The sequence below is a fragment of the Microcaecilia unicolor genome, unplaced genomic scaffold, assembly GCF_901765095.1.
Source record: "Microcaecilia unicolor unplaced genomic scaffold, aMicUni1.1, whole genome shotgun sequence".
Taxonomy (NCBI): Eukaryota; Metazoa; Chordata; class Amphibia; order Gymnophiona; family Siphonopidae; genus Microcaecilia; species Microcaecilia unicolor.
In genome coordinates this window covers 329,794-401,882 of record NW_021963002.1, presented here as the reverse complement: position 1 = coordinate 401,882, position 72,089 = coordinate 329,794, and the positions used below count along the sequence as shown (strand labels likewise).

The window sequence follows — 72,089 nt, the reverse complement described above, 5'->3', positions numbered from 1 at the left end:
AAAAGATGCTTCTCCTGCGGGCTTCGCTTGGAAACCTTTTGGAATTCCTTCAGTGTGGATTGGAGAAAGAGTTGTTGTTTTCCCTTCAGGTGCAACTGGCAGCTCTGGCTTGTTTTCGGGGCCCAATTCAGGGGAAGTCTTTGGCTCTCCATCCGGGTGTTTTCTGTTTTTTCCAGGGGGTCAAACAGTTGAGACCACTGGTTCGGTCAGTCGTTCCTACTTGGGATTTGAATTTGGTTCTGTCGGCCTTAGTTAAAGCCCCTTTTGAGCCTCTTCAGGAAGCCTCCCTCAAGGATCTTTCAAGGTGGCGTTTTTGGTGGCCATCACGTTGGCGCAGTGTATTTCGAAGTTGCAGGATCTATCATGTTGGGAGCCTTTTCTGGTTTTCTGCAAAGAGTAGGTGTCTTTGCAGCCAGTTCCATCCTTTTTGCCAAAGCTAATTTCTCCTTTTCATGTTAATGAGTCTATTTCTTTGCCATCCTTTTCATGGGAAGAGTCTCCTTCCTTGTACAGGCTTGATGTCTGTAGGGCGCTGAAGTGTTATGTTTGCCAGACATCGGAGTTTCTTAAGTTGGATAATCTTTTTGGGTTTTTTTTTTGCGGTCCACGGAAAGAGGAGGCGTCATCGAAGGCCTCCATCGCTCGCTGGATTAAGGAGGCTGTGTCATCCGTTTATCTATTTCAAGATAAGGATGCACCTGCCGCGTTGTGGGCGCATTCTACATGGGCTCAGGCCTCCTCTTGGGTGGAGCATTCTCTTATTCCTCTGCAGGACATTTGCCAGGTGGCAACTTGGTCCTGTCTTCATTCCTGTGTCAGGCATTACTGGTTGGATGTCCAGTCCCGGAAGGATGCTTCTTTTGGGGCTTCTGTGTTGGTCTGGAGAATTTCCCACCCTCAGTGAGTACTGCTTTGGTACTTCCCACTCATTGGGAATGGTCTGGAGCAGACAATAAGGAAGGAGAAATTAGATCTTACCTGCTAATTTGCTTTCCTTGAGTCTCTCCAGACCATTCCCGAACCCCGCCTGAGAGGAGTATGTCCCCTTGGTGGGGTGCCTGATGCTTCTGGGGCTGCAAGCGGCTACTGTGATGTCGCAGTCTCGTTTGGTTGGATGTCTGGTGCTCTCTTCCTTCCAGGGGTTCCTGAAAGGTGTTTAGTTATGTTTTCTGTTTATGGGTTTTGTGATTCTTCTATGGTGCATGGCTATTCGAAATACTGAGCAGGTCAGGGTTGCACAGCCCCTTATACAGGTGTCACTACTCAATAATTCTCAGTCTCCCTCTGCTGGTAGGAGTGCATATTACCCACTTGTCAGGAATGGTCTGGAGAGACTCAAGGAAAGGAAATTAGCAGGTAAGATCTAATTTCTCCTTACAAGTTGTTACCTTAGGTGATTTGATGTATTACCTTAACACAGTGGTTCTCAACCCAATCAGTCAGGTTTTCAGGATATGCACAATGAATATGCATGAGATAAATCTGCATACAATGGAGGTGGTGCATATTCATTGTGGATATCTTGAAAACTTGACTGGGTTGAGAACGCCTGTCTTAAAATCACTTTGGAAACAGGCATAAAATATAAGCAGATTGGTTTTCCTTATTTGCTTTTTTTAGGTGGTAATAATTCATGAATGTTTGTACAGTAGCACAATTGGACTTTTCATTTTATATTCTGTATAGAACCACTTAGATATTTTATACTGCTTGCAAACAGTACAGTTTTTGTTTAGTGTTCTATATAATTTGAAAAAGCAGTAATAGAGAAAACTTTTTAATTAGATGTTAATGATGTTTGACAGAGAACATATTGCTAAATGTGCTTTTAAAATGTTCTGTTTAATTTCTTTGTCAGCCTATTAAAAATGTTTAATTTTTGCTAGCATTATCATTGATAGCATGCAGTCTCACCTTATAACAAGGCCTTCAAAATTAAAAGGTTTTTTTCCAAATAAAAAAGTAATAATTACTATTGCTCTTTAAGCAGATTGATAAAAACCGGTGAAGCACTTGTGCATCACATTTTAGTGTTCTGATTCATCCTAGGATATCTTTCAGAATATACTTGATTATTCAAATATATGGGGCCCTGTTTACTAAGGTGCGCTAGCATTTGTAGCATGTCCTAAAAATTAGCATGCGCCAACCGTGTGGACGCCCATAGGAATATTATGGGCATCTACACAGTTAGCGTATGCTGTTTAGTGTACGCTAAAAATGCTAACATGCCTCTAGTGCAGCTTAGTAAACAGGGCCCTTAAAATGTAGGTATACATGCAGACAGAATTTTTCTCCTGTACGTTAGCAACATCATTTCTTTGACATATACCCTATTAACATCTTATGAAAAATATAGCCACTAAAAAGAATATAGGTATATGACATAACAAGGGCATTAAACATTTTAGGGCCCTGTATACTAAGCCATGTTAGAGGTGCTCTAGCATTTTTAGCATGTGCTAACGCAAGGCACACCCATAGGAATATATGGGTGTGTCTAGTGTTTTGAATGTGTTAAAAACATTAGTGCACCTTAGTAAACAGGGCCCTTAGTTTGCAAATAATTATGTTTATTCTTTTTTGGTTTACATGTCTGGCAAAATTGATGCTAGCAACAGTCTTAACACCTTTATAGTCTGATTAGAGTATGTAACTTGGTTACTTTAAGTGTCAGTAAGGGGTTATTTAAATCACTGGGGAACAGAGTTATTCTTAGTTAAGTTAGGTAGAGTATTAAAATTGCGAGAATGGATTTTATAGGTGCTACTTTCCACAGTGTATTTCATTAGAACCTGAAGAAATGGCTGTTCCACTTTAAAACATCAATATGCCTGAGCCTTTACATAAATTTATAGAAAGTGGCACCTACATTTTAGTACAAGTCTGGTGAGTCACAGCCTAAATTTGGTGACTCTAATGCATCAGATGTAGTCAACTTCTTTAGTTTCTAAAGGTACTGTGGACAAGATTAGGGTTTGAAAATTCACTTGCATATGAGGATTGTCATGGCTGGTAAGCAGGGTTAGATGGGGCCTTCAGAGATGGTGCTCAGGATGACTGCACAGGCAAGGGGAGGGAATTGGAAGGTGAAGGAGGGGCAGGTAGTACATAGCAAGTGCATTTTTCTCTGGTGAATAATTAGATATGCTTTGGCAAAATAGCTAGTTCTGAACTTCTTAAGGCAAGGCACTGCTATAAATTTTTTCCTTATGGAGTGAAGTATCTCTAACCTTTGTGTTATGTCAGTCAATATACCCTGTTTCCTGGCCTTTTAATATTTGTCTCCTCTTAAAAATTTAGGTTGGAGAGTGCTAAGATAAATATTGAAGGTCCCAATGTCATTTAAGGAATTATAGAAAACTTCATTTGGAAAAAGGAGTTTTTTGTTTTTTTTTTTTTTATTTCTCTCCTTTTCTACAGAGGAAGATAGAATCAGATGTAGGAACACCATTGGAAGGCCAATTCCCTTTTCTCTAATTGCCCTTTAAAAAAAAAAAGACATCCTACATAAGCCATACTTCTGTAATCCTGGTATGTAAATAATAGAAGCAAGAAAGTGCATTTGATGTGCTGAAGAAACATGTAGTAGACATTCTTTAAAAGGAGGTGAAAGTAAGTTTATTAACATTTGAAAATGTGAAACGGCATTAAGAGTGCAGGATAAATTATATAAGATAGGAGTACATATACGGTTCACATTTTCTTTGTTAATTCAAAACTTTAGGTTAAATATGTTTTATTTAAAGCCAGGAAATGAGAATAGGCTAGCCAATTTTTAAAGCAACCTTAAGAAGATCAGCAAGGAGGATTATCTGTTATCAGTTTTTAGCTGGTGCACATTGTTTTCCAAATAAGTATATAATAAAAATGTGAGGAACTTGGCTGTAATCTTTTCCTCTTGTTTGCAGATGTCTGAACTGGGATCTCTTAATTAAAACAAAGAAAAAAGAATGCATGTAAAGTTCTAAAGGCTGCTTTTACTAAGCTATATTAGGCTCCAAGGTATGTCTATTGCAGCAAAAAAAGAAAAATAAGCATCCCGCCTTAGTTTTGGTATGTGCTTGCGCTGACTGCGCTTTATTTTGGGGGGAATTCTTTTTGAGGGTGTGTGTCAGGGTGGAGAGTGGGTATTTCTGTCCTAAGCATGTGCTAACTGGTTTGTGCAGAGTTAGTGTGGGAGCCCTTATCACCACCTAAATAGGCAGCAGGAAGTGCTTATACAGTAAGTTTTTTTAAACGGATGCATGCTAATGAACATTAGTGCATGGTTATTAAAAAAAAAAAATTTTAAGTCTTTCTGCAGCCACAGTAAAAATAGCCTTTGGTTAGTAAGGCCTGTTTCTTACTGCACATTTTTAAAAGGACCTTTAGGGCCCTGTTTACTAAGCCGCGTTATAGGCACGTTAACCATGTAAACGCCTACAATATCCCTATAGGCACCAATGTGGTTAGAGCGCGTGTTAAAAACGCTAATGTGCCTTAGTAAACAGGGCCCTTAGTTTACTTTCTTTTACACTATTTGTAACAATGGATTCCTACTTCCTACAAAATATTGTATTGGGAAGCATTTGTTTATGTAAAGTCTGAGGTTTTTTTTTTTTTTTTTTGGGGGGGGGGGGGAGGTTCTAATTCAAATAAATGCCCACATATTTCACTATATCATTTTATTGCTTCTACCTGCTACTGAAGGTACACGTTAGTTAAAGGTGACTGGCGTCATTAGTTGTAGATCTTTATTGGAAATTTGTATTTGATGTTTTCCTTGACATTTTCTTCTGCTGGATTCTTCTAAATGCTTTTGAATCTTGCCAAGAAGATGACAAAGTAAACAATGAGAAAGGAAGAATGTTTTGGTTATGATATTTTGTCTGACGCCTTTAGAAGCAGTCATCTTTTGCTGGTAAAGGGTTATACAAAATCAATATCAATTTGTGTGCCTCCTCATAACATACTCTTAAGCTGACTGTCAAAATGCTGCTTCCCAATAGAAACATGAACTTATTTGCTCTAATGTTAGTTGGATTAAAAGGTTTGATCAACTATTTTCAAATGTTCATTCATTCACAATGTTCCTGCCTTGACTGTGGCCACCATCAAATTCACAAACCGTTTCTGCAGATATGAGCCAATGTAAACTGTTGGTTTGTTATAGATTTTACGACATTGTCTTTTGTACTGCCAATATCATGTTATGTGGTATTAGATTCAGCAATAATAGTGGTTTCCTGTTTAAGTATGTAAACTTAGAGATGGAATACCAGAGAATGTATGTCACAAATTTTCTGGGGGGTCATGCAATAAAGTGCAGTTGCACTGGCAGCTCTGGCTTGTGACTAATTAAGACGTGAGATGTCCTATTAATCTGCTGAAATACTAATCAGTATATTGGTTCATGTTTATTTGAATAAAGCATTCCCATAGTAAAGCTGGCTGATGCTTGTGTTTGTTTAAAAAGATTCTTCCAATATGAACTTACTGCTTTTACATATGAGGCACTTTCCCATCTTTATGGACAGTTATTTGACCCATTTATCAATTGCCCATCTAAGATAGTTTCACCTATAGTGATGTTCAATAATACATTAAGGGGTAGATTCAGGACAGAGCGCCCTCATTTATATGCAGGGAAAGTGTATGCTAAGCAGCTTTTCTATAATGGAAAGTACACGTATCCTTTCTATTATAGAATAGTGGCTAGCTCAGTACCTAAGTGTTCCAAATGTGCACATAAATTCAGGTATTTTGTAATCTGTGAGTGCACATTCTGGGCATGCTCCTGACCTACCCAAGCCTCTCCTACATTAGTTTCCCCTGAGTTGCTATTCTGTAATCTAGATATAAAGATTTTATATGGGCCAGTTGTGCTTGAAACAGCAAATTGGTGCTAGTTTGCACCAATTAATTCCAATTATAGACAATAATTAACAGCCAGTTATATTAATTTGTGTGTGCAGCTGGCTTTATGCTATAATACCATGCACCAATTTGCATGTGTGTGCTTTTTCTTTAATAGAATCTGAGGCTAAGAGCACAATATTAAAAAAATAAAATAAATATGAACCCAACCTCCCATACCATAAAGCAACAGTCACTTCCTGAATTCCTGTAAAGCTTGTTTTAATGCCCTTATAGAAAAAGCCCTTTTGTAAGTTTCCTAAAGAGTACAAAGTAAGACTTCTCCTGCTGTCTGGCATGTTACTGTTAAATTGACAAGTCTAGATGAGTGGGTTATGTCCTTGTCAGTAGATTGAGGCAGAGAAAAGAAGATAGTTGAGTTTATTCCCTTTGTAGTGGGCTAGATCTGCCTTTAAGCACCTCAGAATTTCTCTCTCTCCAACAGATGGTGCAACCATATGGCCTGGTGCAGGAACTAGGGCTACGCTACTCCTGGGAAGGCTAGAAGTTCAGGTTTGTTCTTTTCTTATAGTTAGAAGGTTAATACTGCTAAATAAAAAAAGTCAAAGCCACTGGTGGATTGGTTTCAATTGCTGACTGGGGGGGGGGGGGGGGGGGTGCTGTCTTGTTTCTGTTTCTAAACTCTCAGGCATGGGGGAGGGTTTTTGCCCAGAGGGGATGGCATTCAGTTGGGTTCTGTTTGCCGTGAATTACACAAGGAAGAGGTACACAACCACAATCTTCCTCCTTACTGGGCTAATATTGTTCTGTACACCATTTCAAAATGTAGTGCAAAAGCAAGACTGGATATGGATCAGACTCAGAATAGGAAGTAGTTACCTGTAGACATGGTGATTATCTTTTAAAGGGGTATGGGGGTCATTTCTTTTTTTTAAATGACAGATCTTGCACTGATTAAAGTTTTGTAATGACCTGTTTCATCAATTTTTGGAGGTGTAACTTTGGCATTTCTTGTCCAGTTGCACATCCTCTGAGGAAGAGAGTATTAGGCTGTGCATGCATACTTGTGGGGGGGGGGGGGGTTGAGGCAATGCTCTGGGCAACAGTCTTTTGGGGATGATTTCCCTTCCCCTTCACTTGGGAACTAACTCAATTGGGGTCTGAGTTTACATATCAGGACACAATGGCTCCCAGTAACTTTACCATACTTTCTGGGGCCAACAATAGGAGTTACTGACAGCACACCTGTTCTAGAAATCAACAGGCGGTAGCAAAGTTTACCAAAAAAAATGTCTCCTAAACTGTGTCCTGATCTCTTTTGGTGCTATATCAAGTGTGCTGTTTACCTCCCCTTCCCCCTTGAGGGGAAGGAAACTGAGCTGCATTGTTCACAGCTGGTCAGTGTGTCAATTAGTTCATTCAGGTAGGTGTGATCATCAGATTCAAGTTGGCTTGTTGGGGTTTTGTGCTTCTCATGAAATTGATCCCTATTATATTAGGGAGTGGTTGCATAAACAGAGGCCAATTCCCTCCGAGGCGCTCTCAGGCTTATACTTTCAAGTGAGTTTGTAGGAGTGGACAAGCAAACACTGTGCACGGCCTGCAGCCATCACTAGACTGGCAGGACAACCTCAAGCTCTGTGCATATTACCTATGGACTTTGCATTCACACTTGCACCTTTGCTTTGTACCAAAACCTCAGCTTTCATATAATGAGCCTAGACTAAGACCTAAACCTGTGCAGTTTGGACTTTTACTAGTAGTATGTATTTGTTAACCAGCAGCTAGATAACAAGTTGTAGTAATCAGCAATTTAGGGTTGTAGGGAAGGCAGCTGGCTCTGCCAGCGCAGTCTCGTGATCCATGCATAGAGGCTGTATTGTGTAAATGTGCTGGAACACTGAAATAAGTTACTGTTTTGCTGCAGTTTATACTACAGTTAGATTTTGCTGTAAAGGACAATCTATTGTGCTTAGCTAAAAGAAGCTGTAACTTGTAGCATGGCAGCCATTAACTTTGTTTTTTCTGTGAAATACATTTTCTCTCCTTCTGTGCCTTTTCTGAAATATAAGGCTTGCAAGCTGACAGTTAGCTCAGAAGAAGCAGCTGTAGCCAGATAGCAGAAACCAGCTGGAACTTGTGCTGCTTATCAGTATATTGATATGCAATGCCAAGTAACTGTGAATAGACTAGAGACCAGTGTTGGAAATAGAGGGTTGTGTGCAAAGCCAAAGATAAGTTTCGTTTCCTGGGTTCTGTGTAAGATCATCTGTCTGTAACTGCGCATGACTACTGACAAGAGTGTATAAGAACGAGTGTCAGGTGACGCTCAGGGAGCAGTATCCTGAGAGAACTCAGTGCTGTTCATTGCTAGCAATAAAGCTGTCATGCCTTTGGAACCAATTTGCCTCTTGTCTCCTGTTACAAGTTCAGATTCAGAATATTTTTCTGGAATGATTCCTCAGGTTTTGAAAGATGGGTGGGTATGTACAGTTCCATTGGCATTTGAAGACATGGTTTTCCTCTTCCCCGTCTTGATTGCATACTGCCATTCAGCCTCGTTTCAGCACCCAGTGGCTTCACAAAATGCCTAGTACTAGTCACAGAATTGTGAGACAATTAGGGACATCATTTTGACAGGTGGAGACAGAAGGATGGAAGTGACTGGTCATCATTCCTGCCCAGGGAACAGAAGTATGAGCACAGGAGTGGGGTGAGGGCTAGGAACATCGGGCTGTGGCTTGGTGGCACAATGCTCCAGGCTACTAAAACGTTATTTACAACTGTAGTCCGCAAGCTGTGGGACTATTATACCACAGGTTGCTGACTACTGTGGTAAACCAAGATACAGTAAAAGTTTACCTTTAACTTCACCTTGATAACTTCCCACCTTCATTAGTCAGTCTGCTATGGAAGACACTTAGTAATTTAAAAAGTAGGCTATATTCAACATTTTTGGAAACAAGTCCTCAAGATTCTCTCATCGAATACTAATATGCCTATAACTAATTGTGCATTAGTAATTCTCTAGGGAGGAGATCCTGTGTGGACAATACTGAGGAAGATATAAAAGACTGATTATGGCATTAAAAACTTATGGTGGGCTATTAAAAAGGCTGATGACTCCTTTTGTAACAGCAAATTACATAACTATGGGAGGATAGGCTTTTTTTTTTTTAATGCAGATTGGGCCCCTTTCATTTACTATATGGGAAATTCAAGTTTTGAGTTAAGGGTAGTATTTCTGTCCTAACAGTTTTACTCTTGTGTGTGCATAATTTTGTAGAGTCGTCTGTGAACATTTAGGGACCCTTTTGCGAAGATGCACTATTTCTTGTGGGGGGTCCTGCAGACTGAGGCCACCTTTTAATGCAGGGGTAAAATGGCCATGACCATTAGTGTGTGAGCCCTTACCACCACCTAGGTATTAACCCATTAGTGCTGAACATGTCCACAGTCTGCCCCCAGTGCTAAAAAATAAAAATTATTTTTTTTTTAGCACATGGAGCAGTGCAAGTACATGCCAAAACTTACTACAGGATGTCTCAGCACACCTCAAGGTAGGCATTTTTAATCTGTGGTAAACATGGATTAGTGTTTATCCCAGCTTAGTAAAAGGGCCCATTAGTAATGTTACTGATGAAGGGAGGGAGTTGTAGTTTAAAATTTAAGACAATGCTGATTTAGATTTTTTTTTTTTTAATGGATCATGATTTGTAGAGAATTGGGAGTTTGTCCATCGTATGGATGTCTAACATTATTATTATACATTTATAAAGGTTCTATTGTGTTTCTGTCTTTTCAAATTTGTAGTTGTTGATTTTAGAATAACTCAAAATGTTGGAGTAAAAAGACAAAAAATCACAAGGTAAGGACTTTTCAAGTATGTTGGGCCTTATTTTGTACACAAGAAAAACTGCTAAGCATCTTGCCCTTATAGAACATGACTCATTTAATTCTTTCCAGCCCCTTGCATGTGTGGGTGGAGAGTTGGGGGGGGGGGGGTAGTTTTTTGGGTTTGGACCACTTTGCAGGATGATGGGCCAGTTATAGGAGGCTAGTTTTTGGAACAGGGAATAGTTTGCAGAGTCATCGTCAACAGCTACGGGGCTCTGAGTTCATAGGTGACTAATGCCTTTTTGACTTTCCACTGATTTCTGTCTACTATAGTGTGGCTTAATTCTTGAACAGTTGCTCTGTACCATCAACAATGTCATGTACATGTATTAGGGCCATCTGTGGGGGTAGTTTAAACAACAAAGAAAGCCCACTTGAAAGGAAGAATTACCTAACTGCTATGTTTAAGTGCATGTACGTTTCTAATTCATTCTAACTTCTGCTGTGTTAGAATAAAAAGGAGATTAATGATTTAAAAGTATGATTCATTTTGGATTGGCCTCAAATTTGTGATGAATGTTGCAGCTATTGCAAAACAAATATCAAAGTTACATATATGTATATATGTAACTGACATTTGTTTTGCTATAGCTGCGCCATCCCTCACAAATTTACAAAAGTTACATATGTACATATTTAAGATCACTTACCTTACATGTATGTTTTCTGACCCAATGGAATGGTGTAAGAAAGGTTAATCTGAGGGCAAAATAACTCAAGTTAATGGAAGGGAAGCACATTTGCCACAGAGGTTAAGCTGTGAAATCAATACTTTGAGATGGGGTGGTTAGACACACTGTTTCATTTTGATTGTTTTTTCTAAACCAGTGGAGTGGTTGGGTTCTGCTCTGTGACAACACATGCACAAAACTGAAGGCACTGTGCACTATGCAGAATTTTACATAGGGAGCAGGTGGCAGAAACAGCTGCTCTCCTGGCTCCTCCCCCTTTAGTAATCACATGGCCACCTACTAGACATCACCTCTGCCATCCTAAGCTTGACTGCTGCTGTGAACTGAGTAGGACGCCATACATTCACACAGTCCAATCAGAGGAAGAAGTTAGGTAGTAGAGGAGGAAGACTCAGTCTATTGTGCAGCCCTGCAGGAGCAGGGACCTTGGGCTAGGGGAAAGATACCTTATCTACAGACAAGAATGAAGAGCAGGGAGTGCTGGAGCGGATTTGGGGGGGGGGGGGGGGGGGAGAAAAATTGGAGGCACAGAAAGCGGAGAATTTAAGCTACCAGGGGAGGTGCTCAAACTAAGCTAGGGAATATGTAAATTGGGGCATGTGGAACCTGATAAGTTTTGTGTACAATATCCCTATTAAAAAATATGGAGAATGTTAAAAATATTGTGCATATAATTTTCAAAATTGTTGGGTAAAGTTCTGCAAGGTATGAGAGACACAGCTTGAAATGAAAAAGAATCCCATGAGTCATGCTGCACCTGCTGCTGTGATATGGGAAGACTACGTTGTGGTCTTCAATCATGAAGGTAAGAGCCCAAACCGATACATAATGAAGGTATTTTGTTGCATGAGAGGGAGGTGCCAGTATGCACTATCTATATAAAGCAAAATACAAACAGTATCTACTGGAAATCTACAAGCCTTGGTGCCCTATAAGTAAATTTAGCGAGGCTAAAATTGTGTTGAAATAATATATTTAATTTGTGCATTTTTAAAATACAAAGACATTGCACGAATAAATAGTTTTACAACTTTCATGAAAGGAGCTTAGAATTAATACTTGAAACAGCCAAGTATATATCACACAATATAAGACTATGTAGGAGAGGAAGGTATATTTATTATTCCCTCACATTTTATCTGTCAGAGTGAAGACCTTTTAGATAGGTATGCTACAATTTAGAAAAATAAGAGTACAGCTAATCGTGATCTATGCCAGTATCATTTGCTGCGAACTGCATACTCAAATACAGTGTAGCACATATACCAATGTATTTTATTTATTCACATCTGAACACTCACTTTTCCATCTCACGTCAAAGTGAGACGGTTCTGCACAAAGCTTTAGGCACCCTTGGTTAAACTGTCCATTTCACTAAGGGGTCCTTATACTAAGCTGCTGTAAAATGTGGCCTCAGCGTGCTCTTATATGGAGTTTTCCCACCCACCAAGGCCATTTTTACTGCAGCCATAAAATGGCTGATTTTTAATTTTTTTGTAGTAAGCCATGTGACAAAAAAAAAAAAAATCATATGAGCACTTACCACCACCCATTTTGTAGGCAGTTAAGGACTCATGTGGTATTCCTGTGCTAATGTAGATGCATTGTTTAGTGTACAATGCCTATGCAAAAAAAAAAAATAGCATGTAGTTAGCGAGCACACATTTGGCAGTTACCACAGTATCACACTCCCTGTGTAAATGTATTGTGGACCCCCCCCCCCCCTCAGTGGTCAGCTTTAATCAAGTGTTATAAATGTGGAGAAAAAAGCCTCTGAGTCGCCACCCAGCCAGTCCAACTCAGCAAACTATAAGGCTTGAGCTCGGTGTGCCATCATGTAGCTTCAAAAAAAACAAACTCCACTGCTACCTGTGTGTTAAATAACCAATCACTAGTTTCACTGTGTAGCTTGCTGTCCACGTTGTGTGTCCACTATAACTTCTATCAATGTAATGTATAATACATTGGGTTATCAAGTAAGAAGTGCTGCCTGGAGAAGGACACTATAGCAATTAGCGATAACATTAACCTAAGTGGTTTCAGGTGACACTCTTGAAAGACTTGTTTGATTTGCATTCTATTGGATTTGGGTAGCTTAAGTAATTCCACTAATGTTATACAGTATATTGATGGAAGATATAGTGGACACACAAAGTGGACAGCAAGCTACACAGTGAAACTAGTGATTGGTTATTTAACACACAGGTAGCAGTGGAGTTTTTTTTTAAGCTAAATGATAGCACGCTGCGCTCAAGCCTTATCACCACACCAGTCCTCCAGAACTGGATCCATTGTTACCAATATCCAATCCCAAGTATCAAGGGTAAATCCTTGCTCCAGGTTCACCATCTGGACTCATGATAGACTGCTGGAGGAAGCAAGGAACAGGGCTGTATCCCCATCCTAGCTCTGAGGGGATCAGCACACACCAAAGCCCTTTACCATGGGCACATATAAGCCCTGGACCCTGGGACCAGATCCGGGGTGGCCACTAGAGACCTGCAAGCGAACGGGGTTCACAGGAATCCCTTGGGGATGGAAGCAGTTCCTGTAGGTTTTCCATGGAAGTGTATTCTACACTTGCGCCAGCCTCTCACCTACCGAGTGCCAAGTTCTTTGAGTGCTCTCTTCTCCTCCTCCTCACTTTAACAGCACAGATGCGGAAAGTCTCCATTAAGGAGGTGGCAGTCACACAAATGGTCTCTAATTAGAAAATGAATCAATGTAAAACTGTCAACCCCCCTCAACCCATATTCAGCACTACTGAACCAGCAAGAACAGCTACTGCCCACTTAAATAGTACTTAACCAGTTATCTACTGATATTCAGTAGGGGAGAGCCAGCTATTCCCCATTGAATATTCCTGGTTAGCTGGTTATAGCACACTGGCTCTCCAACAATTGTTAATGTGAGTTTAGCAGTCATATTTGGTCATGTAAAACCATAGAATATCTCTGGCCAATTTCAAGATAACCAGCTAAGTCACTTTCGACTTAGCCAGTTACGCTGAAACTGGCAAAAAATAAACTAGATATTCAATGCCAGTCACCAAAAACAGCCTGGCCTTCAATATCAGGCTTAGTGCTGACCACATGAGTTAGCCAGTCCAATACCCACAGTCTGAAAATCAGCCTCTTAGTGTTTCTAGTCCTATACATTGGAATAACTTCCTTCTATTTACAACTGGAAACATCATGTCTTCAGCTCCACCTTAAAGTTATTTTAAATGATACAATTTATTTTATAGGTGAAGATTGGGCTGTCAGATGTCATCCACTGATTATTGGGATTTTTCAGGTACTGTGCACATGGTTCTGAGAATCTCTAGCCACAGCTATTGTTTTCCTTTTCTTTCCTGTTAAGACTGTATTTCATTTTCTAATTTCACTTTAACTTATTATATATTGTAAACTACCTAGACAGCACCCAAGAGACAGAATATCAAACTTTCAATAAACTTGATATACAAATGGTACCAACTTGCTCTTGACCAGCTGACCATCCAGCTCAGCTCCTCCAGGAACTGATGACCCAAGCAGCAGCCACCTCATTTTCTTAGGATGAATTATTTTGCCCTAACTGACCAAATACAGATAAACCAGTATTCCCTTCTCTGTGCAAGACCCCCCTCCCCCCCTCTTTAATAATGATTTTGGCGCTATGGCTAGGCCAATAGGATGTGCTTAAAACTAAAAATGGCACCCCAGACCTTGACAAAGACGATGGAGATGACAAGGGACAACTGAATACTTCAATCGACATGGGCCATATTTCAGCAGTAGGGACTGTATCAGAAACCTGATAAACTTGTATATCAAGTAGTTTGGGGGGGAGGAGGGAGAGAGTGCAAATGCACTCCACCAGCCAGCACTCCACTCAGAACTTTGCTCCCTTTGTCAGGGGAATTAGATCACAGTGTAATTTAAGCTTATCTGCAAAGTGCTATCCCACCAAAAGCTTCTGTTTGTGGCAGAAACTGAAGCTTTTTGACAGGATGATGCTTTGGTGATAAGCTTAGATTGCTCCCCTTGTCAGGGGAATTAGATCGCAGTGTAAAGTTCTGATTGTTGGCTGGTGGAGCACATTAACACCCCACAGAACTACTCACTAATACAAGTTATTTATCAGATTTCTGATGCAGACTCTACTGATAAAACATGGCAAGTGTTGAGTCGATTAATGATACTGAACATTCAGCTGTCTCTTGTCTCCACAATCTTTGTTTGGTATTAGCTGGGGTGTATGTTTCTTCTGTGTTGTTTCCACCCCAGAAGTAAAAACACAGATACCATTTGTACTTTGTGTGAATGGGAATATGCAGATAGGCTTCTGTCAAGTCTAGAAAACTGAGAAATTTTCTGTGGTAGACTACCACTCACTGAATGAAGAATCACCAAGAGAGAGAGAAAAAAATAAAAACTTAGATCCTTCAATACCCATTTGAAGTCCAGAACTGGCCAAAGTACCATTCTTTCATGGTAACAAAAAAGTAGATGGAATAGTTTCCTAGGCATCTCTCTTCCACCAGCACTGGAACTACAGCCTGTAATAGTAGCAACTTTTCTAGGGTGGAGGAGGCAGTGGCCGCCTATATCTGGGACCAACAAGGAGACTAAAAAAAGGTGTTGAAAGGGGGTGGGCAAATTCTAGAGCATATCCAACATCTCGAGGACTCACTAATCTGAGATTTAAGCCCACCTCTGAAAAACAAGTTTCAGGTGACCTTCCACAGGAGGAACCAGAATGAAATCCCCTAAACCTCACTGTGTGGTCCTGAAAAGAGTGATAATGGGAGATAAACCTCCCTCTCTACCAGATCTATACCATTTAACATCTCTAAACTGGCCCCTGGTCTGCTCATTCTTAGAAGATTTACAGTGAGCTTTTTGGAGACATGAGGTCTTAGAATCAGCTAAGCTTTTCACCAATTTCTCCAGATCATCGCCAAACAATAACCTCCCTTTGAAAGGCAACTCATCGAGCCGAACCTTCAAGGTCACATCTGCCACCAGCTCCTAAGCCACAAGACCAGTGTGGAGACATCAACAAGGCTATATTCTTAGGTGCAGTCTGAATAAGGTAGTAGAGGACATCTGCAAAAAAAAAAATGCCACACCCATCTCCAATCAAGCCACTTCTGACAGATCTTCAGAACTTCCCTCCATGGGATCTTCTGGTAACCGCTGTCCAGCAGAAACAGGCCCTGGCCACTAAGCCGACATGATGAACACCTTGAAGACCTGCTTCAACAGAATCTCTAACCTATGTTCTTGAGCATCCTTTAGAGCCACTCTGCCTTCCACAAAATAGCAGTCTTCTTGGTAAATGCTGACACAATAATGCATCTGGGGTATCCCATTCTGCAGCAACTCGCTCCTTGATGACTCTATGAACTGGAAAGGCCCACGGAGGCTTCTTGAAACCCCTCCAACAGAAAAGCCTCTGACTTTGAGGATGCCACCAGCTTTGCAACTTCATTTCCAAGAGACATCATCACCTGGGCAATGAATGGGGACATATCATCCTTATGAAAAATCTGAACCACAGTAGTATCTTCACCTAGTGGAACTCTTCCTCTGGAATATGCTCCTCCTGATCCCTGAAATAAGACAGGGACTTTGGATTCCCCCCACCCCTCACCGACTCAAAGATTCCACAGATGCCACCAACTCCATGTCCAGAAAATCCCCCTTGCAGGGACAACAGAGACCTGTTGTCCCTGAGATTCCTTCCTTCGGGGCTTTTAAGCCCTTGCGCATTTTTCTGCTTGCTCTGTTACTAAATTCCAGGAATAAGTCCCCTGGTTACCTCTATGCTCTGAAGTAGAACCTCACCAGCAGCACTGCACACCAAATTTGCTGCTGCACATGACTGTGCACACTGGCCTTCTGAGGTTTCAACAGCAGTAAATGCTGTAGCTCAATAGGGCCATGTGAACTCCATCCTTGTCTGGCACTACCACCCACCAGAACTGATCTTCTGGCCTGGTGCGGCCTCCCTAAGGCTGCAAAATAAACCCAGGTGCCTTTATCCACTGAAGGTAGCTTTAATTACCAACCATGGTGTCTCAGCACAACATTTGTGCTTCAACTTTATTTTGCTGAAATTAGTTGCAGTACTTGTTCCCAGGGGGCTTTCAAAGTTTCCCTCCCAAGGGTTGGGGAAGGGTATCAAGATCGAGACAGAGGCAAGGGGGGGGGGGGGGTAATCTGGCACCAACCAGGCCACTAGCAGAGCCAACAAGTCCAAGCCCTGGTGCTAACTTGGTATTTTTTTTAAGAGGAGGGGGGACCAAACCGGTATGCATATTTGTAACTCTCCTCCCACCCCACCCCCACCTCCGAAAAAAAAAAAAAAAGCCTAACCAAGCAAGTTACAGACTACACAGGATGCCTCACCTACTATCTGCTGGAGACTGAGAAAATATTGACTAGTGGAGGGCTGTACTGGACACTTGAGTGATGTCACTAGTTCTGTCTTTATTTACTAGTAGGAAAAGGCAAACTCATGCATCTGGACTGCTCTGTGGCGTTTTGGAGTAATATTACTCCCCGATACAGCCAGTGGCCGCTTTCTAAAATGTGTTATATCAACAATCAAAACTACAAAACACAAATTAATGAAGATGCTGAAAGACAATAAGAAGCCTTTTTACTAAATTGTGTTACACAATTAACACAAATTTGCACACAGTAACTGGTTTTGTGTTAATTCCAACCCTTAGCAGATGCTAATTCATATGTTAAGGACAGTTAGCATTGGAGGCAGCAACTAGGCAGGGCATAGGCAGAGAATGGGCATGGAGAGTATGCTGCAGTTAATGAGCAGAACATACTGCACATTAACAATTATGCAATTAAGATGTATCCACTAAGCACCTCCTAATTGTGACAGTATTTTGGTGGAAACCCATTAATATGTACGGTTGGATGAGTATTCTTAGAACAGTGATGTGGTTGCAATTTCTGTGGGCTCTTTTGCCCGTAATATATCTCTGAGGTTGTCCACATTTAGCATCTAACACAAAGATTGACCCTTGAAACAGATTTGATGCTGAAACATGTTGAGTTCTAGATCTTTCTATGGACAATTTTAAATTTAGAAACCATAACTTCCAAACGTTATATATTAAGGATTTTTTTAATTAAAAGCTATTTATACCTAGTTGTTTCAATGTATTACATTGATCTTTGTATTGATTTCTTGCATATTCATTTGCTCTTGGACACTTTATTCTTGCAAATGTTTGTGTCTGTATAATTTTCTAGCATATTCTAATTTTGGTTCACTTACAATTTGACCAGGGGTTTCCAAAAATTTTACATGCACCTGTACAGTATTTAAAATCATATACATTAGCAAGACAAACATAACTGTACACCTCATATTTATACCAAGTAGAAAAATGAGGCTCAAGGAAAGATGGATAGCCCTCAGATCTCTCTGGTGCAGTCACATAAAAGGGTCTCTGCTCTCTTACTTCTGGGTTCCACTGCCTTAACTTATTGCTCAAATCACTGTCAGCAGAGTTTAAAAATTGCTTTTCCCTCCCTCCCTCCTCAGTTAGTTTCATAACCCAAAGGTTCTTTTCATGTCATCTTAAGCCAATTATTGGATATTATTTTCTCACATGATGAATAAAAAATGATTTCCATTCTTATTCTCAACAGGTTTTCATATGGAAAATAAGTGAAAAGGATTTAAAAGTAAATAGTTTTAAAATGTGTGTGTGTTTTATTTTTGTTTTAATCACTGTTGGCATCGGGTTTTCAACACAGGAGTTAAAAAAATAAGATGCATACAATGTATTTTGTTTTAATGGCACTTAGTGACAGAAGGCATGTAAAATTGATTATCATACAAGTCAGAACTTCAAGGAAGCTCTCTGATTAACAATTACACATACACAATTTACTAGGATTTATTAGCTGAGACTTAAATGTGCCAGAGACTTATTTAATGACAATAAATTAAAACAACTATACACTTAACTATTTAATTAACAGATCACATGCCTTCCATCTTCTCTACCAAATAATGAATCCTATTAAGAGAGAAATCAGAACAGAAAATCATACCATACTAAAACAAACAGTAATTTGGTTTATTCACTCCTGCAGTACAACAAAGATCTGCCTCGTAGGGTTTCAGATGTCTGAAAATGTGAAACATTGGTACGGTCACTGAATCAGTTATTCTGCAGACTTTCCATGTCAAACTAAATAAGAACTTCCACAAAACAAAAGTGAGCAAGTTCAGTTGGTTGTAGGACCGATCCTTCAAGCAGATCTGGTTTTAGTAGTATGAGAAGCCATTCATACAGTTGACTTTTTTCTTTTATTTGTTATATCACATTAATGCAGAATAATGAACACAATCTTAATTTCAGTACAGTTGATAATGTGCACTGTATACTCATGTTTGAACAATTTTAATTTTTTTATCTTTCTACAAATGTGATGAGCACAATCTTGAAGGAATTTTTAAAATGATATATTTCTGCATCGTACACACAATGTAGCATCTGTTTTTTTGTGAATAGCAAGTGGAAACAAATACTCAACCTGTATGGACTTTTTTCCTAAATTAGTTTACAAATTTTTTTTGTTACTATCACCCATGTTTCTAGATGCAGCCATGTCTGAAAGTGTCACAAATTCCATTACACCTATGTGTTAACAGGATATGCAATCTGTCATATCATCATAATCAATACAAACCAATTAGGTTCAGCTTGTCAACATTATGCACCAGCATACGCTTGTCTCTTCATTTTGTGAGTGGCAAGTCTGGGAATGAAAATACACATTACAATAACAGAAAAATAAGTAGTTTTATAGAGAGACCTGCATGCAAAACAAAACAAAACAATTATTTTCATTAAACATATCCATTGTAGGACAACATTCATGGTGAGTTATCTAAGCTGAATTCAAGCATAACAATAAGTCTAACCCATGTAATTTTTAAAATCAACAATGCTGGTATTGCACATAAACAAAACTACAGCATTCATCTGCCTGCCAATGGAAAAGACTTGAATGCCACAGGAATGTTAAGAGGTACATTTTAACACAACACACGGTATATCAATCAACGGCCCATATGTCATATGTATACACTCATAGCCAAGACATCTGTGCAAAAGAATACCATGCCCCACTGATGAATCACTGAGACAGGTAAGGGTGCAAGATGGAAACTGCCATAGAGTTTGCAAAGCAATACTTGAGCTGCAAGGTTAAATTTAGAAACGCTTTCTCCTGTGATTTTTTTAAAAATAATTTTGATACTCATAAGCTTACAAAATGTGATGATCTATGCTACCAGGGAAAACACAGGTTGCACATCAGGATCTAGAAAAATTAACACAGTATAGTAACATATACAAAACAGAAACTTGATAAAATTCAGATTTATTGCATGAAAAGAGAACTTTCCCATCACTGCTGACAGCAGCAAATAAAGAAATACTACCTTTTGTTCAGAATGTTTATTAACAAACTGTGTTGCCTGCCTTTCTCCCTGCATGGCTGTTCTGTAACCGCAGTATTCACTATAATTTACTAAATCAGACAATATATGAGGAACAAGGAGAATGTGTATGCTCTTCTTAAGGGGTTACAATGGTCCTTGTTCAGATGATACCATAGTGCACTGAAGGAAAAAGGCAAACAATAGATGCATATTTTCACATACCTTCATCACACACATCCCTTGTCGTCTGAGCAATGCTGACCCTCTTACCATCACCCTAACCATCAAATGAAAACAATTCAAACAAAGTCCTGTCCTCCCATGTAACATCAGTCTACAGATCACAATAAAGTGCAAAACCACTTCTGTGCACAGGTACACACTTACACTGTACATATACACAAACAAGCATGCCTGTACCTCACCAAACCGGAACTTGTAAAATGCCAATGGGTCCCATCAAAATAAGATCAGGCAGTCATTTAAAAAGAAAAATGTGTCTTTACGCCATATGTTCTTCCAAAATAGTAATCCATAGCTTTGTTGAGGCTCCAGGTCCATGAGGTGGTATTTGAAAGGATTTCTAGAGAGGACCTTGTTTTTTTAAATTGTCGTAAGGCAAAGAGAAATCAGAATCCTGTATAGACGGAAAAATGGGAAGGTAGGGCAGCTTCTGTCCATAGTGAAAGAAAGGCATTCCCAGAAGTTTCAGGTTATTAAAGCTCTGCTCCTATAAATCCGTTGGATTCTCTTTCTCCATACACATTGAGACTGGCTGCATTTCTCTCTCTTTTTTTCTTTACTTGTTTACACAGCTCGGCCATGCGAGTCCACCACATGCTGCTGACACAATGATGTAGATGACAACCTGAAAAGGAGGACATGTCAATTGCCAGCAACATTTCTAGAACATGCCAGTATTTCTGCTCAATTAAAAGTCAGAAGCAAACCTTGATTTCAAATAAAAGGGAATTCCTGAGCACTAGCCACATATAAATACTGAGATTTCTCTAGCTACTTGTGACTCTGGGCAAGTCACTTAACCCTCCATAATCCCCGTAATTCTGTAAAAGTCGTCAAAACGTCTGTGCACAAATTTGGGGTGCATGTCCTATTTGCACATGCAATTTAATTAAGATAATTAGCAACAATAATTGGCTTTTTAACAAGCAATTATTGACACTAATTAAATTTAATGTGAATACATTTAGGCATGGGATCTGAAAAAGGGAGCATAGAAATGGGGGTGTTCCTAAAATTAATGCGAGTGGTTTTAGAACAAGGGTGTCCAACCTCAGCCATTGTCAGGTGGGGTTTTTAGGATTTCCCCAATGAATATGAATGAAATCTATTTGCATACAATGGAGGCAGTGCATGCAAACAGATCTCATGCATATTCATTGGGGAAATCCTGAACTCCTGACTTGACTGCGGTCCTCGAGAACTGAGGTTGGACAACCCTGTTATAGAATAATGGGGATACACACCTAATGTAGGAAGGAAGAGGACCACTGGCGGGAGGAGGGAGAAGGGAGGGAGGAAGAGGACCACTGGAGGCAGGAGGGAGAAGGGAGGGAGGAAGAGGACCACTGGAGGGAGGAGGGAGAAGGGAGGGAGGAGGGAGAAGGGAGGAGGGAGGGAGGAAGAGGACCACTGGAGAGGGAGGGAGGGAGGAAGAGGACCACTGGAAAGGGAGGGAGAAAGAGGACCACTGGAGGGGGAGGGAGAAGGGAGGGAGGAAGAGGACCACTGGTGGAGGGAGGGAGGGGAGACCCAGGCGTGGCACCCCCTAGGGCAAGGAAGGGACCCAACAAGACATCCTGCCTCAATATATAACAAGAAGCTGCTATAACAGCCCATTGACTTTACAATATGTTTCCCCCAATCATTGACTCCTGACCTGATCATGGACAGACTGCAAAGGCTTTCATACATCTATCATTTGCTGGAGGTTGGCAGTATGAGGACTGCACAACATAGATATAGGATTCTCTGAGGTCAGTTTTCCCAAGTCAGTAACCCAAGTGTCTGGACCAGTCTGGAGGGCTGCCAAAGAAAATTAGTGTTTCCTACCTCCATCTGACACAAATCATGGCAATAAAACCAGGAGAAACAGGGCTTATTTTGTCAAATATTTTGTATCAGTAGAAAGCTGACAATTCCAGGATTATGTGAGTATGCAAAAATCTTTATTTAAAAAAGGTCATACTTATTTATATATCTATATACCTAGCTATATCATGAACAGTTAAAAGGATTTAAAGCCCCTCGCACAGCACAATACTTACAATGGTTACAACGATAATGATAATAGTGAGCTTTAGATTCTTCATGCACATGGCTCTGGCAAGGTTCCTGCTGGTGGTTTTGAATGTCACAGACTAAAAGAAAGTTGAAGACATTAATTAATACAATGTAATGCACTGTATGATAATGCTGTTAACTGTCCATGGAGAGGCTTCTCTCTGGAACTTTTACATTCATTTCTACAGGACCTAGAATTGTCTAATCCAGTGTGCCACAAAGTCACCTGGGCTCTTACTCTCAAGACCTTGTGACAACACCACCAACATTCTATGAAGTTATGTATCAACTTTGGTGCATCGCTGATACACGCTAAGCACCAATTCTACTAACAAGACCTTGGTGCCAAGATTCCATTATAGAACACTAGCGCAAACCAACATTAGCACACCAAAAATATAACGCGCCATCAGTTATGCCTGCCACAGACATGTAGCTGTTGATACGTTAGTGCAACAAGGGAGCGTGTAACACAGGATTATGTAAGATACATGTCTATAGGCACCTGTGCCCACTGGCATGCACCCCAACCGATCACTCGCCAAACCAGTTAGGTGCGCCTTTAGAGAATAACTCTTAGTTTGGCTGTGTAATTTATAGAATTGCCTCCTAAATGTGCATACTTTTTCTGAGAACAGGTGCAGTCATCCATTTTTAGCTACAGCATGAGCCTTGGAATGGAAGAATTAAGGAACATCATGCATGGCAAAGATAGCTGGGACTTACTTTGTGAAGCACAAACACTGCACAAACATCTCCTCCTCTTCCTGGGAATTCTTCGATCCCTTCAGGTTTCTGGCTTAATTGCCAAATGGGGAAAGAATGCACTAAGCACTAGCTCTGCCATGTACATGTCAAAGCCAAGGTAACTAATCAAGTCAACTGCCTGCACTACATAAATTTCTGTTTTCTCCTAGATATGGAGAGAGCCAATATCCAAGGGTGGTGAGGTCTGCTCATAGTGAGTAACTAAGGGGAGGATTAAGAGTTGAAAGGAGCCAGAGACGGTGAGAAGCTAGAAGCTAGAAGCAGAAGTCCATAGACAGTGAGAAATGGGCTCAGGTGAACAGTATTTCCACATTTAGAGAGAGAACACAGAGTGTGGAAAGTGAAGTACAGATCACTAGAAGGATGAAAAAGGGGGCCCCCACGGCAAGAGTCAGTTATGTGCAATGAGGCAAACTGTATCTGAATCCCAAGGAAGTGTTACTGGAAAATCTGGACTACATCCTTCAGTAGCAGAGAGGCCATGGAGATGGCGGAGGAAATTGATGGGTAATGGATGGGAGGAGCAAAACCAGCAGTGGTTACCTGTACACTGAGGACGCCCTAGTCTTTTATATCCATATACAAAACCATATTCACTTATGCTTTGACATAGGTACATCAGTTAAATTTCAAAAGCGTTCCTGGAGGAATTCTGTAGAAAAAATAATTATTCTATGCAATTCTTTTTTTGAATTCTGCAAAATCTCTGCACTCTATTCGTTTAATTTTGTTGTATAGCCTTCTTCCCATCATAAAGACTAGTCTCTTTCATGCCCCAGGTATGATCCCCCCCAACCCTCTCCATGCTCGGACTTGACCTCCACCCACACCCCCGAGCAGTCTCATTCCCTACTAGCTCGAACCTCCTTCCTAGGCTTCATCTCTCTCCCCTCGACATGCTCAATCCCAAGTATTCTCTGCCTCTTTTAAGGGTGGACACCCCACCAGCTAGTCTTCAGGACCGCTGAGGGGGGGGGGGGGGGGGGGAGGGGAATTCCCCTGGCCTAGGCCTCCAAGGGGGGCCCCGGCGCCGGGGTCTCTCTCTCCCGCTCCTGACAGGACAAGAGTGATCCCGTCCCGACAGAAGGAGAGAGAAAACTCTGGTGCTGGGCTCCCCTTGGAGGCTGGGGAGGACCCGGAGTTTCCTCCAGCACTGCTCTTCTGCCCATTGCTGAGCAGCTGCTTTTCCTCTCAGGCGCACATGCTCAGTTTTGAAACCGAGCATGCCCCAAGAGGAAAAGCAGCCGCAGAGGCAGGCAGTCAGCGATGGATGAAGATGTCTTCTGCTGGCGGGGCCTCGAGATCCCCGCCAGCCAAGGTATTTAGGTAGCAGCAGCGATCTGGGAGGGGGGGGGGGGGAGCGGCAAGATTCAGTCTCTAGGTGGCCCTGATCTTCTTCTCGCCCTCCCCCCCCACCCCACGCTTTTTCCAGCAAGATCACCTAGTTCTCTCTACATACCGCCTAATCAAAAAATGTATTGTTAGTCCAATAAAAAAGGTATCTTATTTTCTTTTCTATGTTTTATTTTACTCTATTTCTCTTGATTACCTTTAAAAGTAGACTAACACGGCTACCACATCTCTCTACATACCTCCTAAAACCCTGCCAGGGCACACACATCCCTACAGCTCTCTCAAATCTCCCCCCAGTATATACCTCCCATAAAACTTTCTAAAATTCCTCTTCCACCCACACATACACATCCCTGAAGTTTTTTCTAAAGCTACTCTTTCCACGCTGCTCCCCCGCCCACACACACCCAAAGCTCTTTGTAAACTCCCGCAGCATACCCACCCTCCACAGATCTCTCTCAATGACCATCCCCACACACCCATCCCGCCAACATATCCACCCTCCATCTTCCCAGCCTTTTCTCCCCCCCCCCCCTCTTGGCATACAAACACCCAGCTCTGACCACTCTTGCTGCACACTCCCCCTCCCCTGACACCTTCACATACAGCATAACCCTAACAGCACTCCCAGCATATCTCTGATCACCACAAGTGGAAGAGGAGAAAACTAGCTACGCACTGGGCTGTTTCTTCATCCACTGCTGCTTTGGTGCTGAATGCAACGTTTGAACCACACAGAATACCATGGTTCAAATTTTACATTCAGCACTAGGCAGCAAAAGGAGGACACAACCCACGTGCAACCCCTCTCCTCCTCTTTTGCTTGTGGTGATCATTGCTGGGCTGGGAGAGCCTGTGCATCAGGTGTGCCATGGGGAGAGAGGGGGAAGGGAATTAACAGGAGACCAGAGGGACAAGAATGGATGCTGCGAAGAGAAGATGTGTGCCTGCATGTTGGGAAGGAGGAAGGAGATCAACAGCAGGAGTCACCACTGCCTCCTGGTCACTGAACAAAATCTGCACAAGACGGGAAATTCTGTGCAAATTCTGCAATGCACAGTGGCACAGACTCTCCCAGAAGTACAAGTCACTAGAATGCTGTTCCGTTGTCACTAGTCCATGTGTGTCTCCACTTATTCTCTTCATTTTAAAATTTAGGGATTGGGGGGAGGGGAGGCCTTCTGTCTTCCCCAACTCTTATTTGGTTATATAAGTCCTCTCGATGTTCACACTGCTTTCTCCACAGAGACTACTGCACTACATTTTTGCTAATGTAGGTATGCTTTGTGCTTCAAAAAGGATGAGAAATACATATATAGGATGTCCCTAAAATCAGGGCCAGGTTGGGATTGGGGGGGGGGGGGGGGGGTTCTATGTAAATAATGCAACTACCATGGGTCGCAATGAATCATCATCGACTCAACAGCACTTAATCCCAACCACAGGTTCAAAATGTTGGGCTCTGTTAAGAGTTACCACCCACGAAAAAGATCTTGGAATCACAACAGACAAACGTTTTGAAATCCTCAGCTCAGTGCGTGACAGCAGTCAAGAAAGCAAACAGAAAGTTAGGAATATTAAGAAAGGAAGGAAGAACAAACAAACAAACAAAGAATATCATTATGCCTCTGTATTAATCTACTGTTCCACTGCACCTGAATACTATGTGCAGTTCTGGTCCACCATCTCAAATAAATATATAATAAAAACTAGAAAGATACTGAAAAGGGCACCTAAAATGATAAAGGGGATGGAATGGCTTTCCTATGAAGAACAGGTTACAGAAGAGAGCACTGAGAGAAAATATGATGGGTCTGTACAATGAGTGAGGTGGAACAGCTGTTTTTTCCTTTCAAACAGTACCAAAAGTAAGAGATAGTCCAAGAAATTAACACACTTGAAATATATGTGTGAAAAAATACTCTCTTGATGCATAATTAAGGTGGAATTTCTTGTCAGATAATGTGTTCAGGGCAGTTACTATATTTGACTTTATTTAAAGAAGGGATATACTCACGGCAAAAATGTTTTGGTTTCTTTGGGCGTCTGCCTGATTTCTGGACATTTAGGTTCATTTCACACATTGTTTTAATAAAAGCTTTTTAATGTGTGCTAATCTTCAGTCTAGGGGTTAGAGTAGCAGACTGAGAACCAAAGAAGTCAAAGTTCAAATCCTATTTTTCCTACTGATGTTCCTTGTGATCTTGGCCCTCTGGTCCAATTTAGGTTAAGTCTACTTACACAGCAACATAATAAGTGATTTCCATCCAGTCTACCCAACTGTCACACTCATTATCAATGAATGTAATGTAAACCACTTGATCATAGTCTTTCTATAGCATTTCTGGGACACAGACCATAGAAGTCTGCCCGGCCCTGTCCTTACATGCTAACTACACTGAGTTGTTGTTGAAGACCACTCCAGCCTGTCAGTCTTTTCAAGAAAATTACTTGGATATCCTGCTTGTAACTCGCTTTGAGCTTGGATTTGGAAAAAATGAGCAAGAAGATCCAAAATCCAAATCAAATACATAAATTCATTAAATCGATTTAAAGTACACTAAATGAACACCCCCTCTTTGTTTAAAAAAAAAGAAGAAGAAGGATTAGACATTCTAAGAAGAGAGTTTATAAACTATATATTGTAGACTGTGGGAATCTGCCAGTACTAGTGACTAGGAGTGATCACCGTCAGACCAAATGTTGGACTTGATGGACCTTTGATCTGACCCAGTTATGGCATATCTTGTGGTCTTTAGCTTCTTTAGTCTCCTGCTATGCACATGTCCCTGTAAACCTGGAACACATCTGGATTCTGCATGCATAAATGGTGCTATAAAAAAAAATTGTTTTGGGGTTGATACCTACATATCTCAGCTTTATTCACCAAGACAGACAACTACTTCTGGGCTTATTTGCTTATCAGCCTCATTATTTTACACCTATCAAAGTAGAGGTATGGGTGCTACAAGATACGTATATGCTTTCAATATGCTTTTTTATAAACTTTTTACACGTAACACCATACTCAACAGCCATTTCTGTATACTTACAGAATCCACAAGATTTTCTGTTTTGTCTATGAGCAGTTCTAACTTTTCTCCTCTTTGCGCCACCAAATCTAGGAAGAAAATCAAGACAGAATTGAATTTTGCTGGTATCAAAGGCACCACAAAGTTCATCAAATATGCTGTCTCACGTCAGTCATTTTTAAATTTCTTCATAAGTACAGATCAGACAAAACTTTCTTTGAAATATGACATGTCACAGGACTTCCTTTGAGGTCAACTAATAAACATTTGCCTACAATAAAAATTTCTGGGTTTAGCCAATATGGCAGCAGTCATACGCTGGATGGTAAGACATGGAAAGCTCCATGGCCTATATGCCAGCTCTGTGGATGCAGTGAGTACTTGAGCACCCCTAATATCAAACTCCTTCACTATGTTCCAGGGAGGAATACTTTGTGTTTAGTACCCCCAATCATTTTATAAAGTTTATACCAATATCCACAACATAGCTCAGACAACATGGAACAAACACCTGAAAACATCGGTGGTGCTCTGCCTTGTGCTTCTGTACTGATAAAATAAAGTCTCATTAAAACACTGATAGCTCCATTACCACAGTGGCCTTCAACACTCTACTTTTAAAAAGCATGTTTCCTAAACTGCACATCTTTACTCATTTTAAATGAAGAAATTAGGTCTTACCTGTTAAATTTTCTTTCCATTGGTCCTTCCCACTATTCCAGAACTTGTGGGATAGGCTCAGTTTTGGCCTAGTTTTCATCAATCCTTTCAGGCTGTTTGTTCCAAGTCATCACCCCTTCCTCCACATCTTCTCCCCAACCTTTGACATGCAGTGTACCACAGGGTTCTATCCTCTCCTTACTGCTACTTAATCTTTTTCTCAGCCCTCTTGCCACACTCATCCAATTCCTTTCAGATCTCATGCTACCTGTATGCAGATGACATCTTAGTGATTTGACCTACTAATCCTTTTTCTCCTTCTATCACCCCTCTTCAAGACTGTTTGAATATGGCTTCGAAATGGCTCACTAACAACAAGCTTGTGCTTAATACCCAGAAAACAGTAGCCTGTTGGGTAAACGGGCGGTCTTATTAAACCCAGTATGCCTCTTAATTTTTCAGTTCTGTTATCCAACCGGTTGAATCCTTCCATTACCTAGGTATAATATTGGACTCCCAACTTTCATTTTCCATTCAAAATTTCTCATTTAAGCAAGATAGGGTTTTTTGTACTTAGACCACTATGTTCAATCCAACAGTCTGTCGATCATGATTCCATGCACTCATCCTATCCTTATTCACTACAAGACTCGACTACTGTAACAGTCTATCTGGGTTGTAACAATTCCCTTCGTAAAAAAACTGCAATCAGTATGCATCTCCTTCCTCTTTCTTCCCTCTCCTCCATCCATGTCCAGCATTTTTCCTCTCCCCCCCTCCATCCATGTCCAGCATTTCCCCTCTCTCTCCTCCCCCTCCATCCATGTTCATCTCACTTCCTCTCTCTTCCCTCCCCCTCCATCCATGTCCAGAATTTCTCCTCTCCCCTCCATGTGCAGTTTTTCTCCTCTTTTCCCTTTCCCTCATCTTCGTCAGTATGCATCTCCTTCCTCTTTCTTCCCTCCCCTCCCATCCGTATGCATCTCCTTCCTCTCCTCCATGTCCAGCATTTCTCTTCTCTCTCCATCCCTCCATCCATGTTCATCTCCTCCTGTCTTCTCTCCCCTCCATCCATGTCCAGAATTTCTCCTCTCGCCTCCATCCATGTGCACCTACTTCCTCTGTCTTCCCTCCCCTCCATCCATATCCAGCATTTCTCCTTTCTCCTGTCCCCTCCATCCATGTGCATCTCCTTTCTCTTTCTTTCTTTGCCTCCATCCCTGTCCAACATTTCTCCTCTCTTCCCTGCCCTCCCCTCCATCCATGTCCAGCATTTCTCCTCTCTCCTCCATCCATGTGCATCTACTTCCTGTCTTTCCTCCCCTCCATCCATATCCAGCATTTCTCCTCTCTCCCTTCCCCTCCATCTGTGTGCATCTTCTTTCTCTGTCTTTCCTTGCCTCCATCCCTGTCCAACATTTCTCCTCTCTTCCCTGCCCTCCCCTCCATCCATGTCCAGCATTTTTCCTGCTCTCTCCTCCATCCATCCATGTTCAGCAACTCTCCTCTCTCCCCTGCCCTTCCCTCTATCCATGTCCAGCAACTCTCCCCTGCCTTCCCCTCCATTCATCCATGTCCAGCAACTCTCCTCTCTCCCCTGCCTTCCCTCCATGTCCAGCGATTTCTCTACCCTCTCCCCTACCATCCATGTCCAGCGATTCTCTTCTGCCCTCCCTCCCATCAATGTCCGATTTCTCCTCTCTCTCCGCTGTCCTCCCCTCCTATCCATGTCCAGTGATTCTCCTCTGACCACCCCTCCCATCCATGTCCAGTGACTCGCCCCAACCTGCCCCCTTTTCAGTCCCCGAGTTCCAATTCCAACCCCAGCCATCACCTTCCTGACCATAGCTTCCCACAACAGCCCTCCTTTCCTTCCTGCCGACCTGCGTTTAAAAATTTTATTTTACCTCAAGTCGCAGCAGCGGTGGCAGTGAAAGAAGCAGGTTCGCCTCCAGCCTTCCTTTCCCTCTCAGTGTCCCACCCTCACGGAAACAGGAAATTGCATCAGAGAATGGCAGGACACAGAGTTTGGGGGGTGGACAAGAGGGGGGGGATGGTGTGAACAAAATGGGGAGGGATTGTGTATTTAACAGGCCTTTAGTGCTAGTCATTCATATTTTTAGTCAATATTTTAAAATTGATGATTCATGAGTAATTTGCACATTAGGGTGGGTACTTTCAATGTGAGAGGGCTCAGCTCAGCACGCAAAAGAAGTTTATTATATAAAGAACTTGCTTGACTGAAACTGAATGTAGTGTTTATCCAAGAAACACATTTTAATAAAAAAGGTGAACGGCTTTTGCATTACAAGCATTACACCTAAATCTTCAATTGTTCACTTAAATGTGTTCAAAGAGAAATGGTGTTTCTATCTTATTCAATTCACTCAGATTTACTGTGATAGAGGCGGTACAAGAGAGCAATGGGAAGTTTCTTCTGGTGGTGAAAGATATTTTTGGGTAAACGAGTCACCTTAGTTAATGGATATGCCCCTTCTGATTCTCAAGACTCTTTTGGCAGAGAGTGTATGCTGCCCTGCTGGCTAAGGTGCAAGGTCAAATACTGGTGGGAGGGGACTTTAATTTTGCTATTTCTCCAAAACGGGATAGATCAGTCTCTGCATTCAGAGGCACCAAGAGCTTATACTCAGCTTTTGAAAAATGTTGGGCTCCTGGACGTACAGCGACCTAAGTTTTCTACAGAGAAACTCTTATTACTCGACTGTACATGATAGTTACACCAGACTGGATATAATCTTGGGAGATGGATTTCTGGGTGTACAGCCTAGGGGGGAGGGGCTGGTATAGAGTCTCCATCATGGTCAGACCATGGTCCGGTACACTGTGATTTTAATTTTAGGGACTTCCCCAGGGGTAGAGCATATTGGAGACCCAATGAAAGCCCAGTACAGGATCACAGGGTAAGTAGGCTGAGGTGCAGCATAAGCTAACTCAATATCTTGAGTTCAGTGATACACGAGAGGTTAGTGCCTCCTCTGTGTGGGAAGGCTTGAAAGCTGTTATTGAGGGGGTGGGTTCCTATTAAGTGGGGTTCCAGAAAAAAGACAGACTCAAAAAAGAACAATCCTTAATTAACCAGATAGAAGAGGTCGACTTGAGGTATCAAAAGTCTCGTAGATGGGTAGACAGATAGCGGATGGAGCTGCACACTATTTGACTGCCTGATATATACTTTAAATTGAGAAGGTTCCAACAATAATATTATGAGCATAGTGACAAATCTGGGCGCATGTTGATGAGGAGGATTAGGGAGCACCAGATTCAACTTGGATCCTCAAAATTAGAAACAAGGGAGAACTGGAAAAGAGCAGCAAATACAGAATTGCTTTTTAGATTTTTATAAGTCATTATGTGCTACTGACATCCCTATAAAGGAGGAGGAGGTACCTAATCTTCCCGAGGCGGTACAGGCCAAGGATATGGATCTCTCTTCTCATGAAGTAGACATCATTATTAAAAATCTTCCAGCTAGTTAATCTCCAGGCTAGGATAGGGTCTCCAACACCTTCTATAAGACCTTGTTGACTCCAGTGTTAGCAAAATATTTTAATGCTTTAAGAGATGGGGGCTCTCTTACTTCACAGAATACAGCTGTCTGTGGTTCTTATCGCTATATCTCCCTGATAAATGTAGACTTAGACACTTCTAAGTTAGTTGCTAACAGGTTAGCTCCACGGATGCCAAGGGTAATCAATTCTTCAGGCAGGGTTTGTGATGGGGCAGTAGACGATGGACAATGTTAAAAGAATTCTCCATATAGTATGGTTGGTACGCTCTAGAAAGATCCTAGTTGTTAGCCATTGATGCAGAAAAGACTTTTGACCGGGTACACTGGCCATTTATGTTTGCTACTTTACAGAGATTTGAGGTAGGAGAAGGGTTCTGTTCCTGGTTATCAGCTCTATATTCTAATCCTTTGGTCTGTATCAAAATAAATGGGAGGTATACATCTACATTTCCTCTGGGCAGAGGGACCAGACAGGGATGACCGCTCTCACCATTATTGTTTGCTCTAGTGATGGAGCCTTTTGCACAATGCATTCGAGAGCTCTCAAACATAAAAATGTGTCCTTATAGGACATGATGTCCATAAGATAATATTTACCAATGATGCCATTTTGTTTCTTACTCAGCCACATACAACCCTTCCCATTCCGATTGAAGAGATTAAGTTTTATGGGAACGTTTCTGGGTTTAAGACAAAACAGAAGTGCTTAATTTATCTTTGGAGAAGAGTTTGGTTGATGCCTTGAAAGCCAACTTTCCCTTCAAATGGGTGACTTGCCACTTAAATACTTAGGAGTTAAAAGTAGCCCCTTCTGTTGATCAACTGAATTATCTACCTCTTGTACAAGAGATTCAGGTTGACCTCAGGGAATGGAATGGAGGACCATACCCTTGGTTGGATAGAGTGACAATTCTATAAATGAATGTCTTTCCACGATTTTTATATTTATTTCAGTTGCTGAAATTCCAACAAACTCTAAGACTCTTGAGACAATGGCAAAGATTGTTTGTACAATTTATTTGGCGAGGATAGCTTGGACGATACTTTTGTATCATAAAGAATTAGGAGGGTTGGGAGTTCCCAATTTGAGAACATATTACATGGCAGTGCAATTGCTCCATGTTTGGGAATGGAAATCAAGGGGGCAGCTTAAACCCTTTGGACAGATTGAGCAAAAATTATATGCAGGTAAAGTACCTCTTTATGGGATTCCATGGGCCTTCTAGCATGCATCCTGGTATGCCAATATTATGAATCCCTTTTAAAACACATTATGAAATTAAATTGTGGCGTCACACTGCATCTGGGGGATTTGGGAGGCAGTGAAGATCATGTTAGACACCTCTCTCTTTGATGTTAGATGGAGATACTCCAATTTATGAATACTCTTTCCAGGGACAGGAGGATAGAGGTCTTCGATTTTTGGGGCAATTATTTGATGATAGGCAACTGAAATCTTTTGCGGTGACTTTTATTTATATCTCCATCTTAGACACTGTCTTACTACAGGGTTGTATAAAGCAGCGATTACTAGCGATAGGAGTCCACTGGAGGTATTCTGGTCTCAGCCGGATTGTTCTAAATGGCTGATTTCTAGTTTATGTAAAATAGCTAGAAAATATAAGTTTGTTAAACTACCATTTAAGATCATGTGAGGGAAGGATCTAGAGATGAAATACCTCTGATAACGCTTGTACTGATATTGTTAAAAAACTAAAAAATTTGTTCGATTTCAGCTATAATTAAAGAAAACAGACTAAGACTATCAACGTGTTGGTATACTACTCCACAATTTTTAGTCAAGAAAGGCCTTAAGGCGGACCTCAACTGTTGGGGACAAAGTGGCAATATTGGTTCACTTTCACATATTTGGTGGGACTGTCCAACTGTAGTAACCTTTTAGTTCTATGTCAAACTAGAGTTTATGGGAACTGCCAGAATGAATTCTGATTTTTACTAGAGAATTATGCCTTTTGAATTATATCCCAGTTGATGTGGAACTGGACTTGAAATTGTGCAATCTCTTAAAGTGCTGTATTTATGCAGTATGGTTTGTTATTTCAGCACTAGATGGCACCACAGGAAAACACTTATGGAGCATTTGGCAGCTCTCAGGCAGCCAAAGACACAGTTTTCTAATCTCTGGCCCAGAATAGTCTTATTTAGATAGATCTATTTCCTAGACCTTGTTGTGGACTGGGTGTGGGGAGGCTTTGGGAGGGATTTGGTGTACTATATTGGAAGTGTTATTTCTTCTTTAATCTGTTCATTGTATTTGTTCCATAAAATTATTCTTCAATTAAACCATAGGTATTAAAAAAAAAAAGAAAGAACCAAGCTCCTCTTTATGTAATGAGCTTGGTACTTTTGGATCATCCCCCTCCTCGGGAGGAAGTTCTCCCTTCTCTAAGGACTCCTCTGAATAGACCAAGGCCACATCAGATAAGGAGAGATCAGCTTACTCCTGGAGGTCTAAATGAGATCTCTTAGGAGCAGGAGGGGCAGCGGGGTGAGAAAATGGAGCACACTGCAGCAACTCTGACTGTCCCTGCTTTAGTAAATAAGTCTGATGTAAGAGCAATATAAAACAAAGATCCTGATGCAACTGAATGCATTGTCGGGCACCGAGGCTGTGCTCCGCACATGATCAGACAACAGGCTGTTCCTCACTGCCAGTTGGCCCTGACAAAATGGCACCCATACCACGCTCTCCTGCATCAAACTGCACACCAGCCCTGCCAGAGACCCCGAAGTCCCCAGTGTAAGAACATAAGTGCTGCCATACTCAGACAGATCAAAGGTCCATCAAGCCCAGTATCCTGTTTCTAACAGTGGTCAAGTACTTGGCAAGATCCCAGAACAGTAAAACAGATTTTATGTTGCTTATCCTAGGAATAAGCAGTGAATTTTCCCAAGTCCATCTTAATGGCGGCTTATGGACTTTTCTTTTAGGAAATTATCCAAACCTGTCCCAGTATGGCAAAGCTTATATTCTTAGGACAACCCCCCTAAGTATCCATGTTAACCTCACAGGCCTCCAGGCCTTTTTATTAGTATCCCATGCAGTGAGCAATGTTCTTGTACCTATATTTCGGACCATGATTCCTTTCAGTTCATCCACTTGCGCCTCGATTTCTGTCACACGGTCAGTGCTCTTGTTCTCAGAGTGGTGTTTCTAAAACAGAAGATGCAAATCCTGCATTATTGAAATGTGCATTACAAGTACATCTGGGAAGAAATATGCTTTCCCAAGAAAGAAGTTAGAGACATGGCTGAGACACACACACATATATAAAGAACTCAGAGGCTCATGCGCTTCTCAGTTCAGGGAAAGGCAATTTATTACATTTGTACCCCGCGCTTTCCCACACATGGCAGGCTCAATGCGACTTACGAAGCAACAATGTAAATAGTTACAAAGTTGTAACTAAGTATAGCAAGATTTGTAGGACTTTTTCCCTACTTCAATTAGTGTGTGTAACTTATTACAAGTACCTGGAGACAAGGATTAATACACAAACACACTATAAAAAGGTACCCCTTCTTTACACTAATTTAATACACATCTTAAATAGTTTATTGGACGCAATACTCGCTTCATATTAAATTAAAACAAGCTGCCTGAATAGCTGTTCAGTTTTGTTTCTTTTTCAAGTTTGCTCTTTTTTTTTTTTTTTTAACTCATATGGCTGTAAAATACATATTAGTTCAATGAAGTGAATAACAATACAATTTCCATGCATTCAAGTGAACTAACTTGGCAATCACATTCCCTTCTCATATTTATGTGAAAGTGGCTCAAGTATCCAGCATCTTTTTCATACCTTAACCCAAGAATCTAAAGTACAACAACTGATATGACAAGGGACTGTATACATTCCATAATTTACTTCTAGATATTTACCTGCTTTGTATGGGAAAAAAAAAAAAACATTTCAGCAATGTTCCAGAGTACAATTTTCCCATATTTGTGTGATGTGAATGTCCGAATCTAAAGCCATGTCAACAAAGCGTGCAATTCATTCCGAGAGATGACAGTCATTTTGTACCCTGCTTTTTATCCCCATACAGGAGCTGTTCCTCTAAACCAGTGGTTCCCAAACCTGGTCCTGGAGGAACCCCAGCCAGCCAGGTTTTCAGGATATCTACAATGAATATTCATGAGAGAGATTTGCATGCACTGCAGCCACTGCATGCAAATTTCTCATATGAATATTAATTGTGGATATCCTGAAAAGAACCAGGTCTGGGAATCACTGCTCTAAACTATGCCCCCTCTCACGATACATGTTGCATCATTGCTACCAGTATCAGCTGCAGAATACCATGATGGAATACAAATTCAATGTGATATGTTGGTGATAGAATTGGATCTCTCTAAGCCTACACAGATGAGACGCAGGGCCTTTTTGGAACTGCGTCCCAGAGTTGAAGCTTTAGGAGCAAATTTTGTATTACGTTTTCCTTGTATTTGTAATATAATGCTTGAGGGTAAGCAATTTCAATTTATGGATCCTAAACAGCTTAAAGATTTCCTAGATGCTAGAGTTGAAGTGAATGTTGTATGCCTTCCCAAATAGCAGGCTGGGGTTTGAATACAGAGGAAGCAACTGTGAGGTTTCCTTTTTTCCTATTTTTTCTCTATTATTAGACTTTCTAAATCTTGGAATCATTTTTCTTTATTTGTGGACGGAAGGGCTATTTGTCATTTTTTCCTTAAAATTGTATTTGAATTTCCTGTTTAATGGAATGCCGATTGCATAATCACATTGTTTTGTGATATATTATAAAATATCAATAAAGAAATTAAAAAAAAAAAAAAGAGAACTGGAAAACCAACATCATCAACCGTGTTCTGTTATGATCCTGGTAACATAGTAAATGATGCCAGATAAAGACCTGTATGGTCCATCCAGTCTGCCCAACAAGATAAACTTATTTTACATGATATGCAATACTTTATATGTATACCCGAGTTTGATGGGTCCTTGCCATTTTCAGGGCACAGACTGTAGAAATCTGCCCAGCACTGTTCTTGTACTAAAAGTTCTGAAGCTAACGTCGAAGCCCCTTAAAATTTACACTCCAGCTCATCCTTATCTATTCAGTCACGATCAGGGCACAGACCATAGAAGTCTGCCCAGCATTGGTTTTGCCACCCAATCTCTATAAGATTCCGTGGATCCATTCCTTCTAAACAGGATTCCTTTGTGTTTATCCCACGCATTGGTGTGCACTGCTCTGTGTATACCAAAAGCACTGTATTATTTTTTTTTCTTCAGGAAGGGGTTTTGATCCCTCTTAATCAATTGATGGCAGTGTGGATAGTGTCTACAGCATAGGGCCACCTGTTTAACAAGAGCGGAATCAGAGACATGGCTCTGTTGCGCACATACCCAAAGAAACACACAAAAAATGATTTAGAGGCTCATCAATTCCTCACTGAGTACAGGGAAGGCAGTACTGTTTTTCATTCAGGCAAATGTTTGGATCCCCCCCCCCCCCCCCCCACAACCACTTAAACTGCATTATGAATAGCATCTGCAGCACCACCAATTTTTATTTGGGCGACATAGGAAACATATTAAAACCACTGGGATTAAGTATTTCTCTTATGCACAATATTTCTCTTATGAGTACTGGTTTTGGCAAATTATGTGTATGGATGTGTATGCTCAATTTGAAAATTTAACCCTGATAAGACTAATATTCTTTTGGTTTGGGAACTCACTACTCTCCCAACCGCAAATTTTACCGAAATTGGCTGGAGCGGCGGTCCCTATCTCAAACAAAATCAAATTATTGGGAGTACTGATTCATTCAGGCATGACAATGGGTCAACAGATTAACAGTGCAATTCATAAAATCATTTTTCAAAGTTAAGATGCTTCGACGACTTAAACTGTTACTAGATCCTAGTCTTTTTCAAGTAGTTATTCAATCCATGGTTTTATCCCACATAGACTGCTATAATATTGTTCATCTGGGTCTGCCAGATTGGGGGGGGGGGGGGGGGGGGAACCTACAGATTGTACCTAACACAGCTGAAAAATGAATTCTGGGAGGGTGCTTGGTTTGATCATGTCTCTCCATTTTTGGTGAAACATTGAACCATGACAGATAAAGGCCACATGGCCCAGCCCATCCAGTCTGTCCATTCCTCCATAACCACTAACTCTTCCTATTCCTAAGGAAAAGATCACAGGCAGCCAGGCCGTGCAAAAAGTTTTGATACAATGATAAACTGAAGAGGCTGGAGCATGAGGGAAAAGGCAGGCGGGAATTTCAGGCCTTATGATGGAGCAATTCTGTGCAAAAACACTACAAATGAACTATGTAGGACTTTAAAATATTGTGACATTTTCACAAATTTTGCACAGAATTTCCCCAGGAGTAACAGATACAAACATACACATCTCACATACACTAACTCCTACCAACTTCACGGCCCCTACACACATCCCCTATTCATAGCTGAATGCCACCCTAATGAGAGAGACTTACTGCAAGCCTCCTCAAAGAATCTCTCACACAGAGAAGTCAGTCTGTCATCAGAGGAAAGAGATACATGCCACTATCACAGTGTAAGCTGCACTTTCCAAACTTGTTTGTTTTTGGTTTTAAATACACACAAGGCCGATCAATGAAAACAGCAGATAAGAACTAAGTTCTGAGGATCCTGCCTGCAAGTTTAATCAGGATCTTACCCACCCCTGTCCCTTGCTGATCACATGCCTTCATGTGACAGATTAGAAGGGAGGTGGCAGCTCTGGGTCTCTACTCTGCGCACGCTCATTACAGTGACACTACCAGCACAAAGAATGCTGCTGGGCAGATTAAGAGGGATAATCCCTCATTTTATTTTGATTTCTTTTTTCATTTTGTTTCTTAAGAAATCAGAGGTCCTTTCACTAAGCTGTGTTAGGTGTTAACATAGCGTAATACAGGATACGCTCAGGTGTGTTGCGGTAACTGCCAAATGTGCGTATGCTAACCAAATATTTTTATTTAATTTTTTGAGTGTGTGTGTCAGGAGACAGAGAGAGGGCGTTCCTGTGCTAAACATTTAGAGTGTCTACATTAGCATGCGCTAACTGGTTAGTAGAGCAATATCACATGATCCCTTACCACCTAAAAATGGGTGGCAGTAAGTGCTCATGTGGTAATTCTTTTTAATGGCTGCCCACTAATGGCAACATACATGGCAATTAATACAAAAAAAATAGAAGACTGGGCATTTTATGGCTGCGGTAAACATGGCCTTAGCAAGTGGGAAAAACCTGCGTTAAGTACACACTTAGGCTACTTTTTACTGCAGCTTATTAAAAGGACCCTTTAGAGTTCACTAGGGAGGGAGGGTTTAAGGTACTCCCAACTTGCTTTGCCACTCTTATCCATATGATCCATGTAAATTAAGTTCTACTGTGCTGATCTTTACAAATGGAACAGGCAGGTATTGCACTCAAGACACTTGTGAAGTATGAACAACCTGTGACAACTGTACTCACCACCACTACTGCCCCGCCCCCCCCCCCCCCAAAAAAAAAAAAGTCAGATATTAAGAAAAGTGAAATACCTAGCAGTAAGTCTCCAATAACGAGTAAAAACATGCAAGAAATTGTCACTGTTTTACTATCAAGACTGCTTGATGTGTTCAGGTAACTTATCTGTGAAGAAAATTTACATATTCTACTGCTTTGCAAATGAAAGAAACATATTTACCTTTAAGGAAATTGCCAGAATAGAAGCAAAACAAGGAAAACAGCCGAATTTGCCCATCCTAGCTAAGGAGTTACCTGGCTAACAGGGGTTCACGTAATAAAGCATGGTAAGTTTGGGCACCTTATTCAAAAATGTTTGGCTAACTGTGCGCAAGGACTCATCTAAATCCCATGGTAAAAAAAAAAAGAAGATATTAGCTATTAAACACAGATGCTAAGAAGTGCGCAGAAGACCCGAAGGCTCAGGTTTTTTTTCTCTCTCATTTATTTTTCATTATCTCTATATATAAAAGGCACCACCAACGTTCTAAATGAAGCCTCCAACCGGAAGTGTGAAGGGGGAGAGATATCCGGTTTCCCCATGAGTGTCTGCCCCGCCCTCGCTCTCTCTGTAACACAAACAGTGAAGGAAAACACAGCAAAGCACAAAATCAAATCGCTCTCTCTGTAACAGTGAAGGACTCAGAGGGGGGAGGGGAGAGAGGGCAGAAGCCCTCACTATCTCCGTAACACAAACACAGCAGGAAACTTAACACTGAAGGACTCGACTCCGAGGGGGGAGGGGACAGAGAGCACAGGGGAAGGGAGAGAGGGCAGAGGGCAGGGACACACACACTCCCACATGCACACAGAAGAAAACCTTGCTAGCCCCCGTTTCATTTACATCAGAAACGGGGCTTTTTTACTAGTTATCAAATAAAACACACAAGTCAAACTACTTGTTACAGAAAAATGGAAGGAAGCAAGCTGCAAGAAACAGTATCAGATACCAAAAAAAAAAAAAAAAACAACCCCAAAACAAACCAATCTTCTTAGACCACTATGAGTCATATTTTCAAAGCACTTAGCCTTCCAAAGTTCCACAGAAACCTATGGAACTTTGGAAGGCTGCAATCTGCAAGAAACAGTATCAGATACCAAAAAAAACAAACAAACCCAAAACAAACCAATCTTCTTAGACCACTATGTCTAATGGAGGGGTTGCAATATGACAAGAAAGTCAATTAAAGAGGAAAACAAAAAGAAAACTAAGGAAAGGCTAATCACACCAGATACCCCAAACTATAGCTTAGTCACTTGCTAATACTATCAGATAGTGATCATCTTCACATCCAAGAAAGCTGCTCTGGTTGAAAGAAAGTATATTTCACTTCCATATAACTAAGCACTTATAAGCTAGCAAAAACGATGTTCCCACAGACAATACATCCTGACGCAATGCTAAGAATGTTTTCCTACAATCTGTAGAAAGCTCGTGCACAAAAACACTGACTTGTCATCGTATCAGCATTCTACAGTTTACTGACTGGAGACTTTTGTTTGAGGATTGTTCTGCAGGGCAAAGGTCAGAGACAGCTCCTGGGGAATGCCAGAGCAGCAAAGATCATACTGCAGCACTGGACATAAGACTCCTCACTTTCCTACTAGACCTAGCGCAATAGTTTTTACACTTTAATGCTTTTGGAATTACAGGATGCAAGGCACACCTTCAAAAGGGAACAGTAAATTCTTACTGATTTGGGCCCCTTAAATTTAATCCCTGCAAAGGGGGAGAGGGGAAGGGAGGAGGAGGCTAGTTCTTGAACTGTTAAGGATATAGCCTATTTTTAATGAATAAGCTTTAAGTTGTCAGTGGTTTTGGGGAATGAAGGGTAATGTTATACAGCATGTACATGAGGATATAAGAGCACAGTTATCTGAAGCTAGGGTCCATCAACCAAGAAAACGATCTAGGTGTCATTGTAGATATGATGATGGAATCTTCTGCTCAATGTGTGGTGGTGGCCAAAAAAGCAAACAGGATGCTAGGAAATATTAGGAAAGGGATGGTGAATAAGACTGAAAATACTATAATGCCTCTCTATCCCTCCATGGTGCGACATCACCTTGAGTACTGCGTTCAGTTCTGGTCACCGTATCTCAAAAAAGATATAACGGAATTAGAAAAGATTCAAAGAAGAGTGACTAAAATGATAAAGGGGATGGAACTCCTCTCATATGAGGAAAGGCTAAATAGGTAAGGGTTCTTCTGCTTGGAAAAGAGACAGATGAGGAGAGATATGACTGAGGTCTACAAATCCTGAGTGGTACAGCACGAATAGAAGTAAATCGATTTTTTAATCGTTCCAGAAGTACACAGACTAGGGGACACTCAAGAAGTTGTATGAAAATACTTTTAAAACAAATAGAAGGAAATAATTTTTCACTCAACAAATTGTTAAACTCTGGAACTCTTTGCTGGAGGATGTAACGGTTAGCATATCTGGGTTTAAAAAAGGTTTGGACGAGTTCCTGGTGGAAAAGTCCATAGTCAGCTATTGAGACTGACATGGGGAAGCAACTGCTTGCCCTGGGATTGGTAGCATGAAGTGTTGCCACAATTTGGGTTTCTGTCAGGTACTTGTGACCTGGCTTGACCACTGTTGGAAACAGGATACTGGGCTAGATGGACCATTGGTCTGACCCAGTATGGCTACTCTTATGTTCATATGAGTATATTGACATAGGATGATTTATAGATGGGGGGGGGGGGGGGGTGTAGAAATACAGGGAGGAAGACTGTATTATTAACAGTTTATTGTTGTTGTGGGGTGAGCAGAGTATCTGGCTTGAGGGGATGAGATCTTGTCAATTATGTACAGAACTGTTGAAATGTAAATCTTAGTTTATAATTATTGCATTGATACTCATTGTTCTTAAACTATGAGATACTTAAAATTCTGCTGCCTTTCACCAATAAAAATGATCGTGTGTAAAAAATAAAAAAAATCCTGCAGAATTTTAAAATACTAAGTGCAGAATTTCCAAACATTTTGTACAGAATTTCCCAGGAGTAAAATCATACCCTCCATAGACCCCCAATACAACTTTTGCATTACATCCCAACAAGTACATGGCAACTTCTACAGTATTCAACAAACAATTCTATAGATACGGAAGGCAATCTCCCCCTGCCTATACTGTTTATATAACAAATACAATAATGAAGGAGATATCTGAGCGCAACTAGCACTATTTCTGACCGAAGATGAGGGACATTTTCTAAAATGAGGGACATTTTCTAAAACTAAGGACTTTTTCCTCTTGAATTAAGCATATCTTTTCTGATGTTTCTTTCAAGATAGAATGTTTGCTGATGATTAGATATATAAAAAAATAAAAAAGATTGGAGAGCTTTATTTCCTGATAAGACTGAATGAGCAGAGGCTGATTGGCTACGCCAACTTCCGGCGTCTGACGCTAGAGGGTATTTAAACCTGAGAGGCCATTTTCTCTTTAAGCTGGTCCGTTGGAGCTGTTTGATTTTTGAGCTGAGGTGATTTAGAAGAAAGTACTGTATTTTTTTATACAGTCGAGGGTAAGGCTTTCATTAACATATTTTTCTGTTGTAGATTGACGCAGACCATATGACCCTGAGGCAGGTAACGAAACGCTGGGCATCGTTGGTCGTGGTCGCGCTCAGCGTCAAATAAAAAAGAAAAAAGAAACTACCGGACTTCTATAAAGCTAAATAGCTAAATAGCTTCTAAGTCTAGAACTTTGTATAGCATATATATCCTCATATCGTAAGAAAAGTAATAAGAGAATGAGAATGATTAGTTATATGTATAAAATATCAAAAAAATTTTCTATATGAGGTGTTTGCCAGTGATGAAACAGCCCAGCCCCCGTGAGCTTTCTTTGTTATATAGCCGGGGGTTTTTGAGGCAATACCTCTATGATTAAACGATCGAAAGATTTGTTCTTCGGTCAGAAATAGTGCTAGTTGCGCTCAGATAACTTCTACAGTATGCCAAAGCTGGAAATGTTTCCTAATATCCTCTAAAGTGGGCTAGCCTCCTACCATTTGTGCTGCCAGAACACTGGAGAATTCACTGTTCATAGCATAAGGAAGAGCTGTCTGTGCCCTGGAACCATACGTGGTTTGAAATCTCTTCTTGATTTCATTCAGGAAACCAAAAGCTCTTGAGCGCTCAAAATCCTGGAAGGAGTAACAGCAAAAAGATATTGGAAAAGATTATTTTGAGTCCCTGTCTTACTAAATATTGCATTTTCATATTTTGCATGCAGATCTCACTTGCTCTATGCAAATTATCCACTGAAAAGCTAAACTTTTGAGGTGTGTCATCACACGGACAAGCCATAAAAGACAAGGCAAGATGAGCAGTGTGGTGATACGAATGATCAGCAATGAGGCCACAAAGCACTATGGAATCAGTTTTGCCATCACCACAGCACATCGATGCAATATTCTGTTTGCAACGAATAGATGGTGACCCAATAAATAGATTTTCAAGTGTAAATAAATGTGAAAGTTGAGCCAAGCTACACATAAAAATCCTTGTACAATACAAAGAACATTATCCAAAATACTTACATCATCTGTTACACAAAGGTAAATGATCCTGTCTTGGCAAATATAATGAAACAAATAACTGTGAAAGGAATGCAAGACATAGTATTAGAGCAGAGATATTCAACCTTTTCATCTCACAGCACATTCACACGGCGCTACAATTGTCAAGGCACACCCCCACACATGGCCCAGCATTTTACCTTCTTCCCCACCCCCACAAATAGTCCAGTGTTTACCTTCCCATCTCTCCACCCCAAACACAGTCCAACATCTCTCCCTGCTGTCCCCTCTCCAGCTGATGACCAGGCATCTCCCCTTGTCTCTCTCTAATTCCCCCACCACCATCCTGGTATACCATCTAAAAATGTTCTTGTCTCTAGTGGTCGGCAGCAGTGAGCAGTGATTCATACAGCCTGCTTACACCAACCCCGGAGCCTTCTCTCCGACGCTTCCTGCCTATGTGGAAGCAAGAAGTTATAAATTGATGCTTGCTGCTGCCGACTGCTAGAGACGAGAAAACTTACTCCGTTCCGGCATAAATTAAGCTGGTTGAACTCCTGCGGCATACCTGGACAGCAGCTGCGATACACCAGTTTAAAAATGCTGCATTAGAGAGAGGATACGTTTTACCTGTGAGTTTTTTTTAGCAACACTCTCCCCAATTTATCTTGCATACAAATATGTGCCAGTTCTGGATAACAGCTGGAATGTATAATCATCATCATGTATTGTTCGCTCTTAGAGACTGGACTCAATTTTTTTTTCTTAAGAAAAAGATGTTTTGCTTCATGGCATTCCTAGATGTTTCTGACACTCCCTAGAAAAAACAGAAGACTTTTCTGGATCTGTGCCAGAGAGTCCTTGTTAGTGGATGAGATCTTTTAATTTCCTTTCAAATGTATTATTCAATTTTGGAAGAATTTTCTTAGGATGGAAACAAAATCGGTGGTTTAAAAAAAAATCAATATAATTTTATTTTTAACATTTGAATGAGGTTTTTCTGAAATTAGTAAAATACTGTTAAAGAAAATAATTAAAATTAAATCTGAGACAAGCTTATACTTCTAGGTTCTTATATTAGAAGCACTATTTGTGTTTTAGACATGGATAAACTAGCACTTGCATAGACATCAGAATTTGGACTTTACAAAGGCAGAATAGAATGTCTAAAAGCTGTTTGGCTCGAAATGGGCTTCAATAGTACAGTACTGCTCCTCCTGTAATGATACCTTCAAAGACTTAAGATGTTGAGTAGCTGAACAGTTGCAGCACCCAATTTGGGGAGATTTTCATCGTCTCTTACTCAGAAAAGAACAGAAATGGATTTTTCAATTGCATTCATCCGAACCACATGGCCTGAATGTGTTAGTGGAGTGCAAAATTTTTTTCTAAGCTTCTTAAGTTTATATGGTACTTAAGTGCTTGCGTTTTCAAAAGTGTTTACCCCTTCAAGGATCTGAATTGACACTGACCTTTTTCTATATATAGCCACACCTTTTGCCTTGGCAGCCATTCTGAATGCTGAGCATGGCAGTGATGTGAAAGTTTGGACTGCGAGTATCTTTTATGTTTTTAAATTTATACTATGTATTCTCAAGGTTAATACAGTTGTTCTTTTAAACAGTTCATTCCCCTGATGAAGCTTCGGCGAAGCAGGGCCTCTGTCAGGAATCTGTATTTGACTTTTACCAGTATGTGAAGTTTGAAGCTGAAAGAGTTCAATCTCATAACTGCCATTGCAATTGCTTTTTTCATGCCCAAGAAGAGAAGGATATCTATGGAATACTCTAATACTCCCATGCAGTTCTTTCAAACAAGCTACGTACTTGTGATTTTTCTATTTATATATAAAAATGTATTGTTAAAAATTTGAAGAAAATGTTTCAGGTAGAAGATGGCATTTTTGGATTAAAAGGGAGTGGAGTTTTCATAACCATTGATGTGTTCTTGGCAAGCTTGATTTCTGCATATTGAAGCTCGAGTTTCCAGGACTAACTGAGGCCTTTTCTCCACATTTTTGAGAAATCCCTTCTCTTACTTGATAGTATTGAATATGATGTGATAGTTTTCTATATATATAAAACTCACCCTCAATGTTCTATTGGCTGCTGACGTCACTGAAGCCAAGGTTCGTATGTTCGAAGCTCTGAAGCCTCGAAAATCACAGTCTCTGGGCCCCGCCCTCGCGTCAAACGTTATGACGTTGAGGGCGGAGGCGGAGCAATTCACCGCCCTCGCGTCAAACGTTATGACGTTGAGGGCGGAGGCGGAGCAATTCACCCACATCGACAACGGGGGGGGGGGGGGGGGGGCTGGGGCACAGGAAAGCCTTGCTAGCGCCCGTTTCATTGGCTCCAGAAACGGGCCTTTTTTTACTAGTTTTTTTATATTAAACACATTCAGCCTACATGTATTTTTGAATAATTCCAAGCCCTTATAAAAGATGTCATTACAGCTGTTGCCTTATGAAAGGGGAAGAGAAAACAATTCAAATGGAGGAAAATCCTCAATTAGCTATGAAAGAAGACAAAGTGCAACAGTTCTGCTGGAGATATGTTCTTAAATGATCTAGAAACCACACACAGCTAATGGGGGGGGGGGGGGGGGGGGTGGAGGGGCTGATGAACAGGTGAATTCACTTTGAATGTTCTTTATTGAACACCATACCTTTCTCCATTCTGTATCATTAACCAAAATAACCTGAACTCTGCTCCAGCTCATTCAAGCATTTAATGCAGATGTGAAATCTCTCGGCCTCTTAAAAATCTTGGATTACTGCCTTCTACGGCCCTGCTGCTGGATAGCTTCATATAACACTCATAGGACATTACAGCATCTCAGCTAAACAAGGAGAACAGAAAGGCAACTCTTTTCTCTCCTCCATCCCTCATCTGAATTCACTGAACAGAAAGTATGAGCATAAAAGAATGCTTCCAGTCAGCATTCAAGTCAAAACCTCATGAGCACACGCTGTGAGCTTTAACTAAGAATCCTCTCTCTCTAATCTAGGTAAGTCTCTACATGCAATTTGCTAGCAGTAGGCTCAGTAAAATAGCTGCTGCAAGGGTTCTGGCTTCTCCCGTATATGTAGTAAGTAGTTAGTTGTATATACCAAACAAAATGCATGGAAAGGTGAAAGGACACGCATGAAGGAAACCAAGAAAAAGTATTAAGAAAGATATGAGCATAAAATAACATTTTATCCTATAATGTATTTTTGATTACTACTGCATTCATGGTTTTATATCTGTAATCTACCCATGACAGTAAGGACTCACCAGAAATCTTACAGGAGGAACAAACATATACAATGATGGCATTAAGGGGTCCTTTTACAAAACTGCAGTAAAAAGGGGCCTGTGGTAGTGTGGGCATGCACTGGGCCACTTTCTACTGCAGCTAGGAAAAAAGGCCATTTTTTTTTAATGGGCAGGGAAATGGGCATGCGCAAAAATTAAAACTAGTGAACGCCTATTTACAGCCTGAGCTCTTATCGCCAGCCACTGACTTAGCAGTAAGGGCTCAAGCACTACCCACGCAGTAACCATGCAAGCGTGTGCCAACATGGCTGCATAACCAATTACTGCTGGGAACACCCCCCGCGGTAGAAAATAGAAGAAGTTTTCTACTGCAGGATTTGGCGTGCACCAAACTCGGAATTACCATTGGGCGCATGCGCTACCCCAGCGGTAGTACCGAATTGGCACACACTACCTACGCGTTAGCCCTCCCACCGTTTTGTAAAAGGGTCCCTAAGTGAATACAGAAGACAGGGTGAAGAGTCTTAACTCATCATCCCCACATTAATTGGACAGTATGTACATAATTTTATATTGAAAATATTAAAAACCCTGTAGGCTAAGTATTATTATAATCGGCTATCTTCTTCACAAAACAGTGTCACATCCTCCTCCCGCAGCTGGCCTGCTATCGAGAATGCTTTATGATGTTGCTGTAACAACAGTTTTAAGTTTCAACACAGATCAAATTAGGGAAGATGGAGCTTCTCAGCTAAATGGGGTATTTTTACAAACCCACAGTGGCAACTGAATTGTGATCAGGAGGAAATGTTCAATAACAAAGTTTCTAAAGTTACAATCCAGGACAGAGATACCACAATAGATGTTTGCATCCTCTTCCCCCAACATCCAATAAATTCATATTTGGCTAGTAGTGCCATGGTGAAGCACTGACATAGAAAACCCCATATCCATTCCTCCCTCTTCACCCCACCACTCTTCCTCCCTTCTTCCCAAGGACAGGAAGCTCTTCATGGTAGTGTCGGTGCAACTATATGAATAATCTTGTATGGTGCCTAGTACACTGGCAGACATATCAATAAACAGATACAATAATATTCTACAGCAGTGCTACCACAGAAGGGTGTGGTCACTCACTTTCCATGGGAATATGTAAGTTTGTTGTTTTCAGAGGGAATCTTGGCTAGGATCTGTTCTGTCACTTCTAGAAAGTTCCCTCCACACCAGGCATGTTTGGCAAGGATAGTGGTGCCTCTGGCAACAGCAGCAAACAGGATAGCCATGATTCTCTGTCAAAAGAAAAATTAAAATTAAATAAACACATAAAAACAAAAATAGTAAGGCACGATCAGAAGTTTTTCATGTGTACCATACAGATAGTAAGGCTAGAACAATATTCTTTGTGCTCTTTGGGGAAATCACCCTTTGATAGCTTCATCTAACACTCAGGGACTGAAGAAAAACTAGCTTTAGTTTTAACTGCATTTAATATTCTTTACTTAGGGAACACAGTATCTGTCCAAGTACCATGACACAGAGAGACCATATTATAACCAGTTTGTAATTAAATTTCCCTGGGGAAGCCATTTCGATAAGATTGTCCCAAATGTCAAGGACTGTGATAGATAAAAGCTAACAGAATAAAGAGTACAATTTTAAATTGATAGAGGTGAACATTACTATTTCCTGGAAATTGGCGGTGGTGGAGAAGGGTACTGAGAGGAGGATGATATTTCCCCACCCCTAGCTGTCTGTTCGTCTGTCCAATTTAGATTGTAAGCTCTGTTGAGCAGGGACTGTCTTTTCATGTTAATTTGTACAGCGCTGCGTAAGTCTAGTAGCGCTATAGAAATGTTTAATAGTAGTAGTAGTAGTAGTAGTAGTAGTAGTAGTAAATACAGTTTAAAACTCTGATTTTCTTGCTTCCTACACACTGGAAATTTGGAGTATTTACTATCTATATCTCTTATTTGTGCTCTTACTCTATTCTCCAGTCCCAAATCTGGGCTTGGTACCTAATTATCAAAATGGGAAAATTAGGTTCTTACCTTGGTAATTTTCTTTCCTTTAGTCACAGCAGATGAATCCATTAACTGATGGGTTGTATCTGCCTACCAGCAGGTGGAGATAGAGAACACTGAAAGACCACAGTGCCTCTAGGACGGCTAGCCCCAACTGCCTTCAGTATTTGAGATTTCCAAAGCAGAGTGAACCATAAAGATATACAATAACATAAACTTTCCTCACAGCGAACAATCGCCCCATAACAGGAGCATCAAAGGAGGGACAATCTCCACCTCCTGTAGTACAACATCATGCTGAAATTCTGATAACTGTTTTCCAACTGCTCCCAATCAGATTTATATCTGCATGAAAGATCTGAACAAAAAACAAAGTCAGACAGGGAGGGATCATGGATTCATCTGCCGTGACTAAAGGAAAGACAATTATCAAGGTAAGAACCTAATTTTCCCTTCCTTGTCATCAGCAGCAGATGAATCCATTAACTGATGGGATATACAAATGCAATCCTGACTTAGGGTGGGAACAGGCCACACCACGAGCAAATACTTGAGCTCCAAAAACAGCGCCCTGCTTTGCTGCAAACTCCAGCCTGTAATGCCGGGCAAAAGAAAGCTGAGAAGTCCAAGTAGCTGCGCTACAGATCTCTTGAAGAGAGAGTGCACACGTTTCAGCCCACGAGGAGATGGCTCTCATGGAATGCGCCTTAAACGCTTCAGGCGGAGACCGACCTGAAAGCAGATATGCAGCAAAAATGACTTCCTTGAGCCAACGGGCTATAGTGGCCTTAGACGCCAGGCCTCCACGCTGAGGACCTGACAACAAGACAAGAAGGTTATGACATCTGTAGATACTGCAACAACGCCCTGCGGACATCCAGAAGATGTAACTGCCCAAAGGAGTCTGGGAACTCTTCCCTAGAAAAGGAAGGAAGAAAAATGGGCTGGTTCAGGTGAAATGCTGAAACCACTTTAGGCAGGAAGGAAGGCACTGTACGTACCGTTACTCTGGACTCCGAAAATTGTAGAAAAGGGTCCCGAAAGGACAGCGCCTGCAGCTCAGACACGCGTCTAGCCGAGGTCATGGCCACCAAAAAGACTGTCTTGAGAGTCACATCCTTCTGCAAAGCTCGCTTAAGCGGCTCGAAGGGCAAACACTGAAGAGCCTTCAACACCAGCCCCAGGTTCCAGGCCGGACAGGGCAACCGGACAGGAGGATGGAGCCTAAGCACCCCTCTGAGAAATCGGGCAATGTCCGGATAAGCAGCAAGGGACAAGCCAGCGACTTTCCCTCGATAGCATGATAATGCTGCCACTTGCACCTGCAGGGAATTGTAAGCCAGGCCTTTTTGTAAGCCCTCCTGCAAAAAGTCCAGCACCGTCGAGACTGTAGCCCACGTGGGTGTGATCGCCTTTGAAACACCTCATGCCTCAAATTTGCGCCAGATCCGAGCATAAGCTGCGGAGGTGGACAGCTTGCGGGCCTGCAAGAGAGTGGAGATGACCTTGTTGGAGTAGCCCTTGTCTCTCAATTGCGCCCTCTCAATAGCCAGGCTGTAAGACCAAACCGGCAGGGATCCTCCATAGATACCGAACCCTGAGCCAACAGGTTCGGCTCCAGGGGCAAATGCACCGAAGCGTCCACCAACATCCGGTGGAGATCTGCATACCACGGACGCCTTGGCCAATCTGGAGCGATGAGAATCACCAGACCTTGCTGCTGTCGAATCCGCAGTAGGACTCGCCCTATCAGGGCCAAGGAGGGAACACATACAGGAGCTCCAAGGGCCAGGGTTGACCCAGAGCATCCAACCCCGCCGAGTGAGGATCTCTCCTTCTGCTGAAAAAGCGAGGTACCTTGGCGTTTGCACTTGATGCCATTAGATCCATTCCGGGAGTCCCCCATTTGGCACAAATCTGAAGAAAAACTTCTTCTGCCACTTCCCATTCCGCCGGGTCGATTTGATGCCTGCTGAGAAAATCGGATTGCACGTTGCTCTGAACTGCTATGTGAGCTGCTGACAGAAGCTGCAGGTGAAGCTCGGCCCAGTGGCAAATCTGCGCGGCCTCCGCGGCCAGGGCCCTGCACTGAGTGCCTCCCTGACGATTTATGTATGCCACCGCTGTTGTGTTGTCTGACAGAACCCGGACAGCAAGCAGAGTCTTTTGAAAGGCCATAAGAGCCTGGAATATCGCTCTCTGTTCCAAGCGATTGATGGACCACCCCGCTTCCACGGGTGTCCACAGACCCTGAGCATAGCTTCCCTGGCAATGCCTAGAACGCTGGCATCTGTTATCACCAGGCACCAAGAAGGAAGCGCAAGAGGCATTCCTTGGCGCAGCATCCTGTCAGAGAGCCACCACTCCATATTGAGCCGGGACACAGGGAGCAACGTTAGTCTGCGTTGATATTCCTGGGACATCGGAGACCACTGTTGAAGCAGGGCAATCTGCAGAGGCCTCATAGGCACTCTCGCCCAAGGAACCACTTCCAAGGTGGCCGTCATCGACCCCAGCAGCTGGACAAAGTCCCAAGCTCGCGGGCGAGGCATCCGCAGACGGACCTGATTCTGAAGCTTGCACCGCCTTTGGTCGGGGAGAAAGACAAACCCCGGTGCCGTGTCGAACCGGACCCCCAAATACTCGAGAGACTGAGAGGGGGTCAGGTGACTTTTCTGTATATTGACAACCCAGCCTAGCACCTGCAGGACCCCCATCACTCTGGCAGTGGCAAAACGACTCTCGGTAGCCGAATCCGCACCGATGAGCCAGTCGTCGAGATAAGGGTGAACTCTGATACCCTCTCGCCTGAGACAGGCAGCTACTACCACCATTACCTTGGAAAAGGTACGGGGAGCTGTGGCTAGGCCGAAAGGCAAGGCCTGAAACTGGAAATGCTTTCCCAACACTGCAAAGCGGAGGAACCGCTGGGGTGGAGGCCAGATAGGAATGTGCAAATAAGCTTCTTTTAGGTCCAGAGACGTGAGAAACTCTCCTGGCTGTACCACCACAATGACGGAGCACAAGGTTTCCATGCGAAAATGTCGTACTCTTGAGAGCCTTGTTGACTCTTCGTAAGTCGAGGATCGGTCTGAAAGACCCGCCTTTTCGAGGCACGACAAAATAAATGGAATAGCGTCCGCAGCCGCGTTTGGCGGGAGGCACTGGGATCACCGCTCCGAGGTGCAGCAAGACTTGTAAGGTCTCCTCTACCGCCGCCCGTTTTACGGCAGTGCCGCATCGGGACTCCACAAATACGTCTCTTACCAGGGCACTGAATTCCAGCCTTGTTGACTCTTCGTAAGTCGAGGATCGGTCTGAAAGACCCGCCTTTTCGAGGCACGACAAAATAAATGGAATAGCGTCCGCAGCCGCGTTTGGCGGGAGGCACTGGGATCACCGCTCCGAGGTGCAGCAAGACTTGTAAGGTCTCCTCTACCGCCGCCCGTTTTACGGCACTGCCGCATCGGGACTCCACAAATACGTCTCTTACCAGGGCACTGAATTCCAGTCAGTAACCTTCTCTGATCAGGTCCAGGACCCACTGATCTGAGTTAATCTTGGTCCACTCCTCTAGAAAGAGGGAAAGACGTCCTCCTATTGCAGGCAAGGAGGATTGGACCGGCATCCCATCATTGTGGAGGATGCCTCTGAACTCCTGGCCTTGAACCGGCCCCTACGGAACGTTTGTCCGAGCGAAAGGAGTTCCTCTGCTGAAAACAGACACGTTGAGAAAACCCAGCAGAGCGCCCCGGGCGATACCTGCGAGCTTCATGGAAACGAGGTCTGGAAGAGGAGGGAAACACAGAACCCTTGGAAGAAGGCCTCGGCCTATCCTCAGGTAACCGCTGGGGTTTAGATTCCCCCAGGTCTTTCACAATCTTCTCCCTCCGTCTTATCTCCGCCCTAGGGTGGTAGCACTGGGAGCAACTTTTATATTACGTTTTCCTTGTTATTGTAATGTAATGCTTGAGGGTAAACAGTTTCAATTTGTAGACCCAAAACAGTTAAAACAATTTCTAGATGCTAGAGTGGAATTGAATGTTGTGTGCCCTCCCTAAATGCAGGCTGGGGTCTGAACCAGAGGTTGCAACCACTAGTCCTTAATTATTGCTATATGTTTTACTTTAAATTCTAAATTCTTGGATTCCAAAATTTCCTAAACTTGTGGACAGAAAGGCAGTTAATGATATTTCTCTTTATTTTTGCCTTTTGTATAAATGCCGATTGCATATTCACGTATTGTGATGATATATGGAAATATATGAATAAAGAAATAATAATTTAAAAAAACGATATATGGAAATATATGAATAAAGAAATAATAATTAAAAAAAACAATCTTCTACAATTCCTCTCCAAATAACAGGAGGCCCCGAAAGGGTAGCCTCACCAGTCTTTGCTTAGAAGCCATGTCAGCTGCCCAATGCCGCCGCCAAAGGCGGCGGCGGGTGGACACTGCCACAGACATCTGTTTAGCCGAAGCTCTGACCAGATCATAAAGGGCGTCAGCCAAAAATGACAGGGCCGACTCCATCCGTGGGGCCACCTCAGAAAGGGGGCCCGCACCATCGGTGGGCTGTTCCAGCACCTGCTGTAGCCAGGAAAGGCATGCCTGGGCTGCATAGGAACTGCAAATAGACACCCTCAAGGCAAGGCCCGCAATTTCAAAGGTCCGCTTCAGAGATGACTCCAGCTGCCAGTCCTGCATGTCTTTCAAAGCGACCCCTCCCTCTACTGGGAGAGTGGTCTTTTTTGTCACCGCCTTGACCAATGCATCCACTTTAGGCATCCCCAAAGGGGCCAAGTGCTCCTCACACAGAGGGTAAAGCTGACCCATAGCCCTGGCCACTTTCAAAGGCCCATCAGGGTCAGACCATTGAGCAGAAATAAGCTCTTGGATGGAGTCATGCACTGGAAATGACTGAGTAGGCTTCTTAGTACCCACCATCCTAAGATTAACAGAGGAGGCCTCGCCTTCAGCAGGATCATCAATCGAGAGGGCCTGCAAGGCGTCAGTAATGAGAGCTGGCAGCTCGTCGCAGTGGAAAATCCGGACCGCACTGGGATCATCCAAATCCAGTGGCAAAAAGGCACCCTCCTCTGGATCATCCGTCCCTGAGGGCCTGCCAGATCCCTCAGACTCTCCACAGCCTGACACCGGGGGGGGGGGGGGGGGGGGGGAGGATAAGCGCAACTTTAGAATGTTTAGCTGTTTCCAACGCTGGGGGGAGGAAATAACCTCTGAAGTCATCCCCAGGGCATAAACACCCGGAGGGAAGCCAGGATGCAACGCAGTATCAGACACCTGCGGCAGCGCTCTTTTCAGCATAAAAGCCTTATGTATTAAAAGCACAAACTCAGTGGAGAAAAATTCACCCTGACCCTCCGCCTCCGAATTAGGAGAAACGGATGTAGGAGCTCCTCTGGCAACCTCTAAACGAGGCATCCCCCTGCACTCACCGCAACCGCGAGGGTCGAGACATGCGACGCTTCCAAAATGGCGCCCGCTGCCAGCTGCATCGAGCGGGAAGAAACATCGCTCGCCATGATCATACCAACGAGAGCGTCTAAGGAGCACATTTTACACAGCCCCGCTGCTGATCTGCGTTTACCACAATGGGAGCAGCGCTTAACTCCTTCAGCAGCCATCATCCGACAGGACGGGAATATAGCAATAAAATGGCGGCTTCACGCCAAAACTTACCCCGATTGGAACGGTGTCCGTGGGACCTCCCCGGAGGAGCTGGGCACCACTCTCACCTCAGAGGACCGAGTCAACGAGCTCCGGTCAAGCTGCACAGAACCAGAATCACTGGAAAAAGTCTCAGAACAGCCATGCAGTAAAAGCGCGCTTTTTTTTTTTTTACGCTGTGAGGAAAGTTGGAGGCAGGCAGCAACAGAGGGACTCCGGGAGGTGGGGGGAATGGGTAAGGCAGGGAAAGGGTGAACCTATATGCCTTTAAAGTGGGCACCACCAGCCACAACACCCCTGCTCAACTGGCAAAGCACAGGCAGTCTGAAATCCAGGAGCTGATCAAGCTACGTCCACACCTGCTGGGAGATAGAGAAATACTGAAGGCAGTTGAGGCTAGCCGTCCAAGAGGCACTATGGTTTTTCAGTGTTCTCTATCTCCACCTGCTGGTAGGCGGATACAACCCATCAGTTAATGGATTCATCTGCTGCTGATGACAAGGAATGGTTATATTCCCCCGATGGTTATATGTACTTCAAAGTCTGCCATTGAGATTATTGCAGAAAGATTTGAGAAAGGCGTACAGATTATTTAGTAAATTCTGCTGGGCAGGCAAAAAGAAGAAACTTAGAATGGATATGCTGCGGGGTTCTTAGAGCCAAGGTGGGGGAGGGCTTCCAGACCTAAAACATTATAAGTGGGCATGTTTATTGAGGCATTTAGGAGATTGGTTTGGACTGACACAGGTGTATACACTGATAGAACTGGAGAGGGCACTTTATGCTCCTTACGATTTTTATTCGTTGCTGCATCTTGGGAGAGCCCAAATACTGGATCCTTTGAAGGAGAATGTATTGCCGAACTCAATGCAGGTTGTCTGGAGGGTGATTGTGAATAAACTGGGGGCCAATGCATGTGTATCGGACCAGCTGCTCTTGAGGGGCAATACAGCTTTTCAACCGGGGATAGATAATCCTACTTTTCAATTATGGGAACAACAGGGCATAGTTAGGCTGGAACATTTATTGTCAAAAGAGAGAGAAGTGATAAACTTTGTGCAGCTCCAGGAAAGGGTGGGGGTTTCATGGGGTAATCGTTTTGAATTTGCACAGATTAGACATTATATTTCTGCCCTAGATAAGTCTGGTCTGCAGGTTCCTTTGGGTTCTCGAGTTAGGGATTTTTTTCAAGAGGTCTCAGATTTAGGATTCTCAGTATCGAACTTGCGTAAGGCCCTTTTAAAGGGAGACCCAGAGAGGGATTTTTCCTATTTGAAAACCAAATGGGCGGAGGAGCTAGGGTTGGCTATAGGGACCTGGGATGTTGCTGCCACAATCAGAAGTATTCCTGTGTTGACTAAAGATGCAAGACTAAGGGAATGTGGGTATAAGGTAGTGCTTAGAGCATATATGGCTGGGGCACAACTGGCGCATGTGGGGGCAAGGGGAGAATATAATTGTCTCAAATGTACACAGTCCATTCACACTATTGCACATGCTTTTTGAAGATGCCCGAAAGTTAAACTCTTTTGGAAGCAAATTAAAAGATTTTTGAGTTGGCTTTTGGCTCACGATATAGGCGGATCAGTGGAAGAGTTGCTTTTAGACGTTCCAAAGGCCTTTATTAATATGAATAGATTTGCTATTCTCCTGTGTCGTAAACTGGCCCTTGTAGCAAAAAAATTCATTTTACAGTATTGGACAGTATCAGACACGACGGCTTATTGGCATTGGAGGAATCAGATTCATTTACTGGCATCCTGGGAGGTGAGGGATGCAAGAGGGTCCCCCAAGAGGTGTAAGTTCTTTCTGGTGATTTGGAACCCTTATCTCCAGATTTTGATTTCCCGGGGGTGCAGTCTTCTGCTTAACAATATGAGAGGTTTGTGGTATGGCATTTTTTGCTCAAGGAATGTCGAGAGCTGAGTCTTGATAGCTTCTGAAGGGGTGGAGGGTGTTGGGTTGTAGCAGGGAGAGGATGGGGTTCTGAATATGGGGGGTGGGATGGGGGAAGGGGGTAGTGGGTTTATGGCTGAGCCAATGGTGAATGTATTTGTTTGGGTAAAATACTTGTTTTGTGAAAGTTGTCAGTAGGGGGAAGGGGACAGATTGGGGGAGAGGAAACAAAAATAGGAAATACGTTGATGTAGGTTTGGTTGCTTTCTATATATTTTTCCATTGTGTACAGTCGGCAACTTTATACTGTTATTTACTTAACTTGATGGTTATGTTTGATATGTTGAACCTTCACTAAAAGTGTTGAAATATAAAAAGACACTCTGGTGGTCCAGTGGGACCCCTGTCCTCCTGCCCCTCACTCACCCCCCCAGCCACAGGTCCCCGACCTGAACTCCCCCCCAAAAAAAAGCTTGTCCTACTGGGCTAGTGGTGAGGGGGGTCTTCCCAGTACCTTCAGAGTTGGAGGAGGGACTAGCACTCCCTCCCCCTCAGCAGGCACCACTCTGCCCGGTGGGGCATGGCTTATCTTCCATATAAGGGAAGTTTCTCCCTTGTACAGAAGCTAAGCTCCGTCCAGTGCATCCCAGGATACACCAGGCAGGGTGCCACCATTTTGAGATGGTGCCCGCTGAGGGAGAGGGAGTGCTAGTCCCTCCTCCAACTTTGAAGGTACTGGGGAGGGGGTTGGATGGGGGGGGGGGGGGGGGGGGGGGGACACCACCACCACTAAGGCATGTTTTCGGGGGGGGGGGGGGTCAGGTCGGGTCCCCTGTCACGGGTCCCACTGGACCCACAATGGCCAGGGGTGGGAGGTTAGGGACAAGAGGACAGGGGTCCCTACTGGACTACCAGTGTATTTTTTGTATTTGTGTGCGGGTGTCCAGGGGTCCACTGGACCCCTGGGGCTGTACCGACAATGAGGGTGTGGGAGTCTGGATCAACTGGGGCCCTAGGGCCGTCAGCCCGTGTCCTGGGCATGCGTTCAAAAGTTGTGCTTTAAGCATAACTTTTGAACACATGCAACACACACCATCTGCCTGCTTTGCTCCCTCATAATGGAAGCTAATAGCGTGCACATCATTTGCATAATATTAGCTTCGATCGTGAGGGAGTTAGTTTAGAGTGCTGCTGTGGTGGTAAACTCCGGCATTGTTCTGTGCAGTGCTGGAGTTTTGATCATAAGGCCCTCAGGTTACTATGTAGCTTTGTAAGTCTAAGTGCTTTGAAAATGAGCCCCATTGGCGCCTGTTTTCTGCACTTAAATATAAGCCTTTCAAATGGGAAAAAAAATTGGAAAAGCTTATATTTAAAGGTGCAAAAGAACGGCGCTGATATGTGCTTCACTTCCTGGTTTACATAAGCATGAGCTGTGCTTACCACAGACTTTTCTACGCATGTGCCAGGCACATTCCTTCACCCTTACTTTTGGTCTCACAACATGCATTATAATTAGCATTGAGCACTGGGGAGCCAAGTTTTGGTGCTGTTCTCGTGGTATTGGCCGGGTGCTATTCCCTATTCCAAGCATCAATCCGTAAGAGAGGGAGAGGAAAAATCTAGCAATTCTTCCTCATAAATTACCCCAAAAAAGGAAAGAACAATGGGAAGATTAAGTTAATCAAACACTACTAACAAAAATTACTATTTTCTCTGCAGTAATTTCCCTTCTTCCTCTTTTCTAGCTCTCTTGCTTTATAATCAGCAATCTCTGTCCAACCAACATGAACATTACTGTTGTCATGCATCACTGAGCCATGCCACAGTGAGCAACACAGCTCCCTCCCCTTCCTCCCACTTATTTGCTAAATGCAAACCACATCTTGCCATAATCCCTCACTGTAGGGCAACGTGCAGCAGTTGTAAAGTCATTTACCATATTGTTATGTGATTTTTTTTTCTCCCCCAAAATGTGAGAAGCTATAGAGAATATTTTGAATGATTCTCAGCAACTGGTTAAACATCTAGCATTAACCAACTTCATTCACAGAGGTTGTAATGTTCTGCTGCCTTGCTTTTAATCCTCTCCAGATGTCAGTAAATACTCTTCAATCAGATATTGTATCTGATTTATTTGTGGAAAATAGCTTCTGTAATAAAATAAAAATAAAGAATAACAGCTCCAGAAAGTGACCTTGGATTCTTTCACGGTATTGTGACTGCCTCTAGGTCAATAGCTATAGCAGCATGTGACAAGATACATCAGAATGAAGATTTATCCCCCAAGAGTCAGAAACAAAAACAGGACGAAGCTCTACGTTTTTCAAACTCTCCCGCTTTACTTAAAGAGGGGGGAGGAAAAGAAATTAATGAGGTTAACGCAAAACTTTTTGTGGAGTGGGAAGAAACCCCGCCTTTCCATTCCAACACTGAGTATACCGGTAGAATATGGGGGTTTGGGACTACTGAACGTGAAATATCTAACAATAGCTAGTGGCATGCGCCACATCACTGACTGGTTTCGCAGAACACAGGACCATACAAATACAGAACTGGAATTACTATCATACCCAGAAACGCACTTCAGCAGCTATTTGCACATGATGGGATTACCATTGCCACCCCTACTGAAGCATACAGGAATAATGACATCAGCAAAAGCAACTTAGAAATGGATCTGTAAATTACACGGATTTTCTTCGAATGTTACACCATACTTGCCAATATGCGGGAACCCTGCCTTTGCACCTGGAAGGCTATATTCGGTGTTCCGCAGATGGAAAGGGATAGTATACTTGTTACAAGTACTTACCCGTGAAGGACAGATAAAACCGTTTCAGGAGCTCTGTGCTGAATACGCCCTGCCGCCCTCCGATGAGTTACATTATCCACAGCTAAAGCATTATATATGTTCCTTGTCCTGGGAGGCGCTGGCGGAGGATGTCCAGGAAGAGTTGGCAACAGCATTCTCTTTAGAGGCACAGCAAAAAGTGCCCCTCACGTTCCATCACAGGCACATCAGGGACAGAGTTACCGAACTGGACTATGCCAAGTTACTGGCTGCCTGGAAACGAGATATCCCCATGGCCCTTACATTGCCTCAGTTCAAGTCCCATGTGCTTACAATGCGCAAAACAATGAACATGACGCAGCACTGGGAGCTACAATACAAATTTGCTCTTCGACTCTACATTTCTCCCAGAAGAGCCTTTCACATGGGACTCTCGCCTTGGGGAGAGTGCCTCAAACGCAGGGATCCGGAGGCCACCCTCGGGCACATGTTTTGGTCCTGCAAGGGCATAGTCCGATTTTGGAAGGAGCTAGTACAATATGTTTTTGAGATGTGGAAGGCTGGCTGGAAGTATGACTTGGCACTGCTCCTGGGCCATCCTGTTCTCATACACCCTGTCCCATCAGGATTTACCGCTTTTGTACGCAAAGCTATTGTAGTGGCTAAACAAGCAATACTCTCAGAATGGCTTACATACAACTACCCTACAGTATCGCAGTGGCGTGTGCGTATGATAACATTACTGTGGGTAGAGAGGGTGGGAATTATAGATTTTAAAACGAAGACTGGAGTGCGTTTCCAACTCACTTGGACTCCCTTTTGGAATACTCTGACTCCAACTGCCAGGAGTAGACTGTTAAACTTCTAGATATTGCCCTGTACCCTGCGTTATGTTCATTTGATGCCATAGCAAGGGAAACAAAAAGGGGGGTGGGAGGGGAAGGGAATGGGAGGGAAGGTTTAAGTCCTATTTGTTGGGGTAGAAGTACTATGTGTTAGTTTAGCCACATGGGGGGAAAATATCAGACGTTCATACATGATGATGTTAACTTTTCTTCTTAAGTTTTGAATAAAAATGATTGAAACATACCCCCCCAAAAATCAGACAACCCCCACTTCAGCTCAACACCTGACCCCTCTCCCTACCTTACAGGCACTTACCTAAATGTTTCCGTGGTAATCTAGTGGACATGGCAGCTTGATATATACCCCTCTGCTCCTGTCCCCCCTTGCCCTATGATCCCTAGTGATAGTACCTGCTTCAACCCCATCCACAAGTCTGCTAGAGAAACCTCTGGATAAGTGTTGGGGGTGGGAGGTATGGTGTTGAACTGAGATGGAGAATATCAGCAGAACGGGAAGGGGAGCGAATATCTCATCAGGGATTATGGTTTGGATGCCATGAGTCTTTTCTGACCAAGCTATCTGATTGCAGTAACATGGGTGCCCTTAACACCAGCTCTTGCGATGGCAATAAGAGTACCCATGCTATAAACAGCACTCACTAACATACCACACACGGTCAATGATGACCATATTCTATCCCCAACCCATACTAAGCAGTTAGCGGGGAATTTTTACTGCACTGTCTGGTTGTTGCATGCAGTAGCTATTAGCATACGTCTGCGTTAATGGTTAGTGTGCTTAGCACACCTTTAACAAACAGGCCTCGTAGTACAAAATCTCAGAACCAAAGGAGCCTATTTTCCAGGATACACGTGCATATGCATTGATTTGAGATAAAACTCCTCTGTTTTGTCCTGAAAATTTGACAAACTCAGGGGGAAACCCACCCTCCTGGGATCCCCCAGAATGTACCAGGGATACTGCTGTATTATCTGCCGCCTGAGGAAAGACAGGAGTGACACACACGGTCCTCAGTGTTTCCCGGCGCCGACAAAATGACGGTTTTCCCCGCCAAGACTGAAAAGCCAGCCAACTCCAACGTGGGGCCCGAGGGTGCCAAAGGAGCTGCTGCGGCTGCCGGAGGGGCTGGAGAAGAAGGAACCTCTGCCGGGTCTACTACTGTACAGAATTTACAACCTCCGAGTACGCCAACACCCCGCTGCTGGCAGACTCTGCACCGCTTGAGCTTTTCCGCCATAGCGCAGGAGTGTGATTCCCTTTCTTTTTTTTTTTGCACTTTCAGAAAAGAAACCGCTCTACCACGGTAATTAAATGGAGAAAGACAAAGATTGCTGCTCTGGACAACGACGGAGCTGACCTGCTCATTTGTGCCGAGGGGAAAGTTGTTTTGTTTTTTTAATTTAGAAAATGGCTGCCTCTCCCCAAAGCTGCAACACCTTCCCTTCGAAAGGGTGAGCTCTTCCCTGCACACCAAGTGGGATAAATGGTAGGAAGGAGGGGGAAGGACCCAGGAACCCCCAAGTGTAGCACCCCTGAGGCTAGAAAGAATCCCTACAGACAGCAGCCTCCAGTACACAGATTCCCTGGTGCACAGAAAAGGTCTAAAGGTTTTTTTTTTCTTTTTTAGGAACCCAAAGAAAACAGAGAGACACTAAGGGGCTCACCTTCTTCCACCTGCAGGAAAGTGAGGATACTGAATCTAGGGTCACACGGCTAGGGCTCTTATTGGCTCTCGAGAGTCAGACGTTCTCAGTCTCCACCTGCTGGAAGGAGTGCATAACCCATCAGTCCAATCTTGGGCCGGTCTGGAGGGACACTAAGAAAAGGAGCCTATTTTTCCAGCATACATGTGCATATGCACTGAATTGAGATAAAACTTAGTCCCTCCGCTTTGTCCTGAAACTTTTGTGTTGCCAGGACACCAAACAAAAAAGATATTACAGGCAACATACATGGCTACCTCATAAACTTATATATGCTACCTTATTACCAGCTGATCGCTGTTGGCAAGCATTTACTATTCCACCTATTACCGAGGTTCAAATCTTATTGAAACGTTTCTCTAAATCTCAGTGTCACTTGGACGTATGTCATTATTCATACAATTCTGCTCCTTTGGATTTTGTAGCTTGGCTGTATAATACTTTGGTAGACTCCCTTATTCAAGGTTTACATCCTAGTTCTTGGTGATATTTTGACTCCCATTCCTACAAATTCAGCACAAAATCTTTCAAACCATCAAATTACAGACCTATTGCTGGGATTCCACTGTTTGCAAAAATTGCTGAAAGCATTGTTGCTTCTCCACTACTTATGCGGAAACTCATGCAATCCTCTCCCTCACTCAATGTGCTTTTGAAAGGGTTATAGTATAGAGACCTTGCTAGGCACCCTGCTTGCTGAACTACATACCCAATTGGCTCAGGGACATCAAATGTTATTACTGCAGTTTGATCTCTCTGCAAAATTCGTTTGATTGATCATACTTTATCTTTTGGACCTTATTGAAGTGTCAGGGAGAGTTTTTACATGGTTTAAAGTCTTCTTGGGTCACAGAATGTACTCAGTTAAGTGGGAAGGGAAGGTCAAATTTCAAAAAGCTGGGGGATGGACTCTGGGGGGGGGGGGGGTCTCTCATGGTTCCCCCATCTCCCCAATACTTTTCAACTTGATTATGGCAACTTTATGCTACAGGGCTATCCTATTCTTCATATGCAGATGCTCAGCAGGTATGTATGGGATATAGAGTTTAAGCTAGAAACATCTTTGAATATTTTGGAGTTCTACTGGACTCGAATTTGAGAATGACGGCCCAGCTAAGTAAACCCATGAAAGGGTCTTTTTTATAAACAAAGTACTTAAGCGAGTCCAACAGATTCTACTGTTCTAGTTCAAGCTATAATACTTCCTATCTTAAGACTATTGCAATCTTCTGTACACTGAATGTTTGGATACCTTTTTTTTCATCAACTTCAACACAATATGGCAGTGCGATTAATTTTTTCATGACCATTGCTCCGACGCAGGGTTACTCCTCTTTTGACAGAGCTTCACTGGCTCCCTGTCAAAGCCTGTATTTTTAATATATCTACTATAGCTTTTAGTACATGGATTAGCTCCTAGCTCTATATCCTCTTTATCTTTGTCCAATTCACGCATTCAAGACTATAACCTATTACTTTTTCTTATGCGTTACTGTATAACTTCATATACTTCCCTCTGTGTGGGGTTTGGTGATTTTTCAGAATAAAAGAATGTGTGTACGTTCTTCTTTTAAAAATCACCCACAGAATTTATGAACGTACTCCTGCTCTTTATGACACACAAACTTTCTGCATTATTTTTATGCACATACTGCTAAAAAGTATTATTCACATATCTGGTACTCAGTTTCATGAAAGCCTATTCTTTCAAACAGGGTCATACTTCAATATACAAAAAAAGTTGCACTGCCCTGAGCATGTTCAGATGCTGAAGGGTCATGAATGCATTTCCAACCAAAATATTTCTAAATAAAATAAAACCAATTTTAGCTGCATCAGAAGTTATAGCAAACTGAAGTGTACCAGCAATCCACAGAAGAGAAAAGAAGCAAGGGAGGACCAAGAAAAATTAATGATAAAAGGAACCTAGGAGCCAAGGAATGAACTTCATGTAACATGCTTACATTCTTTACTGATTGCAGCAGGATGTAAATACCAAGAATAAAATAGAAAAAGAAATGACCAATAGATCTGTGTAAACAATTCACCAAAACAATGGAGGTTCAGAAGGATTCGACACATTGCCACGGTGCCGCACAACCAACTGCATCAGGAGTCACAAAAATCTGAATAGTTCTAACCACAAATGTGTCTCTTGTTGGGAGCTAAATGATCCTCAAAAGGAAGATATCAATAAGAAAGTTTTCTCTGCTAAACGCTCCAAGGAGATTTTTGAGATTCCTGATGCAGGCAGTTGCGCTAAAAACAGCACCGTGACTAGTCCTTCTGAACATCCACTGTTTTAGAGAATTGTTTACACAGTCTTATTGATCTATTTTTATCATAATAAACTTTGGGCTCCCTTTACTAAGCTGTGGTAGTCATTCCCGTATGGCAAATGCGACGAAGTTCACAGGAATTGAATGGGCTTTAATGCATTTCAAACGCTGGGAATCACTACTGCAGCTTTATAAAAGGAGCCCTTTATGTTTGTCATTCCTTGGCTCCTAGGTTCCTTTTGAATTTACTCTTCTTTTGTTCTTCCCCACTTTTCTTTTGTCATTTTTTTCGTAGGGGATCTTTTCTCCTTTTTGGTGTTTTAGCAACCCACAGAAAGCCATCAAAATAAAACCCAAATATTTTGACTAAACAATTATATATAATCTATCCTTATTCAAATTTCACTAAATGTAAGTTACTGAGCTGCCTTCTGTATAGATCTGTTAGATCCTATTTTCATTGTATAGGTGACAACCCTGTGGGTGCAGAGGGTGCTGGGTAGCCCCAATATTGAGCAACCTCCTTCACTGTGCCCAAGGAGGGGTAATTTGTGTTACATTTACCACCCCAAAATCAAATGAACTTGGAGAACTTTTGTTAGTAATATGTAATTTATCTTTAAAAATCAAGCATTGTACCAGAAGATTGGAGGGTGGCCAACATAACGTTGATTTTTTTTTTTTTAAAAGGTTCCAGAGGTGATCCGGGAAATTATAGACTGGTAAGCTTGACATCGGTGCCGAGCAAAATGGTACAGACTATTATAAAGAACAAAATTACAAAGCATATTCAAAAGTATGGCTTAACGAGACAAAGCCAACATGGATTTAGCGAATGGAAACCTTGCCTCACCAATCTACTACATTGGATAAAGGTGAGCCGGTTGATATTGTGTATCTGGATTTTCAAAAGGCATTTCACAAAGTACCTCATGAAAGACAGAGGAAATTGGAGAGGGATGGGAGGTAGTGTTCTACTGTGGATTAAAAACTAGTTAAAAGATAGAAAACAGAGAGTAGAGTTAAATGGTCAGTATACTCAATGGAGAAGGGTAGATAGTGGGCTTTTGCAGGCTCTGTGCTGGGGCCACTGCTTTTTAACATATTTATAAATAATCTAGAGATGGGAGTAACTAGTGAGATATTTAAATTTGTTGACAACACAAAGTTATTCAAAGTTGTTAAATCACAAGGAGATTGTGAAAAATTACAAGAGGACCTTACGAGACTGGGCAGCCAAATGGCAGACGACGATTAATGTGAACAAGTGCAAAGGAACCCGAATTACAGCTATGTGATGCAAGGTTCCACATTAGGAGTCACTGACCAGGAAACGGATCTAGGTGTCATCGTAGACAACACATTGAAACCCTCTGCTGTGTGTGGCGGCGGTGGCTAAGAAAGCAAATAGAATGTTAGGTATTATTAGGAAAGGAAAACAAAAATGAGGATGTTATAATGCCTCTGTATCGCTCCATGGTGTGACCGTACCTTGATTACTGTGTGTAATTCTGGTCAGGACATTTCAAAAAAGACGTGGAGGGGCATAATCGAAAAGGACGCCCAAGTTTTGCTGAGGACAACCTAGCAAAACGTCCCAATGGAGGGGCGGGGAAACCCGTATTATCGAAACAAGATGGGCGTCCATCTTTCGTTTCGATAATATGGTCGGGGACGCCCAAATCATGAAATTTAGGTCGTCCTTAGTTGTCCCTAGACTTGGTCGTTTCTTATTTTCGGCGATAATGGAAACCAAGGACTCCCATCTCAAAAATGACCAAATGCATGCCCTTTAGTCGTGGGAGGAGCCAGCACTCGAAGTGCACTGGTCCCCCTGACATGCCAGGACACCAACCGGGCACCCTAGGGGACACTGCAGTGGACTTCAGAAATTGCTCCCAAGTACATAGCTCCCTTACCTTGTGTGCTGAGCCCCCCAAAACCCACTACCCATAACTGTACACCACTACCATAGCCCTTACGGGTGAACAGGGACACCTAGATGTGGGTACAGTGGATTTCTGGTGGGTTTTGGAGGGCTCACATTTACCACCACAAGTGTAACAGGTAGGGGGGGGGCTGGGTCCGCCTGCCTGAAGTGCACTGCACCCACTAAAACTGCTCCAGGGACCTGCATACAGCTGTGATGGACCTAAGTATGACATTTGAGGCTGGCACAAAATATTTTTAAAGATATTTTTTTAAGGGTGGGAGGGGGTTAGTGACCACTGGGGGAGTAAGGGGAGCTCATTCTCTCCGGTGGTCATCTGGCCAGTTCGGGCACCTTTTTGTGCCTTGGTTGTAAGAAAAACAAGACCGGGTAAAGTCGTCCAAGTGCTCGTCAGGGACACGCTTTTTTTTCCTTTATGGTTCGAGGATGTCCATGTGTTAGGCACGCCCAAGTCCCACCTTCGCTACGCCTCCGACACGCCCCCGTGAACTTTGGTCGTCCCTGTGACGGAAAGCAGTTGGGGAAGCCCAAAATTGACTTTCGATTATACCGGTTTGGGCGACCCTGTGAGAAGGACGCCCATCTTCTGATCTCTGTCGAAAGATGGGTGTCCTTCTCTTTCGAAAATGAGCCTGATAATGGAATTAGAAAAGGTACAGAGAAGGGCAATGAAATGATAAAGGAATGGGACGACTTTCCTAGGAGTTAAGGCTAAAGTGACTAGGACTCTTCAGCTTAGAGAAAAGATGGCTGAGGGGAGATATGATAAGAGGTCAAAATAATGAGTGTAATAGAATGGGTAGACATGAATCACTTGTTTACTCTATCCAAAAATACTAGGACTAGGGGGCATAAAATGAAGCTACAAAGTAGCAAATTAAAAAAAAAAAATCAGAGACAGTATTTCTTCACTCAACGTGTAATTAAACTCTGGAATTCATGCCACAGAATGTGGTAAAAGCAGTTAGGTTAGCGTGGTTTAAAATAGGTTTGGATTACTTCCTAAAAGAAATGTCCATAGGCCATTATTAAGACGGACTTAGGAAAAATACACTGCTTATTTCTAGGATAAGCCACATAAAATGTATTGTACTGTTTTGGGATCTTGTCAGGTACTTGTAACCTGGATTGCCCACAGTTGGAAAGAGGATGCTGGGCTTGATGGACCTTTGGTCTGTCCCAGTAAGGCAACACTTATGTTCTTATATTGAAAACTGACTCCCTTGTCTGTGTACACCTGAATTATGCTAGTTTATTTATGCTTCTTTATTTATGGAGTGGAAGAGTAGCCTAGTGGTTAGTGCAGTGGGCCTTGATCCTGGGCCTTCATCCTGGGGAACTGAGTTCGATTCCCACTGCAGCTCCTTGTGCTCTGGGCAAGTCACTTAACCCTCCATTGCTCCTGGTACAAAATAAGTACCTGAATATATGTAAACCGCTTTGAATGTAGTTGCAATAAAACTCAGAAAGGCGGTATATTAAGTCCCATTTACCTTTCCCTTCTTGTGACAAAGCTTAAGGCATGGCCAGGCTGCTATTTAGGGCAGCAACTTCTTGGGGGCAGCAAAAATCAGCTACAGTCAAAGCAAAACAATTAGGCCCCGACAGACACAAAGAACCATCAGCAGCTTAATCTGCATTTGTATAGGCAGCATGATGGCCACGATTGTTTAATTTAATTATCAAAATCTTGAGGGAGGGACGCTGCAAGCTCGGAGTCCAAAAATAAATTGAAGAAGGTGGGGGGTGGTAAGTCTAAGGGTTGACTACTCTTGAGCCTGCTCTGCGAATAGAGAACTCAGAAACCTTTAATTTATGGTTAAAACAAAAGCAGGCACACTGTCATCAGTTTTTAACTAGGAGAATGAACATCCTCTGCATACTATCACAAAAAAAAGGGGACAATAAAGTGATCAAATATTAGCAAACCAAACCGTCACATTATGGAAAAGGATTCCATTTAACTTCGTCGAGATCAACTGACCAGCGTCCTCGTGATTAGTTCTCAGGCACTTGCACAATAAACAGTTAGTACAGGGCCCTGCAACTCAAACACAAAGCTGCTCAGGAAGGATCCCTGCACCACTGCCAACGTTCTGTTACAGTAACACATTACTCAATATGCAAGACCTGACCACTGCCAAACAATGTACTTTCCTGCCTAGAAGACAGTGAAAGCCTGATGTGTTTTACCAATTCAACTAGCAGTTGTTATTTTAATAGGCATGACGATATAGCCAAACCCACCAAGTCCAAGCATTCAGCTATACTCACACTCCGACCAGCCCTTCTCACACGCATTCGGGGATCAGGAGACCGGTCTCCCCACACGCATTCGGGGATCGGGGGACAGGTCTCCCCTCCCCATGAGTTGCCATCTCTCCCCCTTCTCTGCGATACGGCACATCTCCCTCAAACAACCCCCACGCCCAGTCAAACTCATACCTGAGATCGCCCACTAACGATCCCACAGCTTCTCCAGTGCCCAGTTCCCTACGATACACACAACAACTTCTTCTGTCCCTGCATCCCGCCTTGCCGGAAACAGGAAGTTGCGTCAGAGGAGAGGAGCGCGCAGCACGTTCGAATTAAACTCAGTCGGTTGATTGATGAAGTCGCCGAGGCAGCATTGATGCAGTAGTGTTTCGTGAAAGGATGCAAGGCTACCCAGGTTGCTGCTTTACAAATATCTTATGGGGGAAGCACTGTGAAGATGCGCCTTTGTACTACCCATAGTAGTCCGAAGACGATAAGCCGTGTCATGAGGAATCTGCATTTTAATAGTAGAAAATGATACAAGCTGCCATCCTTTGTGACAAAGTATGTTTCGCGACAGGTTGAGGCAGATGACTCTCCCGTAGAGAAAGAGATGAGATGGGCAGCCTGTAGATGTTGTGCGTGTTGAAATAAATGGTTCCATATCATCATGCTGATCAATCCATAGACTGGTGGGTTGTGTCCAGGGTTGCCAGGTGGAAAATTTTTTTCCAGCCTAAAGGAGCCCAAAATCCAGCCCAAAACCCGCCCAAACTCAAACCCCGCCCCTGACACCCCCGCCCCCGCGTCATCACCCCCGCCCCCGCCGTCATCAACCCCGCCCCCGCCGTCATCGGCCCCGCCTCCCCCGTCACTAACCCCGCCTCCCCCGTCACTAACCCCGCCTCCCACATCACTAACCCCGCCTCCCAACGTCACTAACCCCGCCTCCCACGTCACTAACCCCGCCCACCGCGGCCGAAAAGCCGGCCAAAAAACCGCCCAAAAAACCGCAACCCGCCGCGGGCAAAAATTTCCCGCGGCGGGTCGCGGAAAACCGCCCACCTGGCAACACTGACCAGCAGGTGGAGATAGAGAGCAAACTTTTGCCTCCCTATATGTGGTCATGTGCTGCCAGAAACTCCCCAGTATGTTCTCTATCTCAGCAGGTGGTGTCACACACAGCAGCAGCTCTGGCTAGGCCTCCAAGCCTAATTTTTAGGTTTTGTTGAGTGCCTGGGGTGGAGGGCTCTTCTTGAGCAAGTGCAAACCTGGTGGCGCCAGGTCCCTCCTTTTCTCCCCCCTCCCGCTGGCTCCGTTAAAAAAAAAAAAAAAAAATTTTGAACGTCCTTAAAGGCGTTTATTTCGACGTTTATTTAAACGTTTATTGCAGCTACTCACTGGGACACCAGGTCGTTACAGCTCGGAGCGGAAAGCAGGTAATTTTTACCTTTTATAGCGGGCAGGGGGTTCCCCGTTTGGTCTCCACGTGGCCTATGGCGTCGGAGGGCGAGGGCGCAAGAGTCGCTCCCCGGATCGCGTGTGCGCTTCTAGAGGGGATGCGGGGGTCTTAAAGTCTGATTCGCCCTTGTTGGGTGACAGTTTCGTGACCGATGGGTGTCCCGGTCCTTCCTCCGGTGTGGCGGTTTTTTCCCGCCATAAACGCCCATCCCCCACGGCTCGCCTCCGCTATATTGGCCGGCCACGCGGCTCGGACGGCTTCTTCTTGGGCCGCCCTTGAGGTGGGAGACATTGATGACATGAACGCCCTTAATTTGGGCGACGGCACAAAAGCGGCTAAAGTTAAGCGCCGTTCTTCCCGCGCGGCTCCTTCGCGGAGTGTCACGCCGGACGCCATCTTGGATGCGCAGCATGTCTCTCCCCCGCTCTTGCGAGCGCCGGTTGAGGGTGCGTCTAGGGCTGTAGCCCAGGCTGCGGAAGTGCACAGTATGGGGGGTTTCTCCCCCGAGTTTGTTTTGCTGCTGCATCAGGCCTTCCTTATGCATAACGCTGCCCCTGCTCCCTCGTCTGGTAAAGAGGTTGAAGCCCCCGGAGGTAAACGCCCTCGGGTTGATTCCCAGGCCTTGGAGGACTTTGTCTCCTCCGATGTAGATGAGGGCAGCGTATCTGAGTTCTCCCAACGGTCCTTTGCGGATTCCTTGGAGGAGACGGATCCCCGCTCGGATGGAGCGGATGACCCCTCTGCAGCGCGGCTCTTTAGCTCAGAGGATTTGCCCAACCTGTTAATGCAGGCCATGGGCATTTTGAAGATTTCCTCTCCGGAGGACGTCTCTCCCTCAGCCCCTGTTGGCTCTGCCATTATGCTGGGGACGAAGCGCCCGCATAGAACCTTCCACGTGCATGATGCCATGCACACCTTAATTTCGGCTCAATGGGATGTCCCGGAAGCGAGCCTTAAAGTGGCTAGGGCTATGTCCCGCCTCTATCCTTTGCCTGAAAGTGAACGTAAGGCCTATCTGTGGCCTACCGTGGTTTCTTTAATCACTGCGGTGACTAAGAAAACGGGGTTGCCAGTGGAAGGTGGCACGGCCCTAAAGGACGCCCAAGACAGAAGATTGGAGGCGGCCTTAAGGTCGTCCTTTTAGGCGGCTGCTTTAAGTTTGCAGGCCTCAGTTTGCGGCTCCTATGTGGCCAGGGCGTGCCTGACTATGGTGCAGCGGGCTTCCCCCTCGGATCATTCCTTGAGGGCTGATTGGCCGGCCCTGGAATCGGGCTTAGCCTATTTGGCAGACTTGCTGTATGATGTCTTGAGGGCCTCAGCGAAAGGCATGGCTCAGACAATCTCTGCGCGGCGGTGGCTTTGGCTGAAGCATAGGTCTGCTGACCACGCCTCTAAATCCCGCCTGGCTAGATTGCCTTTTAAAGGCAAGCTGCTCTTTGGGGTCGAGCTGGAGAAAATCGTGACCGATCTCGGCACGTCTAAGGGCAAGAAGTTACCAGAGGTCAGGGCTCGGGCTAGTGCTCGCCCCGGTACCTCCAGAGGACGGTTTCAGGAAGCCCGTCGGTACCGCCCAGGCAGGTCGGGCTCCTCTGCCCCCTCTTCCTTCAAGAGGAACTTCTCCCCCAAGCAGCATTCCTTTCGCAGAGACCGCCGTCCCGGAGGTGCTCCCTCCGGTCCTCCCCTAGGGTCTCGTACCCAATGACGGGGCCTTGGTCCACGCCCCAGTGCAGATTGGAGGACGGCTGTCCCCGTTTTTGGGCGAGTGGACCACAATAACTTCAGACGCTTGGTTGCTGGAAGTCATCAGAGACGGCTACAAGCTAGAGTTCTGCCGACCCTTAAAGACGGGTTTGTACTCTCTCCCTGCAAGTCTCCGGTCAAAGCTGTGGCAGTGCAGCAGACCTTGGACAATCTGATCCGCCTGGGTGCGGTCGTTCCGGTGCCAGAAAATCAGCTTGGCAAGGGACGTTACTCCATTTACTTTGTGGTACCAAAGAAAGGAGGTTCTGTACGGCCTATCCTCGACCTCAAAGGGGTCAATCAGGCACTTTCGCATGGAGACCCTCCGCTCTGTTACAGCGGTAGTGAAGGCAGGAGAGTTCCTGGCATCCTTGGACATCAAGGAAGCGTACTTGCATATTCCCATCTGGCCTCCTCATCAACGCTTTCTGCGTTTTGCAGTACTGGGCCGACACTTCCAGTTCAGAGCCCTCCCGTTCGGGTTGGCTACTGCTCCGCGGACCTTCTCCAAAGTAATGG

At 43.2% G+C, this 72,089-nt stretch overlaps 1 protein-coding gene across 2 annotated transcripts; it reads right to left on the bottom strand.

Annotated features, from left to right (window-relative positions):
• Positions 1–20,636: 20,636 nt before the first annotated feature.
• On the bottom strand, positions 20,637–68,680 carry LOC115458706 (vesicle-associated membrane protein 7). Of its 2 annotated transcripts, none has more exons than XM_030188531.1 (8): positions 68,558–68,680; positions 48,047–48,196; positions 43,671–43,728; positions 43,137–43,274; positions 34,656–34,746; positions 27,404–27,471; positions 22,214–22,306; positions 20,637–20,793 (listed from the first exon to the last, which is right to left on the bottom strand). In XM_030188531.1, exons 2-8 carry the CDS (start codon positions 48,190–48,192, stop codon positions 20,725–20,727), a joined length of 663 nt encoding a protein of 220 aa, XP_030044391.1. In that variant the 5' UTR covers positions 48,193–48,196; positions 68,558–68,680; the 3' UTR covers positions 20,637–20,724. The 2 variants fall into 2 exon arrangements, with proteins under 2 accessions (XP_030044391.1, XP_030044392.1); XM_030188532.1 differs by lacking the exon at positions 68,558–68,680 and adding an exon at positions 61,844–61,945.
• Positions 68,681–72,089: the final 3,409 nt, after the last annotated feature.

Coding starts and splice junctions, on each gene's coding strand:
- LOC115458706 (XM_030188531.1), bottom strand. CDS start 48,192: ATGGCTATCCTGTTTGCTGCTGTTGCCAGAGGCACCACTATCCTTGCC. Junction 43,729..48,046: donor CTTACATATTCCCATGGAAA/GTGAGTGACCAC, acceptor TTCCTTTCACAG/TTATTTGTTTCATTATATTT. Junction 27,472..34,655: donor AATCATGGTCCGAAATATAG/GTACAAGAACAT, acceptor TTTTCTTCCTAG/ATTTGGTGGCGCAAAGAGGA.